This window comes from Vombatus ursinus, unplaced genomic scaffold, assembly GCF_900497805.2.
Source record: "Vombatus ursinus unplaced genomic scaffold, bare-nosed wombat genome assembly UNPS02015255.1, whole genome shotgun sequence".
Lineage (NCBI taxonomy): Eukaryota > Metazoa > Chordata > Mammalia > Diprotodontia > Vombatidae > Vombatus > Vombatus ursinus.
The window spans coordinates 4195037-4267125 of record NW_020955033.1 but is presented as its reverse complement, the minus strand read 5'-3'; the positions used below and the strand labels follow the sequence as shown (position 1 = coordinate 4267125).

Here is a 72089-nt window from a genome sequence, read left to right as displayed (position 1 = left end):
GACTGAGGAAGAGATAAAGAAGAAAGACTAAATTAGTTTATTTCCTGGGAGACTGAATTTGACTTTTATCTTTAAGAGAAATATGAAGAGGAATCTTGAAAAATTTTGATCAGTATCTTATGTGAAATGTCTAGTAGAATTTTATTCTTAGACTCTGTGATCTTTCCTATATCCAAAATATTATAAATAATTACCAGAGTTGTTTTTATTATTGAATTCACTGTTAAAATTACATATTTAATAGCTTTAATGTTTATTGAATCATGAGATCAAGGGATTTAATATATAGAGAGAAATTTGAGTAACTGCTATTTGGAAAGGCAGTTTCTCTAGTTTATTCAATAAATTACATTTAATGAACTGGTGTGAGGGGAAGATTCAACCAATTAGTAATAAAAATGATACAATTTTATTAATTTATAAATAGGAAAATATCCAAACATTCCCCTGGGTTACTCTAGAGCTCAAAATGTTAAGATTAAATATGGAAAGGAGTCCAGGACTAGGCTAAGGAATATAACTGACAAGTGAGGGTGACTGATTCTATAAATGTTACTACATTATATATGATACTACATAATACAATACTACATTAATACATACTGCACTTGACACATAGTAGGCACACTTTTAAAAAAATGTAAACTAAGTTGATATTATAGACTTGACTATCCTTTCATTATTCACCAAAAATGCTACTTTAGAAAGTTTTTATTCAATAATAAAGACAATTTTTTTTTTGGATAGGCAATTGGGGTTAAGTGACTTGCCCAAGTCATACAGCTAGTGTTGTGTGTCTGAGGCCACATTTGAACTCAGGTCCTCCTGATTCTGATTCCAGGGCTGGTGCTCTATCAACTGCGCCACTTAGCTGCCCCAAGACACAATTTTTTAGAAATGTATTAGAGGGTTTTTCTTGTCCTTTATGATGATGGCTATGACTTAAGGTATTTTATATGCATTTTATATACATGCTCTTGAAATTATGGATGGCTTGCAAATTGTTTAAGGTTAACCATTTAGCCCTTCCTTTTCTTCCTCTTGATCATATCCCCAATTTTCTCCATCTAAGATCAGTCCCTAAATCTCTTTTTCCAGTATCTCTTTTTTTCTTTCATTAGACTTACCATGTACAGTCACTTTCATCATCCCAAAGGACTGGAAAGAAAGTATTTTCCTTTCTGTTACCTGGAAAAAAAAGCATTATTTCTCATAATACTCCTAAATTCGGTGTCTATGCTTTTCTAAATGACTAAGTTTTAGAGGACATTTGACAGACTTCCTTGCTAATAGTTCTTTTAATTCTCAATACATATATTCAATAGATTCTTCCTATAATATTAAATCTAACTGCTACAGTCTATTATTTAAACTGCTTCTTTCATCTTCTCTCCTCTACAAAAATAGAAAGCACTCCCCAAACACCTCCCATTTCTGTCACTGATAAAATGTTCTTTAATACTATTTAACTTACCTTCAACCTTCTCTATAATAAATAAGCTCAGTTTCTTTAGTCTTTTCCCATGGGAGCTATTAACCAAATGTTTAGTCATTGTTATTGCTATTCTTCAAGGTCTCTTATTGTTCCCTATATGACCCTTAAGGTATAGGTTCCCAAAGAAGCAGTTAGAAAAGTCTGACAAATGCTGAGTATACAAAGCTTTATGACTTCTGCATTCCATTTTATTCCTAAGTATGTAACTTGTGTGGCTGACCCTAGTATCTTGTATTTTGAAATGATATATTCCATTACTGACTTATTTTTAGATCAGTATTATAGCCTCTGTGGGAAAAAAATCTGCTTTTAAGAAACAGTATTTTCTTATTTTGTTTAAGTTTTGTCTAAAGGCATTCAGAAAAATAAAGAGGTTTGGCACTAATATAATGTTGCATATATTATTAAGCTACTCTTTACAAATTCAGTGGTACTGTCAGGTTGGGTCCCCACCCCTCATTTTCTAGGGATATCCATGTATGATTAGGGGTGGTTTTCTAGTATTATATAAGCCACAAACATGATGTGTTTCCTTTTATTGGTTATCAGTTTATATCTATTAGTCATCCAGATTTCACTGGGTTTTAATTAGGGAAATTTACTAAGGTGGCAGAGTAAGAAAAGTTGGCACAAAAAGTCCCCCCCCTAAATTCTCTGATGCACTGTCCCACAAATATATAGTCCATGGGAAAGTAGGCTCAATTTAGCTCATATGAAGTAAATAGAATAAATCATAACTCTTGGAAATTCTTTTGCTGGAGGTCTAAAGATATTTCCCCTAATTTTTGTTAGGCATTTTGAAGAGACCTGAAACTTCCTTTTCTAGGTTTGTATGGTTTGTTCTCAGCTTCTGATGCAGATACTGCTGCAAACAAATGCTGCTAGGATTAGGATGCTGATGAGGAAATTCAAAATCCTCTAGTGCTTGGAAGTCTACAAGATCCTCTCCTAATGAAAGGTGAGAAGAGGAGAGGTGGAGGCACAGGAATCCTTTTGTAGTCCTCCTTAGTCTCATTTATATCCAACTTGCCCTATATATATCCTGTTTCCACATAAATGTTTCCAAATTGTCGCCACCATTGCACTGTGGGCTCTTTGAGATCAAGGGCTTTGTATTTTCAGTGCTTAGTGCAGTGCCTGGCAAATAATAGGCAATTAATAATGCTAGTTGACTGACTGATTAAATCTTGTTGTGGTCACTACCATACTTACTTTCATCCAAGTTTATAACCTCCATGTCACATTTGATTCTTCCTTCTTTCTCATAAACCATGTCGAATTACATATCAAGTCTTGGCAATTCTTCTTCCACAATAGCTTTTGCATTTGTATTATTCCCCTAAACAACAATCACTCTAGTTCAGGAAGTCTTTGCCTTTTAGCAAGAACTATTGCAATAGTCTCCTAAATAGACCCTCCAATGCCAGTCATTCTCATTTCCAATCCACTAATCACACTGCTGTCAAAATATTCTTCCTAAAGCATTAGTCTGATGATGCCACTCGTACATTCGTGGAACTCAAGGAGCTCCCTATTACCTTTATCCTTTTCTTCATTTTTTAAAGAGTGAAATTACTATGATGGTGAGTTAAAAAACATATTTAGTCCTGTTTTGTCAGATAATTCTAATAGATCCATACAATGGACATCACCTTGAGCTTATTATGCCTCTGGACTAGGCTTGTGATTTGTTTGCTAAATTCATCAACTATTCCTTCTTTCTGATTCATGTCATCTGGAGTATATTCCAAGAAAAAAGCCTTCAAACACTCTATCATCCTCTCTGGTTTCTGAATTTTCTCACCTGGATATATACTTTTAATATATAATACCCTTCTATATCTACTTCATTTACCTATTGCTGAAATGTTTGTCTTCTTTCATCAGAGTTTCTAGTTTTACCTCAATTATTATATATACCTTGTTCATTTGTATACAACTGAGGGTATGGACTTCATTGATGTTTTCTTTTTGCTTTTTGTCTTATGTGAATTTTTGAGTGTCTTTACTATTATCCATCATTCCACATTGTAGTCTCTATGATATCTAGTTCTGCAGATGTAAATAGGATTATTTTCTTTTTGGTTTTAAAGCCATGTTGACTATTTTGCAAGACTCTATGCAAATATATTTCTATTAGCTTTTGTTAGGTGCTCTCTATACCTATTTAGAGAACTATCATTCTTAAATTTTAATCTTAGGTACAAAATTCCAATTCTTATTTTCAGAAAACATCTTGTCTGGGCCCCTAAGAACTTCACTTTCTCATTCAAATTTGTCTTTCTAACTTTCAGCAGAGTTACTTTGATTTTTTGGCAATTCATTTATGCACATATTAATCAACAGAAATATGTACTACTCACCTGGTTTGGCATATCTTGGGATATTCTCTGTTACTTTCTAAATATTTGTCCTCTTGATTGCTGTCTTCAAGCAAACAGAGAGATGTCTTAGGACTAGCTCAGCAGGCAATAATCAAGCACTACTACTCACCTATTCTTTCCCAGAACCTCACTGAAACCATTCCATTTAATTTTTGTAACAATTCTGGGGGCCATGGGAGGATTCATTACATGTAGTCACTGGTTCTTCTACTTCTCCCCAAAGGCCACATTCTTCTATTATTGACTATCTGACAAATATCATAATCCCTCCCTGCTTCTTATTATCTTTTTTGTTCCTTATTTTCTCTATAATATCATTTTCTTCTCCTATCTCCACCCTCTCTTTTGTGGAGAAATTTATATATCTAACTAATAAATTGCAAAGTGGAAATATATCTCTCAAGCACTTTTACCTTCTTTCTTAGGATGGAGACCAGGCTATACTTTCAGCATAGATAATAGTGGCTTTGCTATGGCAAAATTACAAATGTCATTTTAAACAGATCACTACAATATTTTTCCAACCTTCTTCATCTCCTTGTTATCCCTGCTTTTATAGAAAATAATGTGGCAAATCAGGCATGTGGTTCTCCAAAATTATAATTCTTCTTTTTACATCGGTAAGAATGACAAGTTTCTAGTTAGGGATGGAATATATCCAAAAGTGACTGTCTCATAATCAAATATTTGCTTGGAATTGTGCAGTTGAATTTAAATAAAAAAAAGATTTTAAAATAAAAAAGAAAAGATAAAAGAAAAGAGAAGAGTATACCCTTTGTATATCCACCAAGTTAGATACTAACAATAATATCTCCAATGTAGAAAGAAAACTAGTTAAATTTCTGGTGTCTCAGATATCTAAAAAGCAAAAAAAAAAAAATAATGGCCAATAAGTAAGATGAACTGACAATACTAACACAAGAAGACACATTTCACCATATAGATATAACATTAAGACTTGATAAAACCAAAACACTTACTGAAATTGAAAGATATACTCTTTTTCGAAAGAAACAAGAAGAGTAAGGTACCATTGTACATTAAGAAGATATACTTATGTAAGGAAATTCATGAACCAGAGAGAAAAGAAACATGGTAGAATACATTTAAGTGAAAGTTAATAGAGGCAGAAGTAAAGGCAATAGTGTCATAAAGATATACTCAAGACCACCTGAATAGAGAGGGGATCATAAAATCAAAGGTATGGAGCTGAAATGGACTTTTAATTGTGGTTGTTGAGTCATTTCAGTCATGTCCCACTCTTTGTAACTTGATTTGGGGTTTTCTTGGCAAAGATACTGGAGTGGTTTGCCATTCCTTCTCCAGACCATTTTACAGATGAGTAACTGAGGTGAACAGCATTAAATGACTTGCCCAGGGACCCATAGCTAGTAATTGTCTGAGGCCAGATTTGAAGTCATGAAGATGAGTTTTCCTGATTCCAAGCCCAGTGCTCTATGCAATGTACAATCTAGATGCCCAGTGAAAGGGACCTTAAAGATAATCTATTCACATACTCTTATTTTACAGATGAAGAAAGTAAGAGACTCAGAAAAGAAAGGTAAACTTACCCTGTCACAAAGCTAGTGTCAAAAGTGGGATTTGGACCCAGCTCTTCCTCACTCCAAGTCCTTACCAACAGGCTGGAACTGGTTGCTGGGGTAGAACTGTTAAAAAAATAAACAACTTTGAAGAGACTCCATACTAGATTTGTGACAGAGGAGGAGAATAAAGTTGCATATATTCTAAATACACATTAAATTTTTAAAGAACAAACTTCAAATAATTTGTTTGAAGGTTGAAATTATCCCATGGATGAAATTTCTATAAGGTAAAACAAGAAAAGATGGGACATTCAAAACTGAAATTCTGAAGGCACAAACAGATCCAATTCCAACTAGGAAGAACAGGGGGAGGGTGAAGGACTTTGTAAGGAAACTAATGTCGATGCAAAGGGAATTCACCAACCATCTTAGATTTTTCAAAAGATGCATAAAGATCATGGACGTCAGGGCAAGTAACAGAGGAAGACTGTGAAATCTTACTTTTTTAAGGTTTGTTGATGTGTTAGTGTTCACCTTACAATCATTTACAGATTATTCTCTCTCTGTGATAAGTTCATTATATTATTAGTTTTTCTTTACTGTTTTGTTATAATAAACTTATCTGAATATATATGAAATACTTTATATCTGTAATTTTAAAAAATTAACAGAAATCTACTTTCCTTCCCACCCACTACATACCATTGGAGAAAAAAGAAAAACAAAGCAAATTCTTTGTAAAAGTATGAAGTCAAGCAAAATAAAAATCTTCAATGACTATACTACAAAATCAACAGGTATTATTCTGCACCCTAAATACATTTTTACTCTATCAGGGACAGCATGATTCATTATTGGTCCTCTCAATTTGTGTATGGTCATTGTAGTAATTGTATTGAAATTTTATAGATTTTGAAGTTGTTTTTATAGTGTTGTTATTGTATAAATAGTTCTTATGATTATGCTTGTCACTCTTGGTGAATTTATAAAAGTCTTCAAAATTGTTCATTTTTATATTATTGGTACTTTACTATAAGTTGTTCCTATGGTACTTCACTCTGAAGCATTTCATATTACTATTTCCATGTCTTTTCCAAATCATCTATTTCCTCATTTCTAACAGTGCAACAATGTCCTAACATATTCATATCCCAAAACTTATTCATCCATACTCCTTGATGGGAATCCCTTTATTTTTCAACAATTTTTAAGTACTATCTCACACCTATCAGAGTGGCAAAGCTGACAAAGAAAAGGGAAAATAAAAAAAAATACTGAAAAAGCAGTGGGAAAACAGATACATTAATGTACTGTTGGTGGACCTGTGAACTTGTCAAGCCATCTAGGAAGCAGTGTGGAATTATGCCCCAAAAGTTATTAAACTGCAGCATGCCATTTGATCCATTGATAAAACTACTAGGTCTGTGTATCCCAAAAAGATCAAAGAAAGATGATAAGGACCCATATATGTAAAAATACTTTTAGAAGCTCTTTTAATGGTGACAAATAATTGGACATTGAAGTGGTACCTGTCCATTTGGGAATGCCAGAACAAGTTGTGGTTATATGAATGTGATGGAATGCTATCATGCTATAAGAAAAGATTAAGGATATCATTTCAGAAAAAAAAACAGCAATAAAAACAAAAACATGGGAAGAACTGTAGGAACTGATGCAAAGTGAAATGAATAGAACCAGGAGAAGAATCTGCACAGTGTTAGCAACATTGTAAAGAAAAACAACTTTGAAAGATGTAGCTCTGATTAATACAATGACCAATCACAATTCCAGAGGTTTTGTGATGGAACTGTCCACGACCAGGCGGAAGTGATTGATTCAGAATGCAAAGTAATACATATGCAAAACAAAAGTAGAACAAGGATATCCATTGTATCTTCTTCTATTTCACACAGTATTACAATTCCTGGCCACAGCAACAACAAAAAGAAAACGGCAATTGATGGAACATCATAGGTAAAGAAGAAATAAAATTGTCACTTCTTGCAAATGATATAATGGTATATGTAAAGAACCATAGTCAACAAAAACATTGACTGAAGCAATGAATAAATTCAGCAAACTTTCAGGATATCTAATAAACTCACACAAATTATCAGCCTTTGACTTTAGTACTAACTATAAAAATATGACAGTATTCTAAGAATGGAGTTGGGAGTTTTGTTGATTTGTTTTTAAAACACAGGATATACTTTGACTATCAAGCATACCAGAGACACAAAAAAGATTATTATTATATATATTTTATGCATATTGAGAAAATCAGTATCCTTGACATCTAGTATAGTGTTTTGCAGATATTATGTATTAAATAAATATTTGTTGACTTGAAAAAAAAATGAATCCAAGAAACAATTATATAGCATCATCACAGTTAGAATCATAGTACTAGCATCGCATAACTAGCATAAATAAGAGGAACAAAATATTCCAGCTCTTTGTACTTAGTTTGAGACATTAAAATCATTTTATTGTACCCTAAATGTTTTGGTTGAAATGTCCTTTTAATTGTTCAAGCTGTAATTTGTGAGAAAACTTACATTTTTGGAACAATTATGCAAAACACACCAAATTCAGTATTCAGAAATCATAGAATCAAAAACTGGGAACTAGAAGAGACTAAGAAGTAATCTAGCATAGTCTCTTCATTTCACAGATGAAGAAATTGAAGTCAAAAGGCCCCAAATCAAACATGCTGCCCAAGGTCACACCACTAGTTTTTTGGCAAAGCAGGAAAAAGCAAAGGCAAATAAATTTTTCTCTAAAACTTTCCAGAAAAGGGTTAATTTCTCTTTGTTTCTCTGTCTAATTGTGTCTCTGCCATTCCCCAAATACAACAGGATCAAAGACTGAATTTACATTTATACTTTAAATAAACATCAATCATTAACAAATTCATTAAGGACATTCAGTCATATTGTTAGTAAGTGCCAAACCAAATGTGGATGCACTGGAGATAGGAAGGCAAAACAAAAAAACAAAAAACAAAAAAAACCTTTTGATCCAAAGGATCTCACATTATCCAGGAGAGACCATGTTTTGCTTATAATCCTTAGTAGTAGTAATTAATCAGGGCCTTTGATTTAAATGGACATCTAAATGAGGCAGTGGATAGAGTAACAGGCCTGGAGTCAGAAAGACTCATCTTCCTGAATTCAAATCCAGCATCAGCCATTTTCTAACTGTGTGACCCTGGACAAGTCACTTTACCCCTGTTTGCTTCAGTTTCCTTATCTATAAAATGAGTTGGAGAAGAAAATGTCAAACTATTCCAGTACCTTTACTAAGAAAACCCAAAATAGGATCATGAAGAGTCAGACACAACTGAACAACTACTTTGATTCCAATAATGCAGGAAATCAATGCAAATTGGCATCAGCTCTATAATGTATAGTCTTAGAATTTAGATAGTTGCCTGGAGGTACTAAGCAAGGTACACAGTCATGCATTTATAACTGTAATAATTTGCTTAATGTAATCATTATTATATCATCTAGGCATAGCTAATTAACATGTTTTAACCAAAAGTCACAGATGAGATGTCTTTAAGAAATATTCCTCCAGCATCATGGCTTTCCTTAATCTAGTGGTATGCCCAGATTATTATTATGCATAGGTGTTACTTATTACTTATTTTGTTCTGCTTATCTTATTGATTTAGACAAGTGTTTCTCCAAAATCTAATACAAGACAAATACTGGATTTAACTTCTAAGGGAATTTGTGAGAGAAAGTAGATGGTTCAAAAATGTTTTAAGAAGCTTCTATGTATCTATATTTCCTACTGCTCTTTCCATAAGATATGTTAATTTGAGACTAACCGAGAATGCTAATTTCATGTCAAATGGAAATGGATTTTGGAAGAAGCAGGTACAAGGTTACACTAGGAGACATACACTGGATGACCCTGTGAAACTCCTTTTTTTTTGCCTTTAAACTAATATTTAAGAACTTTGGAAAGTTTGCTGGCATCAAAGTATATAGCTAGCTCAAATAACTGTATCTGTGCATTTAGGCTTGATCCAGTGACAAGTCACATAAACTATATAAAAGCCACCTACCCCCAAACCCCAGTGGCTTCCTGAACTTGAACAGACCCAACCTTGGGCAGGTTACTCCATCAAGATCTGGGCTAAAAGGGTTACATGTGGGATTAGGGGAAATGCTGAATCTAAATCATCCACTGAGATGATACTTAACATCTCCATGCCATAAATATGCTCAAATTATTTATATTTCCTTGTTTGAATGAACTTTAGCATTAGAAAACAAAAGTTCTGCATTGGCATTATTATTTCAAATTGCCTTCAAGATGCAGCTAAAATCCTACTTTCTATAGAACTCTTTCCTGATCCTCCCTTAGTGCTAGTGCCTTCCCTTTATGATAATTTCCATATTACATATGTGTTAATCTATTTATTTATTGTTTGTACATAGGGCTTCACATGTCTCACCCCCTTGAAGTGTGAGCTCCTTAGGTAACACATAGAAAAATGACTGGGCAGAGGGCAGGGAATATGATATTCCAAGGGGCAAAGGAACTAGGATTACAACCAAGAATCATCTACCCAGTAAAAATAAGTATAATCCTTCAAGGAAAAAATTGATATTAAATGAGATAGAGGACAAAAATGCAAACTAATTATTATAATTTTGACCATCATTTCTCCTCCAACAGATTGTCCCTTCTGTCATCACCACTCTCTTATCTTCAGTCTTTCCATCTATTGGCTGCTTCTTATTGATTACAAATGTGTCCATGTCTCTTCCATCCTCAAAGAAACTTAACTATTATCCTCTTCTGCCTTTTGTGGCTAAACTCCTTGAGAAAGCTATTTATAGTAGGTACTTCCACTTTCTCTCTTCTTAGTCTCTTAAATTCATACAATCTGGTTTCCAAGCTCATCATTTCACCAAAACTGCTCTTTCTAAAGTCATCAATGAAATCTTAATTGCTAAATCCAATGGCCTTTTTCTAGTCCTTATTCTTCTTGACCTTTCTGCAGGCTTTGATGCTATTAATCTCTCTCTCCTTCTTTGTGCTACCTGCTCTCATGGTTTTTAAAACACCATTCTCTCCTAGTTTTCTTCCTACCTATCTGACTATTCTTCAGTATCTTTTGGTGGAGCCTCATTCAGGTCACTTCCTTTAATGGTAGATGTTCCACAGAACTCTCTTCTGGAATCTTTTCTCTACTCCCTTGATAGTACTTCACTTGGTGATCTCATTAGCTCCCACAGATTTAATTACCATCTCTATGCTGATGATTCTCAAATATACTTACTCTGCTTCAGCCTCTTTACTCCTATCTCCACCTGTCTTTCAGGCATCTCATAATGTCCAACTGAACTCATTTTCTTTCTTTCTAAACCTTGCTCCCTTCTAATCATGTCTATTGCTGCTGAGGTCACTGCTATCTTCCCATTATCTCAACCTCAATATCTAAACTATTGCCAAGGACTGTCAATGAGTTTTAAAAACCATGAGAGCAGATAGTGGTGGAGGCCATCATGACCTCGTGCTTAGACTATTATGTTAGCTTGCCGATTAGTCTCCCTGCTTCAAATTGATCTCCAATTCATCCTTCATTCCTCCATGACAAAATTATTTTCCTAAACCCTAGATACAACCACTTCATTCCACTACTGAATAAACTTTAGTGTCTCTCTATCACCTACATAATCAAATATAAAATCCTCTGACATTCATAGTGTTTCATAATCTGTTTCCTGGCCTTTATAGTATTCTTACACCTTATTCCTCACCATATTGCTTGAGAGATACTGACCTCCTTGCTGTTCCTTAAACAAGATATTTCATCTCTTGGCTCTTGGCATTTTCTCTGGTTATCCCTCATGCCAGGAATATTCTCCCTCTTCATCTCTATCTTCTGATTTCTCTGTCATCCTACAGTTCCCAACTAAAATTTTATCTTTTACGGGAAAGCTTTCCGAAACCCTCTAAATTCTAGTGTTTTCCTCTTCTAATTACTTGTATTTATCCTGTATATAGCGTGTTTGGATATATTTGTTTTCTTAGTGTCTCCTCAATTAAACTGTAAGCTTCTTAAGGGCAGGGACTTTATTTTACCTTTTTTATATCCCCAGTACTTAGCATATTGTCTGGTACATATTAGCTCTCTCATAAATTATTAGTGACTGACAGACTAATATGATAAACTCACCTTTAAATGGAGGAGGGTTGCTAAATGAATTAGAAAGCAGAATCCAATAATATGTTGTTTAAAAGAAACACTTAAAACATAAATATTCCCAATAGTTAATTAAAATAAGGAGCTATGGAAGAATCCATTATGCTTCCAGGTAAATTTAAAAAGCAAGGGAGTCAATTGTGATTTCTGATAGACAGCAATAAAAATCAATTTGACTTAAAGAGATAAACAAGGAGTCAATGTTTAAAACATCATCAATAATAAAATATCAAAGTAGAAAGTATTCAGAAGATGGAAACTAGATATTGTAATTCTTATTAATATGTGGGCCAAAGAACTATTCATGGAAACAATAGATAATATTATTAAATAAAATTATGACAATGAGACTACTTGAGACAATATCAAAAATTTGGGGATATAGTCAACACATCCTCAGGGGGAAAGTGTCCCTCTATATTTTTAACAAGAAAATAGAGTAACAAGAGATCAGTTAACTGGACATGCAAGTAAAATACTCCACAAAACAGTAATTCTGAAGATAAAAGAATAAACAAGTTTGAAAAAAGTCAGTAAAGTAATAAAACTTGGAGTTCTTTTTTAAAGACCAATTCATTACACAAATCATTAGCTAATTTGATTGTTAAAAAGAGAGGAAAACCAAATCACTGATGTTAAAATTTATAAAAGGAAAAATTGCATCAGATGAAGCAGAAATAAAAGATGTTATAAACTATTTTGCACAATTACATGCCACAAAAACCTGATAACTTAAAAGAATTAGGTGAATACTTAGAAAAAATAATAGCCAGATTAGAAGATTTAAAAATAGGCAAATTAAATAGCCCAAGGAATAGACCAAAGGAGATAATATTCAGCATCATAAATTAACACTCAAAGAAAAAAATACTCAGTCCCAGAAGGATTTACACATGAATTCTATCACACATTCAAAGAAAATCTAACTCTAATTCTCCATAAATTGTTTGCAAGGTTAGTGAAATAAGGTATTCAACAAATTCTTTTTCTTGATAAAACAAATGTGGTTAAATTGGGGAAAGAGAAAAAAGAGAAATAAAAAATAGACCCATGTCTCTAATGAATATTGAAACAAATTAATGAATAAAATATTACCAAAGATGATAGACACTAACATATGCATAAGTTCTTTCACTGTGATCATTCTGAATCTATACCCAGAATAGAGAACTAGCTCAACATGGGAAAAGCTATAAATATAATAGACCATATTCATGACAAAATAATTTTAAAATAAGATGATTCTATTAATAAATACAGAAAAAGGTTTTTATCAAAATATTATACTCATTTAAAAAACACTAGAACTTATAAAGGTACATGAATAATTTGTTAAAGGGTAACATTATCTATTGAAAACTAAGTGCAGTACCACCTTGGTGATGCATAAAGGAAGGAACCTTCTTTCTTCCCATCCTTGTGACTTCTCTTGGGAAAATCTCACCATCCAGCAAGATTCTATCAGTCTTTGTACTCTACTTCATCACTTCACTCTGCTTCTCTGATTGAAGGATGGAGTCATGAAATATAAGATCTCCATTTAAGGATGGAGCTTAACTCAGCCATCTCATTTTTTACCTTGTTGCAATTTTCTGGAATTTTTCTGACTTTTCCAGTAACTCCACATGAGTTAGATACATTTTTCCTTCACAGCCTCCCTGATTTTTAGCTTCCTTTTTCGTGTTGTGATTTCCCTTTAGATTTTCAAATTTACGAATAGGTCCTTTCCCCTTTTCTTTTATCTCTTTGAGAAACAAACCTAATAGTGATATTTCTGGGTCCAAAATGATGCACAGTTTTTTAGCCCCTTGGATGTAGTTCCAAATTGCTCTCTAGAACAGTTGGATTAGTTTACAATTCCATCAACAGTTGATTAGTGTCCCAATTTTACCACAGCCTCTCAAGCATTTGTAATTTTCCTTTTCTGTCATGTTAGCCAATCCGGTAGGTGTGAAATGGTATGTGATTTTTTTCTTTTTTATTTATATTTCTCTAATCAATAGTGATTCCAAGGATTTTTTCATGTGACTTGATAGCTGATTTTTCTTCTGAAAACTATCTGTTAATATACTTTGGCCATTTATCAATTAAGGAATGACTCCCATTTTTATAAACTTGGCTCAGTTTCTTAATATTTAGGAAATGTGGTCTTTATCAGAGGAACTTTCTATTTAAAAAAATTCCACAGTTTCTTGCTTTCCTACTAATTTTGGCTGCATGAGTTTTGTTTATTAAAAAAAAACTTAACTTCATGTAATCAAAGTTACCCACTTTATTTCCCATCATCCTCCCCTTCTCTTGTTTGGTCAGAAACTCTTTATTCATAAATCTGACAGATGTTTCCCCGTACTCTTCTAATTTACTCATGATATGGCTCTTTACATATAACTCTTTTATCCATTTTAACCTTCTCTTGGTACAAGATAGGAGATATTCATCTATGCTGAGTTTCTGCCAAACTGCTTTCCAGTTTTCTCAACAATTTTTGTCAAATGGTGAGTTCTTACCCCAAAAGCTTGGATCTTTGAATTTATCAAACTCTAGATTACTATGGTCTTTTAATACAGTATTGCCTAGCTAATCTGTTGCATTGATTCCTCACTCCACTTCTTAGATAGTACCAGATTGTTTTGATGATTACCACTTGCTAATATAATGTGAAATCTGGTACTGATAGGCTTCCTTGCTTTACATTTATTTTCAATTAATTTCCTTGTTATTTTTGACATTTTTTCTTCCAGATGAATTTGTTATTATTTTTCCTAGCTCTATAACATGTCTTTAGTAGTTTTATTGGTATGGCAATGAAAAAATAAAATAGTTTTGGTATAAATGTCATAATTATTATATAGGCTTTGGAAGGTTTTGAGAGTTCTGACTTCTAGAGTGTTTAAAATGTTTAGCTTGTATTTGATTGTCTTACATATATCAATGTATTAGTAAACTTTGTTGTGAACAGTGTTCATGTTAGGTATTTTTAGATTAAGATAGAAATGGCTTGGGATACTTACAACCTAAATTTTCTCAAGTGTCAGGTAAACTCTGGTTTCCTACTTTGGTGTTCTATTATTGATTAGGTTAGAAATGCAAGATTTGATATGATTTTCACAACATGAACTAGTTGTTGGAGAAGGAAATTTTTGAGAATTTGTGCCAACTTTTATTGAGATCTGTTTTGAAGGGATACTAGTAGTAACATCTGAGAACCCTCTACAAGTAACTTGGAACCAGAATGGGAAATCCAAAGGAGGGGTGCCCTTGAGGACACAATATTTTCCAGACAACCCCAAAGAAAAATGTTTCAGGGACCAGACAACTGCATGGGGCATCTAAGATTCAGGATGAATTGTGTTGATTTAATGGATATTCAAAAGAAGTACTAAGTAGCCGATACTTAATGTCTGTTACTGTTGCTCTCTGTGTCTGTGGCCCATTTGGCTTTTATTTTCTATATCTGTATACTAAATTATCTCAATTATCTTAATGCTGTTTGACTTTCCCCTTCTAAATAGTCCCTAATTTTGGTCATTCCTACTATGGCATAATCTGTGCTTGGTTAATGGTTCTGTTCTCACTTTGTAATTGGTACTATTTCAGGGATATCCACAGTACTATTTTACCTAGTGTGCTCTCTGTGGTCATTGGCAGGTCTAGAGGTTGTCTTTGACCAACAGTAGGGGATGTTAAGGACTGTTAATGGATACTCTGAACTTGTCTTTTTGAGTTGTCATTTTTTTTCCATAAACACTGGACCCAAAGTATTCAAAAAGCCCTAAATATGTCAATGACAAAGCTCCCCACCCACCACCTACACACACACCTGACATAATTTGTTTGCATCCCAAAATGGACTCCCTGTATATCCTTGGGAATATCCTTGGGTGCCACACAGTATGCATTAGGTTTATGCAGTTGGGACCCAGGTAGGTAAGCAGACCATGCTATCTTCATACTCTAGCAGTTCCCAAGGGAAAAGAATGTGGCTTTTGACATCACCTTGCTCCTCCCCTTTTGTTTTTTTTTTTCACTTTTCCTACCTTTACTGTAAATTTCCCCCTCTCATGGCATGCTCCTTTAGATGGAGATTTATGTTTCAACTTCCTTTCTTTGTCCTACTGTTATAAATAAGCAAACTTCTATATGGATTGTGAACTCTTTGGGTTCCACATGCATGTTCAATTCTCTTGTAATAAATCTAGTTTTAAAATAAGTTTGATGAAGTTGTGATTGACTGTTGACAAATTTTACTGTGCTGTAAGAAGTACAGATACAAAAGATTTGGAGAAATATGGAAAAAGTCATATAAACTTATAGGGTAAAGTGAGCAGAATTGTGATGAGAACTTACATGATGGTCACAATAATAGCATGAAGAAAAAAAATTCTGAAAGGTGTCTGACCAAAGCAGCTACTAGGTGTGATTTCAAAGGACTGAAGATTAAACAAATTTATCTTCCATCTCTTGGCAGAAAGGTCATGAATGGACCAGACCTACAGAGTAAGACATATATTCTCAAATGGCCAATGTGTTGATTTATTCTGCTTTATCATACATATTTGTTACTATGTAGGATGATCTCCTGGTAGGGGAAAGTGATTAATGAATAGGAAGGAATCTTCTGGAGCCAGCTCTAACCTGCTCAGGAGAGGTAATTGTTAAAATTTTGCATTGATATAATGCAATATAATTGATAAAATTGATATAATGTTCAGGGCTAGATTTATTGTTTTGTCAGTTATCCAGAATTAAGAAAATGTTCATAATGTGGATTGAACTTAAAAGTGTGTGTACATGTTGTTTTTTTTTTTACTAGAGAGATCAGTTGTTAAACATTTACCAGCACACACCCCCTGTGCTGCTCTATAAACACTGCTTGAAGCAGGAGTGTAGTAGAAGGCTCAGGGAATGAAAATATTGCCAGACTGAATGATGATGATGATGATGATGATGATGATGATGATATTGATAATAATATTTATATGGTGCCATACATTTTGCAAAATATTTTATAGCTATTATCCCATTTGAGCATCACAAGACACCTGGTAGTAATGGGCATAAAAACATTAACAAAAATATTTTTGTAAATGTACAGAAGCAAAAAAGAAGTGCATTAGAAGATACAAATAGAGAAATTTTATCACTAGCTTATTAAATTAAACATATATGCGATACATACATATCCCTTTCAATATTGTATATAACAAAAGTTCATAATTTCTCATACTATCCTCTTCTATATTCTTCTCTATATCATGATATATTTGTGTTTGTTGATGATTAATACATGTACAATGAAGATATTAAAGAATCAATTGAGGAATAGAAATCATTTCATTCCTCAAGAATTTTTAAGCAGCAAGGGATCTTTAAAGAGCATATAGATTAAGAGTTCTTATTTCAGGGGATCTGTGAACTTAAATGGGAAAATAATTTGTAAGCTATTTCAATCTAATTGGTTTTTGTTCTAATCCTATGTAATTTTTGTGTGTTTAAAAACATTATTCTGCAAAGTGATCCAAAGGCTTCCTATGTCTATTAAAGTGGTCATGCCAGACAAAAAGGTTAATACTTAAAACCCTGGTCTTCTAGAAAGATAAAATCCTTCATTTTGTAGGTAAGAAAACTGAGGACTACAAAAGTTAAGAGTATTTTCCCCAAAATCATTAACATTTAATAACAGAGCTGGGACCAGACAACATGTTTTTGAGTACCACTTCAGAAATTCCTGTTACAGAATGAATCAATGAATGAACAAATGAACAAAATATTTATTAAGCTCTTACTGTGTGCAAAACAATTTGCTAAGTTCTGGGGAAACAAATACAAAATAAGACAATCCCTGCTCTCAAAGAGTTCACATTCTAACAGAGAAGACAATATACATGGAAGGTTACGGCTTTGAGTCAGATGGGAAGGTCCTGTGGGCCTTTATGGTGCAGTGACAAAAAAAAATAATGCTCATTCTTTAATGTTGTTTCAGTGTTATATAAACATTTAACAATGCAAAGGATTTTGGTAGAAATACCTTTCTTTTATGGGTCTTTAGCAGCTCTGGAGGTAGTACCTACAGAAGCAATCACCAGGCTGCATCTCCACAAGAGTTGTTTTCCAACATTCCAAATTCGTAGGTCCAGTGTTGTGGGCTGTCTCTATCAGGATCCAAGGGGCAGTGGTGATCAAGGGGATAGTGGTGGTTTGACCTGCCTGGCACAAGCTGCCTCCTGGATCCACTTCATGGTGCCTTTCTATTTCAGGTAGGCTATCTTGCTTCATCTTTTATGTAATGATTCTAAGAAAAATATTTATTTATGTTAGCATTCTATTTATTTCAACTCAGTAAACATTTAGATTGGTTATGCAGACCTATATATGTAGGTCTGTATAACACCTAATGACACACCTAATGCTAGCTCTCATGGAGTTAGAAGAGAGAGAAGAAGAGGTAGTGGGGGTGGGCAATGTCAAGACAGAGGAAAATTAGGTCAAACACACAACTGACTGACAAGTTATTATATGATAATGTGTGGAGAAGTTTCAAATAAAGTTACATGAGAGATTTAAGATGGGACAGATCACTGTGAGGATCAGACAAGATTTCATGAAAGAGGTGACCCTTGAGCCATGCTTTGAAAGAAGGGAAGAATTTCAATAAGAAGAGATTGAGAAGACCATTGTTATTATGGCAGATAAAATGTACAAAATCCTGGATACAGGAAAGAACAAGACTGAGGAATAATTTGACTAGAACATATAGTGCCAAATGGGGTCATCTGCCTAAGAATAATTAGTACATCTGTGCATCTTTCGATCTGACATTCAGTGAAACTACATAGAACAAATTTTGGGTACCAACAGCATTACCTTAGAACAATTCACATCACATTTTCTAAGGAGCCATTTTTTCATAGTTACCATGCAACTTCAGTATAACTTGACCACCCATCTCATGATTGATGAGTAATTATATACATTTTATTTTATTTACACACTCAGTGTACTAGGTTAATGACTCATCAAATTTTGAATGATTTACATTTCTTTTTAAAATAATCTCTTACTATTCAAGCACAATAGTCTGCTTTCCTGTTTCCATCTTAAGTAAACACTCTAGTAAGTGGCACCAAGATGGTGGAGAAAAGACAGAAAGTTACCTAAGTTCTCCCCAGATTTCCTTGGATACAATGTTAAGCCTCTAAACAGATTCTGTAGCAAGAGAACATATAAAAAGATGGAATGAAACAGTTTTCCAGTTAAAGATAACTTAAAAGGATTTCATAAAAGTTTTGGCTCATGTGAGTAAAAGTGCAGTGCAGCCCAGCACAGACGATGTCTGGGCAAGCCACCAGGAGACTCTTAGCCACCGCACCAATTGGTAACCAATGCCCCTCTGTCCTGGTTCAGCAGGCTAGTAGAACAGCAGGCCAGCTGTGAGGCCTCAAGCCCCAGTACAGGGAGCAAGCTGCCAGTCCCAGAAAACCAGGGCAACAGACACGACTAAGTCTGGCCACCTTAGTGCAGTGGGCAAACCACCAGCACCTCAGGCCCCAGTGCAGAAAGCCATTGACCAGACCTCTGGCCCCCAGCATAAGAAGCTTATATGGAATGATGCTGAGTAAAGTGAGCAGAACGAGGAGAACATTGTACATAGTAACAGCCACATTGTGCAATGACTAACTTTGATTAACTTAGTTGTTCTCAGCAATACAAGAATCTAAGACATCTCCAAAAGTCTCCTGGTGGAAAATGCTATCCACATCCAGAGAAAGAACTATGGGAGTTTAAATGCAAACTGAAGCCTACTATTTGCTCCTTTTTTTTCTTCTGTTTTGTTTTGCTTCTCCTTTCTTGTGGTTCCTCCTATTGGTTCTAATCCTTCTTTACAACAAGACTAATGTGAAAATATGTTTAATTGGAATGAATAAGTAGAGCCTATTGCAAGCTGTCTTGGGGAGGGAGGCAAGGAGAGAAAATTTAAAACTCAAAACCTTGTGGAAGTGAAGGTTGAAAACTAAAAATAAATTAATTAAAAAAGAGTTAAAAAAAAGTAGAATTGGCCAAATGGAACAGGAGGTACAAAAGTTAAATGAATAAAATAATTCCTTAAATTCTAGAATTGAGCAGGTGGAAGCTAATGACTCTATGAGACAACAAGAATCAGTTAAAGAAAATCAAAAAAATGAAAAAATAGAAGAAAATGTAAAATACTTCATTAGAAAAACTACTAACCTGGAAAATAAAACCAGAAGAGATAATTTAAAAATTATTGGGCGACCTGAAACCTATGATTAAAAAAAAAAAAAGATCCTGGACGAGTATCTTTCAAGACATCATCAGGGGACAGAGCCAAGACGGTGGAGTAAAAGCAGTGACTTGCTAGAGCTCTCCCCCAAACCCCTCCAAATACCTGTAAAAAATGGCTCTAAACAAAATCTAAAGCAGTATAACCCACAAAAAGAGTGAAACAAATTTCCAGCCCAAGACAACCTGGATAGTTGATAGGAAAGGTATATTGCTCTAGGCTGGGAAAGGAGCAAAGTTTGGCGTGGGTGCACAGGCCTCAGTGAACCTGGAGCAAGCCTCAGAGGACTGAATCACGAGCAACTGTGGCAGTTTCCAGAATTCTCAACCCATGAACGCCAAAGACAACTTAGAAGGTCAGTAGGAAAAGTCTGTGTCTACAGTGAGAGAGAAGTGTGCGGTCCCAACCCTGGTCCCCGAGCGTGGCCCTGGGGCAGCACCTGCCTGCTGAGCTTCTGTCCCACAGACTGAGGGGGAATCCAGTGGCTGATCAGAGGGGGATTGCAGAGATCTCTTTACTGGTGCAGGATTCTCTTGCTTTGCCTGTGCTTGGATCTGGGTCACAGCTCTGGGTGGTTTTCCTGGGGTGAGGAGGAGTGCTGGTGTGGTAGAGATGGTAGTGGTGGTGGAGAGGAAATCCTCCTCACAGTTCTAAGACAGAAAAGAGTGCTTGTGGTCACTCATAGACCAGAGCACAGGACAGGAAAGGAGTAAACACCTCACCCTTGATCATAACACCTTCGAAGAACTGAAAATTTTCAGGTCCCTAGAAGTATTTCTGAAAACAGCTGCACAAAACACCAAAAGCTTGAGACAGTACATTCTCCATTCTAGAAGCAGACCCCTACCTTAACAAAGACTTTATAACTCAAGTAATTGGCTGAGATCATGAGCAAGCAGCGTAAAAAGAGTCAGACTATAGAATCTTACTTTGATGACAAAGAAGATCAAAACCTACAACCAGAAGAAAACAACAAAGTCAAAGCTCCTACATCCAAAGCCTCCAAAAAAAACATGAATTGGTCCCAAGGCATGGAAGAGCTCAAAAAGGATTTTGAGAAGCAAGTAAGAGAAGGAGAGGAAAAACTGAGAGTGATGCAAGAAAATCATGAAAAACAAGTCAACAGCTTGCTAAAGGAGGCCCAAAAACATACTGAAGAAAATAACACCTTAAAAAATAGCTCAACCCAAATGGCAAAAGAGGTCCAAAAAGCCAATGAGGAGAAGAATACTTGAAAAGGCAAAACTGGCCAAATGGAAAAGGAAGTCCAACTCACTGAAGAAAATAATTCCTTAAAAATTAGAATGGAACAATTAGAAGCTAGTGACTTTATTAGAAATCAAGACACTGTAAAACAAATTCAAAAGAATGAAAAAATAGAAAACAATGTGAAATATCTCATTGGAAAAACAACTGACCTGGAAAATAGATCCAGGAGAGAAAATTAAAAAAAAATATATTGGGCTATCTGAAAGTCATGATAAAAAAAAAGAGCTTAGACATCATCTTTCAAGAAATTATCAAGGAAAACTACCCTGATATTTTAGAACCAGAGGACAAAATAGAAATGGAAAGAATCCACCAATCACCTCCTGAAAGAGATCCCCAAATGAAAACTCCTAGGAATATTGTAGCCAAATTAAAGAATTCCCAGGTCAAGGAGAAAATATTACAAGCATCCAGAAAGAAATAATTCAAGTATTGTGGAAACACAATCAGGATAACACAAGATTTAGCAGCTTCTACATTAAAGGATAACAGGGCTTGGAATATAATGTTCTGGAGGGCAAAAGAGGTAGGATTACAACCAAGAATCACCTACCCAGCAAAACTGAGCATAATGCTTCAGGGGGAAAATTGGACATTCAGTAAAATAGAGGACTTTCCAGCATTCTTGATGAAAAGACCAGAGCTGAATAGAAAATTTGACTTTCAGATACAAGACTCAAGAGAAACATGAAGAGGTAAACAAGAAAGAGAAATCATAAGAAATTTATTAAGATTGAACTGTTTACATTCTGCATGGAAAGATGATATTTGTAACTCAGGATTCTTTTGTCAGTATTAGAGCAGTGAGAGGGAAAAATATGTGTATGTATATGCATGTATATAGATAGATAGATAGAAGGTACATGGAGATTTGAAGAAGGGGTGATATCTGGAGTTTTAAGGGGTGAGAGAGGATTATAAGGAGAGAAGGAGAAAGGGAGAGATAGAATGGGGTAAATTATCTCACATAAAACAGATAAGAAAAGGCTTTTACATTGGAGGGGAAGTGGGGGAAGGTGAGAGGGAATGAGTGAATCTTATTCTCATCATATTTGGGTTAAAGAGAGAATAATATACACAATTGGCTATGGAAATCTATCTTACTCTACAGGAAAATGGGGGGAAGAGGGCAAGAGAGCAGGAGGATGATAAAGGGGAGGGCAGATTGGGGAGGGGGTAATCAGAAGCAAACACTTCTAAGGAGGGACAGGGTCAAAAGAGAGAATAGAATAAATAGGGGGTGGGATAGGATTAATGAAAATATACTTAGTTTTTTACAACATGACTACTATGGAAGTGTTTTGCATGACTACACATGTATAACCTGTATCGAGTTGCTTTCCTTCTCAATGAAGGTGGGTGGGGAGAGAGGAAGGGAGAAAATTTGGAACCCAAAGTTTTAAAAACAAAAGTTAAAAAAAAATTGTTTTCACATGCAACTGGGAAATAAGATATACAGCAAAGGGGTATAGAAATCTATTCTGCCCTACAGGAAAATTGAAGGGGGAGAAGGAAATAAGAGAAGGGTAGGAGAGATAGAAGGGAGGGCAGATTAGGAGAAGGGGTATTCAAAATGCATGCCATCTTGGGGTGGGGGGGTGACAAGATGGGGAAAAAATTTGGAACTCAAAATTTTGTGGAAGTAAATGTTGACAACTAAAAATAAATAAATTATTTTTAAAAAAATTAAAAAAAAAGAAATTATCAAGGAAAATTGCCCTGAGTTCCTAGAACCAGAGGGTAAAATAGTCATTGAAAGAACCCCCCAATCACTTCCTGAAAGAGATCCCAAAATGAAAACACCAAGGAATATTGTAGCCAAATTCCAGAATTATCAGGTCAAGCAGAAAGTACTGCAAGTAGCCAGAAAGAAAACAATTTAAATATCATGGAATCACAATCAGGATTACACAGGATTTAGCAGCTTCTACATTAAAGAATGAAAGGGATTAGAACATGATATTCTGGAATCAACTACTCAGCAAAATTGAACATATACTTTCAGGGGAAAAGACGGATGTTCAATGAAATAGGGGACTTTCAATAATTCCTGATGAAAAGATGAGAGCTGAACAGAAAATTCAGTCTTCAAATGCAAGGCTCAAAAGAAGCATAAACAGGTAAATAGGAAGGGGAGAATGAAAACATGTTTTTCAATAAGGTTAAACTGTTTACATCCTTACACAGGAAGATGATACTTGTAAATATAAGTTGACTTTGATGTAATAATATAAAAAATTAATTAGTGGTGAAAAAACAGGATTGTACTGGGAGAAGACAAAAAGGGGAGGCAGAATAGGGTAAATTATATCACGTGAAGAGATGCAAAAGACCTATTACAGTACAGGGAAAGAAGGTGGGGGGTGAGTTTTGTTTGAACCTTACTCTTAGTGGATACATTTGTGTCATACATGGAATTTGGTAAGATTTCTTATTTATCCTTTTTTTCCAAACATTTTATGTAGTATTGGAATTATTTGTCTTTAAAGGTTTGGTAGAAAAAAAAAAACAAAAAGGAAAAGGACCTACATATACAAAATATTTATAGCAGTGCTTTTTTGGTGGAAAATTGTAGGAAATTGAGGAGAATGTCCATCAATTGTCAAATGGTTGGACACACTGTGATATGTGCATGTAATGTAATGCTATTGTGCTATGAGAAATGATGACCAGGATGCTCTCAGAAAAATCTGGAAAGACTTACATGAGCTGATGAAAAGTGAAATGTACTATGTGCAGCAATATTGGAAGATAATCAACTGTGAACAACTTAGCTATTCTCATTAATACAATGATCCAAGATAATTCTGAAGGACTTATGATGAAAAATACTATCCATTCTTAGAGGAAGAACTAGTGGTATCTGAATACAAATCGAAGCATACTTTTTTTTTACTTTATTTTCGAATTTTTTTTAACAACATCACTAATATGGAAATATGTTTAGCATGACTACATATGTATAACCTATATCCAACTGCTTGCCTTCTCAATGAGGGTACTAGGGAGGAAGGAAGGGAGATAATTTGGAACTAAAATTTTTTTAAATGAATATTGAAAATGTTTTTAGATGTAATTGGGGGGAAATAAAATGCTAAATAATTTCAAAAAGAATATAAATTCAGGATAGAACCAGGATAATTTGATGCTTTGGAAGAACATAGAACATTAATTTGAATACTTAAGGAGGACCTGGTGAAAACTACAAGATACAAACTTTTAGTGCCAATAAAGGATAGTTTGTGAACTTTAAAGAGTGTTGTGATATGGTCTGCATAACATAAAAATGACTGAGAAGGCTACCTGCTGTGATATAGACACAGTACATGAGCTTCCTGAGGTGCTGGTGGAAAATAATCTAAAGAAAATTGGTACATGCTTTGAGTTTCAAATATTGCTGAGGTAGAGTTTTATGAAAGTGTACTCCTGACTGGACAATTATGTCACTGGGAGAGAAGATGGCAGCAGAAGTCTAACACTGACAATATTTACAAAAAAGCATATGTAAATTGCCTTGGATTAATACAATCAAAATAGAAAGCTTAAATAATCCAGTCTTAGAAATTAAGCCATTAACAATCACCTTAAAATTAAAAAAAATGCACTATACTGAATTATATGTGAATTCTTTTAAATCTCTTTGGTTTTTATTTATCCCTTTTTTTTAATTTTTATCTTCAATAAGCTGAGATGACTGTTGTCAATTTATTATAGAGAAGGAAACATGAGTAAAGCAATATAGATAGGAGGATACAGAAGTATAAGCTAAAAACATAACTCCAGGTCAGGAACTTGCAGAATGCAGACCAGGAGGGCAGTGAACAGATCTTTTCTCTGGATTGTAACACCTTGGAAGCATGGAAACCTTGTAAGTTTCAAGACTGAGCTGTGAAAGCAATAGAAAGAGACAAAATGATAGAAGCTCGGGCCAGACATTTCTTTCCTTCCTGCTAGAAGAGAACAAAGTTTTATGAATGTCCCAGGACAAGAAGCAGATGAGGGACAATAGATTTGTGTCCCATATATGAGGTATATATAGCATTATGTTTCCTATTTGTTGTGCTACTCTTCACTAGAAAATTTGTGACTTTATGGTAACACAACTGCTAGAAGAGAACAAAGCTTTATGAATGCCCCAGGACAAGAAGCAGATGAGGGACAATAGATTTGTGTTCCATATATGAGGTATATATAGCATTATGTTTCCTATTTGTTGTGCTACTCTTCACTAGAAAATTTGTGACTTTATGGTAACACATCAAAGAATTATCACAGGATTCCTATGCTCAAGGAAGAATGAAATTTTCTGGTTTTAGAAAAGAGTGTGGTACAATGGAAAGAACACTAGATTTGGAATTAGACTATCTTAGTTTAAAATCTGGCTCTGCCAGTTAGTCCCTGTTTGCCCTTAGGCAAGTCACTTCATTTTTCTAGACTTCAGTTGGCTCATTTTTAAAATGAGAGGGTTGAGCTCGATGCATCTATGGTCCCATGAACCTGAAAAAAGAATGTGCCACTCTGCATTTTATAACCCAAGTGGCTACCTATTTTATAACCCACACCATAACTTTAACCAGCATTTTCTAAAATAGATTATTAAACCAATTATTAGCAAATATCTTGCAAATAATTATAGACATCATAGATTCATCAACAACAGGCTGTGACAGATTAATCTTATTTCATTTGGGACAGGGTTCTCAACCTGGTAGATCTAACAAATGAAGTTGCTATGGTTTATCTCAACATCAATAAATTATTTGATTGAGTGTCCCATACTATAAAAAGATAGGGAGATGTGGGCTGGATGCTAAAAACAGTGAGATGGATTGAGATAATTCATGTCCAAACTCAAAAAGTAGATGTTAATGATTCACTCTCAAATTGGTAGAATAAACCCAGTGGTGGGCAAACACAACTTATGCTTGATTTTGTGTTATTTGCCATTTTTATTAATTAATTGGATGAAGGCAAAAATGACATACACATCTAATTTACATGATACAAAACTGGAAACGACACTGGATAGCAGAGCCAGGATCCAAAAGGACCTTGAAAGGATAGAAGTATTGGAATCATTCTAATAAGATGATGGATAGACGGAATGGGAAAAAAAGCTCATTTATTAAATGTTTATTATGTGCCCAGCACTGAACTAAGTATATTTGAAAATACAAATAGAAAATTGAGACAGACTCTACTCTCAAAGGGCATTCACATTCTAGTTGGGGGTGGTAACACATAAAGGAGAGCTCCTCTTCTGGTCATGACAGGAAGAAATGCCAAGTAGTACTTAGGTTCTGACAGGGAAATTAACAATGCTGATGGCAATGTCCTGAGGACCTTAGGGGGCTAGGGCAGGGCAGATAATCACTAATAAAAAGGATGATGGGTCCAAAGATCAAAATGTAACTGCATTCTAGGAGTCATGATGAAGCTGACTGATGAAGTGGGCATCCTGGGCATAAGGAGCTCTTTTTGCAATGTGACTTGGTGGGATGACACCCATAGTTAGACTATAACTGTTTCACAATAAGTAAAAGAAGAGAGGCCAAATAGCATCACATGTGAAGAAGATAAGTATATATAAGGAAATGCAGAAATCAAAGTTAGGAAACATGAGGGAGATATACAGATGATGATCAATGGAGACAAAAACAAAAGTTGTGTTATCAGAGTATATTATAGGCCACCTGGACAAAAGAAAAAAATATAGGTGAAGAGTATAGGAAACACATCACAGTCACAGAAGTATGATAAAGAAATAATGGGGGAATTCAATTATCAGCATATCCAGGGGAGCTTTCTCTTTGCCTCAAGCAGAATTTCTAGCAATTTCCAGAATTACTTTAATTATAATTTCATCCTTTAATATGTGACTCAATCTATATTGAGTAAAAGGCATGATCACTGCTCAGAGTAGATAAGATGACAGCCAAAAGCAGAGAAGAAAGAATTAAGCGACTTGTATTTTGATTCTACTTTCTCACTGTTAAGGAGAATGATCTGGCCAACAGGGAGCTGAAATGCATGTAAGGAAACGTTAAGAAAGAACCTGGCTATGGAAGCCAACATTAAGAGTTAGTTTTAGCTACATCCCAGGGTACTGAAAAATAGATCTGATTTTTTTAGTCCCGTAACTGCTCATTGAATAATTATGGAAAGAATCCAACTGACAGTACTAGCTTGGAGAAAGACCACTATTTTTTTATAAGGGAAGGCAATGAACTCTGTAACTAATGATAAATCAGAAAGTGTTGACTTTCACTGTTAGTACCTCTAGAATTAATCCTTAAAGGGAATTATTGAAAAAGACATGATTACCAAGAGTAAATGTCCCTTCATGAAGAGTGTTGGTCATGCTTAACTAGACTTATTTTTTTAATAGTGTTACTGGAACAGTAGATCAAATAAATATTCTAAATAAGAGTATACCTTAGTTTCAGAATTCCTTGATTTAACTAGCATTTATGAAGCACTTATGTGTCATGGCCTTTTATGAGTGTTTGTGATACAAACACAAAAATGAAACATTCCCTGCCTTCCCTAGTCATATATTCTATTGGGAGGAAAAAAAAACATCTACACATATAACTAAATTTTTAAAATGCAAAGTAATTTGTTAGGGGAAGGGAAACTAGCATATGAGGGCTCCAGTAACACAGGAGCTAAATGTCAGAGAAAGCTATGGATTCTAAGAGACAGAGGTAAAGAGGGAGTTCTAGGTATATGGGGGGAACATTTGAAAGGCACAGACAGGAGACACAGCATTAGATACAAGAAATAGGAATAAAATTCAATACATCTGGAAAAAGTGGTAAGGCACCTGATTATGAAGGGCTTTAAATGCCAGAGCAGTTTGTATTTTGTTCTGGAGACCATAAGGAGACAATAGAACTACTTGAACTTGGGAGTGGCATGGTCAAGCTTAGACTTTAGGAATATCAGTTTGGCCGCTGTAGCTTCACAAACTACATCATGCTATTCTTGTGGAAAAGTGGAAAAATATGAATGAGATAATAAAATAGTAACAATAGCTAGCATTTATAAAGCACTTCTAGCTCTGCAAATACCTTACAAATATCCCTTTTCATCCTATAGCAACTCTCACAACAATACCAGCTTTCTAAATTTGTTATGTATTACTTCCCTGCATGCACTCTATGATCTAACTAAACTAGCTTTCCTTTTATGCCATACATGACACTGTACCTTCTATCTCCAAGTCTTTGCCTGGAATATACTTACTCCTCACTTCTACCTTGTAGAATTCCTAATTTTCTTTAAGACATGAAGTCTTTCCTGATGTCTCTGGATACTACTACCTTCCTCACCCCTAAATTACCTTGTATTTATTTTATGTATATTATGTATATCCCTCTATTGAAACTAAGCTGTTTAGGGTCAGGGACCGTTTTAATTTTGTAATCTGTGTCATCAGGGTCTAGCATATTATGAGTGCTTTGTAGATTCTCATGGGTCATTAACTGATTTAACTTACATAGGTCTGGCTGTCTTTACCTATAAAATGAGGGAATTGGACCCAATGATCTTTAAATTCCTTTGTGGACTAAATTTAAAATTTTGAACATCTTACTTTGTCATACAAAGGTTATTACTTTGCTACAGTTCTTACAGAAAACATTGTAGGACTTAGGTTTGCTTATCTACTGTTTCTCATTTCCAATAAATGACAGGCTCACCTCCTTTTCTGTCCATATTTGGCTTCAATGATACCTTTTTGTGTTATCTTATACAAAAGTCGTGTATCCTCCCTATTCCCACTCTGTGCCTTTCCATTGCCATTAGGGTTACTTTTAGTTTGGATTATTTTGGAATGTGGTTTTCTTTGGCATAATAGGATCATGTCAATAATGCTAATATTAGTGGTTTGGGCTTTTGTTGTGGCTAGTAGCAATGAGAGAGTGAGGGAGTGAGAGGTGAGAACCCAGAAATATGAAAGGAGGAAGAGAGTAACACTGGCTCTGAAGCTACTATCCCAACCATCCTACCACTGACAGATCAGGTTCCCAGAGAGAGTGGTTTCTCTCCTCCCTGAGGGATTGGAGGTGGTGTTCTAATATTAGAATTAAAACTCCAACTGGTGTGTCCCATATTGATTATCAATTGATATCAGTCAGCAAGTAAGACTAATCAGCTATATAGAAATATGTATTTATTATGGTCTTATAGTAAGAATAGTTGGCACAAAACATTCCCCAAAACTGAGAACGTACTCTCCTGCAAGTACTTACAGAATCCAGGGGAAAAGAGATCACAAGCTTCTAGAGACTTTGGTGGCTGTTTTGACCCTGCTCACTGCACAACTGTTTTATAAGTCCTCTGGCATAAGAGGAGTCCCTCCCCAGGAGGATATATTCCCTTCTTGACCCTGGACTCATGTTATACTCTCCCAGTGTATGTGTGGATATTAATGTTTTAATTCCTTGTCTGGGAACCCAGTTTAAGTCTAAGAAAAGGCCCATGTGCCAGTCAGAGATGGTAGGGAAAACAACCCCTTAGTGATTTTGGGTACTGAGAATAACATGTAAAACAATGGGAGTTAGTTCAATACAAAGCTTTATTGCAATTATTGGGAAGAGGAGGAAGGAGAGAGAGGAAAAGGGGACCCAACATACAACTCAGACATACAAACTAACATAGGGTACAACTCATATAAGGGCAATGCTGCATTGGAGAGCACAGAAATGTGCATCCATTCAGGAGAAAAGGGCTGCTCCAGCTGGAAGGGACAGTATGCTCCAAAGTGCTCTTCTGAGTGTGAAGTTCTTATACTATGAATTTGAAAGGTGGAGTTGGCCAAATTGTTTATCAAGGTTCAGGGCAAAATGTTAGTTTTTTAACTTTTTTTTTTATTAAACACATTCCACAGTACAGAGCTTTAGGTCCTGAACAATAATTGTACAATTTTAATGATTTCAATAAACTATTCAGATACAAACTTATTTCAAAGAGATAACTGGCAAATATAATTAATTACAAGTTAGAAGTAGACTATCCCAGTGCTTTGATACATTAATACAGCAGCAATGGTTAGCAAAACCCAAATCCAGAATTTAGCCAGGACTTGCTATTTTAAATCCCCCAAGTCAGATTCCTTGGGTGCCAAAGACAAAGTCTACTGCTATGGTTTAACAAGCATAATCCAAATGTATCATGCACGTTCAAACACTATGATCTCCCAAGGAAGATGAAGAATTTCCTTTTCACATGTGCATAAAAAAAGACACTGCTCTCTGAGAAACAATTTGCCATTTTGTTCTGGGTTACAAGAGAATCTTTTCTTAGCTAGTTTAATATAAAGCTATGAGATGGAAAGGCTTAAAAGTAAGCCACTTTCATGAACTACTGTCAAGATTACAAAACTGTGACCTTGTCATCTGGGATCATTCCTGATTCCAGAGGAACAGTAATGAAAACCTGTTGTCTCTGAGAGGGAGGTGATAGATTTAGGGTGCAAAGTGAGACATATTTTTGTAGACAGCTATTGAGAGAATTAATTTTGCTTGACTATGCATATTTTATACAAAATTTGTACTTTTTTCATTGGAGTAGAGAGAAATTAGATTTCTGTTAATATATTGGGGAAAAGGGGGAAGTGAGAGATTGCTACAGATATGGAATGTTGCATGCATTTCCAGATGAGGTAACTGTATCGTCGGGTCCACTTAATCATTTTACTTTGTTACAAGAGGCCACTCACATAGTAGAATATATATACGTATGTAATGTAAGACACAAAGCACATCAATAAAACTGAAAGGAACAACAAAAAAAGAAATACACAAGTTTTTATCCCCTTTGTTTTTCAATTATGAATGTTTGGACCTATTTTTTCATATTACCATATGTTTTGCTCAGGAAGTTTTTAGTGCTTTGGCTCACTGCACTTAACATAATGTCATCTGGAAACAGAAACACAACATCCCTTAAGGGTATTCCTTTAGATCAACTCTTTTATGATAAAGACAAGCATTTCAGGTGTGCATATGTTTTACACTGCACACCTGAAGTGCTTGCCTTTGTGGAACAAGTTTAATGGAACAAATTAATATTGTTTAAATACCTTCTTTTAAATGAGCTTAAGGAGGAAAGAAGACTGACAGAGGTTCTTCTATCTTTTTGACATATTTCTGTGAAATCTTGTCGTATTTTAAGACAACTTTGCAAATACTGGCAGATGATCCCAATGATGAATGTAGCCTTAAGAATTAACAATCTGCTTAGCTGCTGCAGGAAGGACACCAGAGATCTGGGTTCTTGTCCCAGGCCTGCTATTTATTTGTTATGGGTTATAAATTTTATATAAAGTTTTGGGACTGACATTTAGGAGTCAGGATCACTTGATCCTGCTTCTTATAGTTCATCCAAACCAGAAAAAAGCTAACAGATTTTGGGATCTACAATATCAAAAAGAAACAAAGCAAGGGAAAAAAAAACATACATCTTGATCCTAATTCAGGTCCCTATGCTCAATTACAGCTTTTATGTCATGTTGGGAGAGCTTGATATGTCTACATGGCAGATGATATTTGTACCTAAGATAGCACAAACAGGAATAGAAAGATGGAAGATATGCGTAATGGTACAATTCACCTATCTAGAATAGTATCATCAAGGAATGAATTCTAGACCACTCATGCTTTGTAATTATAGAAATCTTTCCATCTATCTTAAATTCAAATATGATGCCAAGAAGATATTTTAACTTAAAAATCCAGATGTTCCAGTAATAACTTTCAGATACCATAGGTTTTGCTGGTATTTTGCGACCTTGTGCAAGTCATTAAACATCTCTGTGGATTAATTACTTCATTTATAAAATTGAAATAAAAATATACCTATATCACAAAGTTTCAGGATTGTTCAGACAATTCAATGAAATAATAAATGTAACAGTGTTAGGAAAAAATGGTATAAACCTTTTATAAAAGTAAAGGGTATAATTAAGTTTAAATGCCTTTGGCTTTTCTCCAAAATAAGTGAGGTAAGAGGTGTGGCATATTCCCTACTATGATATTTTTATTATGTCAGAGACAGACATGCTCTAATGAAAAGAAATGAAGTCAGAGGACCAGGGTTTAAATCACAACTCTGCTATTTCCTGACTGTGAGACTTTGTGTAAGTTACTTAACCTCTCTGAGCCTCTGTTTCCTCCTCTGTAATATCAACAGCCTCCAGGCCAGTTCTAAAGCTATGAGCCTAGGAGTCTGACTCCTGGTCTAAAAGTCAAATATGCATGGTCAAACAAAATGAATTCCCTCAGTGTCTGTCTACCAAAATGGATCTCACTGTTAGCCCTAAATCCATCACTGTCAAGGACCCTTTTTTAAGCTATATGACTTTTGACAAGCCACTTAACCATCTGAGCCTTGGTTTTTCTCAGCTGCAAAAGGGGATTAATATTTGTACTATCCCACTCACAGGTGTGTTTGGAGGAAAATTTATTTGAGTGTGTAAGTGTGCAGCTTTATTAATTCTTATACCCACTTAAAAGTAATTACATCTACTAAATAAGAACACATCTTGATTCAACCCATTAGAACCCAGATGAACTGTTTCTACACATCTTCTTGAATTAAAGTCATCATATAAGAAACTGGGCAGGCCCTAAAGAATTTGTGTGAAAATTAACTGTACCCTTTTTGTTGGGACTGAATACCTCTGGGGCTCATTCATGTTTCTAAGACTACTAAGATAGTTTGCTATCTAAAGTTTCTCAGTCACTCTTCATTATTCTCAGTGGCATACCAAATGGCTACCTTACTCAGTTGTAAGTTCCCTGAGGAATGTTGTCTTAATAATTTTTGCAGCTTCTCTCAAGATCTAGTGCAAAAATATCCTAGTATGAACTTAATGAATGTTTCCTGATTTGAGTTGAATTAAGTTGATTCTCCTCAACTAATGGGCTAAAAACAGTGTTTGTGTAGTGGGTGTGGTATGGGGTGTAAAATGGAGCAGTCTCTTTTCCATGTTCTATTCTTTGTTCTTTTCCTACCCCCTAAAGAAAGCTGCAAAGTATTTTTATGCTTGAGGAGCTTAATGTCCTTTGATTTTTTTTTCCATCAAAAGGAGACAACTTTCCACTCCTCCTAAAGAAGAAATAACCCTTTACCCAACAGCCTTCTAGCTACTTCCAAGGTATAACTGAAATGTACATTCTCCTTAATAACTACCTCAAATTCCCCAAAATTTTTATATCCTGCCTTTCAAGAAAGATCCTCACATACTTGTTAAATAGAACCTGGATGATTTTTTTTGCTGTTATTAGATCTTTATATATTAAAAACTAAATTCAAAATAAAACTAGGTTAAGGGCTTTTGGAGGTGATTTTAAAAGTTCTGAATATTATATATTGAACATTTTTTAAACAAAGACCTTAACCTAGAAAGGCATGCTTTCTTTTGAATTTAATTTTTAATGCATGAAACTCCAATAATTTTTAAAAAGCTTCTGTAGGGTTTCTGTTTGACAATTGTATTCTTTGTGTTGTTTCTAATAAAATTCATAGGTATTTAATTATGGGTACATGGTTAGAGTAGGGAGAGGGGAAGCCTGGTAACATATAGAATATGTGGCATAGAACATTCACTCTACAAAAATTTAGAGATTCTATAATCTAGTTTCCTCATTTTAGGGCTGGTGAAGTTGAGGCATAAAGAGGATTTGAGACTCTCAAGAATGCACACCTAGTGGCATATAACTAGGTATTCTGTACAGAGAGAACCACTGGACACCTATCTTGGACAACTTCTACTGCTTCTTCATCATCTGAAATTGGTCAGGTTCTGCCCTGTGACAAATTCTCTCTTCCAATGGGATGCAGTACACATGAACTTGTAGAAAATAGAAAGGAATGAAAAAAAAGAAGTGAAAGCATTTTTAAGTATGATTTTGAGGATGGGTTATTTGCTTGGAACAAAAGAGGAAATGGAAGAGGAAGCCTTGAGAATATAGTAGAAGAATGTATGAAAGCTAGAAATGAGGAGTCCTGAATTTTCCTGTGTGAGTGTGATAAAATCACCTAATCACTTAGGAACCTGTGATTAGGAATTTATTCTTAGCAGCTCTTTTTGTGGTAGCAAATAATTGAAAATTAAGGTGATGCCCATCAATTGGGGAAGGCTGAACAAGTTGTGGTATACGAATGTAATGGAATACTATTGTTCTATAAGAAATGATGAGCAGTCAGATTTCAGAAAAACCTGGAAAGACTTATATGAACTTATGCTGAGGGAAGTAAGCAGAACCAGGAGAACATTGTACACAGTAAAAGCAACATTGTGGGGGCAGCTAGGTGGTGCAGTGGATAGAGCTCCAGCCTTGAAGTCAGGAGGACCTGAGTTCAAATATTGCCTCAGATACTTGACACTTACTAGCTGTGTGACCGTAGGCAAGTCACTTAACCCCAACTGCCTCACCCAAAAAAAAAAGCAACATTGTGTGATGATTAACTATGATAGACTTAGTTCTTCTCAGCAATACAGTGATCCAAGACAATTCCAAGACTTGTGATAGCAAATGCTAAGCACATCCAGAGAAAGAATTATGGAGTCTGAATACAGATTGAAGCATACTATTTTCCATTTTTTTTGTTTTTTTTTCTTTCTCATGTTTTTTCCCTTTTGTTCTGATTCTTCTTTCACAACATGACTAATGTGGAAATATGTTTAACATGATTGTTCATGTATAACCTATCAGATTGCTTATTGTCTTTGGAAAGGGGGAGAGATGAGAGGGAAGGAGAAAATATTGGACCTGAAAATTTTACAAAATGAATGTTGAAAACTATCTTTACATGTAATTGGAGAAAAACAAAATACCATAAAGGAAAAATAAAATAAAATCCTAATCCTTCTGTCTTCGTGTGAGCAAATACAATAGGGGAGCATCACAATGCTGCTCCAACTGTCCACTAACCTCACAGAGATATTGGCATGAATAAATGATTTGTTCTTTTGAACATCCTTAGAAAAAGATGAAAACAAACAAACAAAAAAAATGATGAAAATGACTTATTCCCCTTTTCCAGTACAGTGATAGTCTGGATAAAATACATAGATTTCACAGATTTCTGCATTTCAATAACCTTTATCAAGCAAAATTCACAGGTCTTTCCTGTGAGGTAGTTCTTATTTAAAATCTGAATAAAGCATTGGTCTCTGATTCATTAAGTTTAATTCAGGCACCAGAGGTAAAAACAAAAGAAAAACACATTTCAAAAAGACCCTACTTAACCTTGGCTAATTAGCTATAGTTAAACTGCTACCAGCCATGACCACTCCCATCTTTCTCATCGAATATATGATTTTCAAGGTTGTATTATCTTTTAGACATGCTAGTAATATTAATACTTGTGTCTTGAGAGCTAATATCTTTATTTTTTGCAGGAAAATAATTTTGAAACTATAAATCAATAGACAAAGCAGATTTTTATCCTACCCCTTCTCTCAACTTCTCCAAGTTTCATGCCAATAACTTAAATAACAGCAACAAAGATATTTAAAATCTTAAAAAAGAAACATATGGCTTGTTATCTTGGCATCTTGTATTTTGATGCCATTTTTTTATATCACACTTGTCTTTGCCCATAAAAACATCTTCAGGTTGGTAAAGCTATAGCACATTCTGTTAATTAGGGAAACACAGAATCCACTTTCCAGTCTGTCCTCTAGGATTTAAACAGAGCCCTTTAGTTAATGGTTTAAAAGCATAAGGCATCTCAGAAATCACCCTAAGTGCAAAAACCAAAGCATTGACTGAGGTTGCTGAAGTCTAGTAGAAAGTCTGTGGCCTCTGGGTAAAAATTGATCTGTGTTTTCTTAAATAATAGAGTCAATTATGGACATAGAACACACTCTGTGCACAATCTGCTACTTCAATCACTTGTGATGATGATTACTTTTCTCTTTAGCCCCCCTTCTTTACTTCCAACCAAGAAATGACTACCCTTGCTGTTTAAATTCTTCAAAAAGGCAGCTGCTTAGGATGCTGACTTCCTTAGCTATTCTCCTTCCTTTCATTATTTCCACTTGGAACACCATGAAGGAAGTCCATATGGATAATGCAGGCACTCCAACTTTTCCACCTCTGCTTTTTCATGCATCCTACAACTTAATTAGTCAGTTAATAGCATTTATTAATCACTCATATGCCAGGCATTGTACCTGACTTGGATTACAAAGAAAAGCAAAAATAAGGTTCCTATCCTAGGAGAGACAACCTGCAAGCAATTACATACATACAAGAGATAGATAGGATGAATTGGAGGAAGCCATCTTTTGAGTAGCTCTGTTAGTAATGTATAAGGTTACCAAGTATTTCTTGGAATTACAAGTCCCACATCACCAATTGGTACATGGTTAGCTGTTAATAACCTAGTGGTCCTGGAATTATCTCACTAAAATAATTATATACAAATCCAGATGTTAAAATGCATCTTCTTTATCCTTTCTTCCCTAAGCCATGCCAAAGCCACCTGATGTGGCCTCCACTATATCCTCTCCCAAATGATGTTAGCTCTTTTCCTATGCTATTTGGCAGCAAACTACGTTCAACTTCAAGGGAAAGAATCTTAGTGGCTATAGTGTTACCCTGGAAAGAGGTCTGGGAAGTGACAACAGAACCTTGCTTTCTCTCTACCAAGTTTGACGAGCAATATATTGATGATTCACAAAGGCAGAGAGAAATAATGTTTGTAGCAAAAAGATGAGATGAACTGCTAGAATGGAGCCAGGTAGCAGATATGAGAGATTTGGGGAAACAGATTTGTTTTTCAGTCCAACCTGGATCCATGATGGAGCTCAAGTCAAATAAAATACAAAATGTAATGCTTGACATTCAAAGCCTTTTATAACCTAACCTCCTCCTAGCTTTTCAGTCTCCTTACTTTCTGACACATACTCTTCCAACCAAGGACACAGGCCTCCTTGCTTTCACATAAATAAGACACTCAGAGAATTTTCTCTAACTGTCCCTCCTCATCTCTGCCTACTGACTTCCCTGATTTTCTTCAAGTCCCAATTAAAATTCCATATTCTACAGTAAGCCTTCACTGACTACTCTTAATTCTAGTGTCTTCTCTCTCTTTTTTTACTTCCTATTTATCCATATGCAGCTTGTTTGTATATATTTGTTAGCTTTTAATGGGGTGTGTCTGCTGTGTATGAAATAGCTTCTTGGAGCTGCAGTTGAGAGCTGGGTGACCCACTGGACATGAGACATGGATGAGAAGCCCTCAAAAGGGCTCAGAAAGACCTCACACTAGTGGTGCTAGCCCAGCCATCTCAGCAAATGGGCTAAACCAAGTTGAAAGTAACTGATGGACCTAAAACCCATTGGTGAGATGGGGGGATGTCCACCACAAGCATGTGAAGACCTCCCCCAGCAGAAAGGGTTGTTGAGAACAATTTGTTCCAATGGCAATAAAGGTAACTAAAGTAGGGACTGTGAAGGGGTTAGAGTTTGTTCAGATATTGAAGATATAAAGGTCAACCACTGCATCCTGAGCCATTGCCAGTCTTTGTCTTGCCAGTGGACTTTTGTCTTGCCAGTGGACTTTGATGACTATGGAAGAGAAGTGAGACTGATGACTTTGTACACCTCTACCTCACTGAAATCGAATTCACATGCAAGTCAAGACAACCCCACAACACCATTAATCTTCTTCAAAAAGGAAGGACAAAACCAATTTACATGCTTGTTGTCTCCCCCATTAGACTGTAAGCTTCATGAGGGCATGGACTGTGTCCTTTGCCTCATTTTGTAAACCTAGCCCTTAGCACAATATGTAGCACACATAGGTACTTAATAATTGTTTATTAAATGACATTTTATTGAAAGTGATGGAGAAAATGTTAATTCAGATTAAACTGAAAAGTATGTCATACATATATGTGTATGTACATATTATATATGTATCTATATATATATAATATGTATACATATATGTGTGTATAAATGGCAGTTGTTAAACATTTACCAACATACTACTGCACTGGAGCAGGGAAAACCTTTTTCTCCTTCCCCAACTGGAACTCCCCAGGGATGACTTGAATTTGCTCTTCTCTTTTCACACTTCCAACAACATTCACTCAGTCTTCCCTCTCAGCCCAGGACCTTATCTCCTACATTTTATTTGTAAAAATAGAAATTTTCTATCATGAGTTTCTTCTTCTCTCCAAGACTATAGCTCAAGTCTTGCCAACTTTATCCCCCACTTTATTTTTCATTGATCCTATCTATGAAGAAGAGTTGACCAGACCAACTAAGACCAACATCTCTATTTATACCTTTATTCTAATTCCATTCTTTTCCTCTAATAACTGCCTCCTTTGATAATTATCTATTTCTATAATCTTCAGTCATTTCCTTTCTACTGGTTCATTTCCAGAATAGGATGTGCATAGTACTCATAGCTCCCTCATATTTGGAGAAACAAAAACAAAAATCTTTCACTTAAATATGACATGACCTCAAGTTTTTATACTGAATCTCTCCTCCCATTCATAGCCAAACTCCTGGAAAATACTTTCAATACTTCTTGCTTCCATTTCTGTCTCTCATTCACTCTTTGGTATTTTCTCATATGATGTTCTGCCCTGCCACACAACTGAAACTTCTTTCTCTAAGATTAAAAATGATCTCTTAATTGCAGAATATGATTGTCCACTCTGTCTTTTTCCTTCTTTTCCTTCACTATGGAGCATCCTTTACTTCCTGGATTTCTGTGACATGGAACTTTTTGGGTTCTCTTTCTATCCCAAGGATATTCCTAAAAGCCTCTTTTCTCTCTCTGCACTCTCTTAGTAACTTCATCAGTTTGTATGAATTAAATTATCATCTCCATGAACATAACTTACTGATTTCTAGAACCAATACATGTCTCTCTCCTCATCTACAGTCTTATATCACTGACTGAACATTAGATATCTCCAACTGGAGAGTCAGTCTGTTTATATGCATTTATCATGTACATACTGTGTGGCAAGCACTATGCTGCACTGGATAAAACAGAAAGTCAAAATCATGCTCTCTGCCTATCATTTTAATGAGGGAGACAATATGTTAAAAAAAATCCCTTGTACATACAACACATATTTAGTATAAATGGAAGGTAATCTCAAAAGGAAGGCACCAGCAGGGAAAAGGAGTAGGATAGACATCTCAAATTCAACATGACTGAAAGGAATTCAATATTATCACTTTTATTTTTAATTTAATATTTTTCCTTTATTAGGTATAAAAACAACTTTTAAAATTCGTTTTATAAAATCTTGAACTCCAAATTACCTCCTTCAATTTAATAAGGATTACATGTGTGCAGTCATGTAAAACATATTTCTATTAGTCATGTTGTAAAAAAAAATACATAGACCAAAGAAAACAAGAAAAATAAAGAAAGCAAACAAATATACATCAATGTGCTTTCATATTCCATCAATTCTTTATCTGGAGATAAATAGTATTTTTATCATAAATCCTTTGAAAATGTATTGTACCATTGTATTGCTGAGGATAGCTAAGTCAATCACAGTTGATCATTGTACAATGTTGCTTTCACTTCTTACAATGTTCATTTCACTTTGAATCAGTTTATGTAAGATTTTCCAGGTTTTTCTGAGAGCATCCTGCTCATCATTTTTTAAAGAACAAAACTATTCCATCACAATCATAAACCACAACTTGTTCAACCATTTCCTAATTGATGGGCATTCCCTCAATTTCAATTCTTTGCCACCACTAAAAGAGCTGCTATAAATATTTTATACATGTAGGTGCTTTTGCTTTTTTTGTATCTCTTGGGGTACACACCTGGTGGTTGTATGGCTGAGTCAAAGGATATGCTTGTTTTTATAGTCCTTTGGGCATAGCTCCAAATTGATCTCCAGAATGGTTGAATTAGTTCCCTCTCTAGTAACAATGCATTAGTACCTCAATTTCCCCACATCCCCACTAACATTTGTCATTTTCCTTTTCTGTCATGTTAGTCAACCCAATATATATGTGGTGGTACCTCAGAATTGTTTTAATTTGCATTTCTCTAATTGATAATGATTTGAAGATTTTTTTTCATATAGCTATAGATAGATTTGATTTGTTATGAAAACTGTCCATATCCTTTGACCACTTATCAATTGTTGAGTGACTAAAATTCTTAAAAATTTGATTCAGTTCTCTATATATTTGTGAAATTAGACCTTTAGCAAAGAAACTTGCCATATTTTTTCATAGTTATAATTACTGTGTATTTCTCTCCATTTTATTTCCCCCTATTTATCCTACTCTCTCCTTTCACCTTGTCCATCCTCAAAATTGTTTTTCTTCTATCGCCTCCTACAATCAACCCTTCTATCAGCAACCCCTTTCTTTTATCTCCTTCTCCTACTCTCCTGTAGGCTAAAATAGATTTCTATGCCCAACTGAGTGTGTATGATATTCCCTCTATGAGCCAGTTTCAATGAGAGTAAAGTTCAAGTTCTCCCTTCTACCTCCTCAACTTCCCCTCCATTGTAAAATCTCTTTCATGCCTCTTTTATGGGAGATAATTTGTCCCATCCTACATTTCTTTTTCCCATTCTCCCTGTGCATTCCTCTTTCTCACCACTTGTATTTTTTTTAGATAATCATCCTATCATATTCAACTCTTACCCATGCCATCCAAGTATACACCTTCTAACTGCCCTAATAATGAGAAACTAGGAGGTTATTTGCAATAATCCAACTAAGAGGCATTTATGACTAGAATTATGGTGATGTCCTTTTGCTTGGACGAAATGGGACAAATTCAAAAGTTTTAGAAGAAGGCATCAACAAAGTATGACAAGTGGTTATCTGAAGTAAAGGAGAATGAGAGATGAAGAATGACTCAGAGTTTCAGATCTGGGAGACTGGAAGGGTATTGGTACCTCCAATAGAATCAGGTAAATTTGAAATAAGGGTAACTTTAAAAGTGATAACATTGGAGTGGGAGAGAGCCACGTTGTAATCTCTTGTTGAATGTAAGCTCTTTGAGGGAAAAGACTACATTTCTTCCATTTTTATCCTTATATCCCCAATGTCTACCATAGTGACTTATATTTTATAGACTCTTATTAAATGATAATTGAATTATATTGAAATGTTGGAATTTCAGAAAGTATAGGGTAGATTTTTGTTGCAGGGTGGGGGACTTCCAGATCATTGTGAGAAAATGGTGAGGTTTATCTCCCTGGATCCTCCTGAGTTACAGAAATTGAGAAATGTAAGGGTTCATATAGATGTCATGGAAGCTTTTTATCCTAGTCAGTATCCCATTTTCCTACTCTAACAAGACTTCCCAACCCACCAAAAAGATGTCCTTTATCTCTTTTTCTGTAGTCCTTCCAGCCATGAGTTATTGTTCTGGCAAATAAGATGTATCTTATCCATGATAAGCATTAATTAAGTATTTGTTAACATTAATTACTACAATGATAATATTTTGGTCCCATTCCTCTACTTAGGTCCATAACCCAGTAGACCTAAGCTGATATAATAGGGAGTTTTGTTATTTGATGGAGAGGTAAAAAGCTGAAGTGAAGATCAGGATTATCAATATATTTGACCCTTCCTCTAACTCACTGTTCTGATGATGGACTTTAGTTTATTGCCCATCCATTATGGATATCTACTCATATAGCCTTATTGTATCCATTGCAACTTAAAATAAACAGCAAGAAAATTATTTCTCCTTCATCACCAATTATTACTTCTTCTAACACGGACTTCTGTCCATCTTCCTTACCCTGCTACTCACTCCAGTGCTACATGCCTTTGCATATTTCTTATTTCTCTACCAACAAATTGCTGTACCTGTGCTTTTGAGAGAATTTGGCATGACAGACTGGAAGTAGGGTAGACACGGATTTAAATTTCATATATATGACACTTGCTAACTCCATGGTCCTGGGCAAGTCACTTAAACTATCTGAGCCTCAGTTTCCACATGTGCAAGAGGAGCCATCATTGTGTAAGAGGAGCCATCATTTCAGCAGGTGGACTGAACCAAGTTGACTGTGGCATTGAGCAGCTGAATGATTTGTTCATATGCAGAAATCAGGTATGTATCATAGGTAGGACTTGAATGTGAGCTTCTTGCAAACAGAAATTGTTTCCAAGCACAGAGCCAGGCACGTAGTTGATGCTTAATAAATATGTGGTTTATTGATTGACTGAATCCTGGTCTTTTGGATACCAAAGCTGTCATTCTGTTCATTAGACCAGCAGCCTTTCATATGTGAATGCAGAGTAGGGTACAATAGTTCATGCAGATTTATACAAAATAGCATGCAAATAATCTTTTTTGTTATTTCAGTTCTGAATAGTGCATGATTGGGTGCCCTCTGAAATGAGAAATCATTCCCTGAAAATTAGAATGTGAAATCTTTAGAGTCTGTCACAGCAAAATAATCAATTGGTTGAACAGCACACTGCAAGGCAAAGGCCCTCTGGAATTGATGGCTTGCTCCTTCTATAGTCATAATATTCTTTATGCAGATTGTTTCATTTAAAGCCTTAAGTGTTTAACTTGATATTGGTTTATTACTTTTTTGTTTTGTTGAATTATTTCAATATCCTTTTTACTTCATGAGTGAATGCTAGGATTGTAAGTTTAAATCTGTAAACCTAAATTATTGTGCCAGTATGTGTTCAGTTTTCTACCTGAGGTCAGGCACTGTATGTTGGGAATGGTATGCAAAGTTCCAGACATATTTTACTTATTTGTCTCCAGATTGACTACAAAGGGGCTGGCTGCTCTGGAGATGAAAGTGTCATTTTGTTACAGCATGAAGTATTTTCTCAGAATAAAATTCCATGCATGGAAACAGAATGAATATGGGGGGGAACAGATCTTGACCAATATTTCAAATGAAGACAATTTCCTCTCAATAGGTATTACAGTAGAGACAAAAGGAAGATTTTAATACTTATATGGGGTGGAAATCATTTTACATCATAAAACAATGTAAGATGTCTATTCAGAAAAAAAACAATAGGCAAAAAAAACAATTAGAACAACTTTGTGATTTCCTGAGTTGAATAACAAAAGTTATCAGATATGAAATAAGCATTCACTTTGATTTCAGCTTGCTTCCTGGGAATTCAAGTTTTGTTTTGTTTTGTTTTAAAAAACCAAGACTTACAACAGAAGTAGCAACAGTGATGGCCTATCCTAGCTCAGATCTGGAGACAGTTGTGAGAAGGGCCCTGTGGAGTCAGCCTAGGCCTTGGAGAACAAGTTGTGAGGTGAAGCCCCAAAGTGGAAGTGTACCTCTTCCACACATATTGCAACACAAGCCTGTCAGTATGAACTGGCACTTCTACATGATACACATCAGGGACATGTTCATCAGAACATAGGGAAGCACATCTCCTCCAAAGTAATCTGGAATCATTTAGGTAACCCTTACAATATGTAAGTATTACATGAGTCTGAGATTCTTCCATTCCCTAACTCAGAGAAACTTCATCCATCCTGGAGAAATTATTCAAGAGTTCAAAGAAGGAAAAATAATGAATGAATATGAGGGGAAAGAAAAAATAATGAAAAAAAGATATCCACACACTTTTTTTTTTTACATCTTCAAGGAAATTTGGGGAAGGGAGCTGAAAAGTCCAATGGCAAAGAGGAAGAATACTCATCAGACTCTGGGTCTAAAGAAGGTGAAGACAAGAGGAAATGCAACCCAGTCATAGAAAAGGTTCTAGATGTAAATAGCAATCCCTCTAGTCCAAGCATAGCCAAATGTCAGAGAATATAGACAGACTATTATAAATAACTTAAAAAGGAATAAGGAGGAAACAAAAAAATAGATGACATTTACTTTAGTAGAAGGAATTTTTGACAAATTTTTATTAAATGATCCAAATTGTTCAAGTGGTACATATTGTTGTTTTTACTTATTATTAGGAAGGGGGTATGAAAAGATCAGTATGAAAGAAGAGGCTGAGAAGAGTAGCCTATACTTGCTAGGAATATGGTAGCAGTAGGATATTTCTTAAGCATTCTAGATGAGTTCTCAATTTTCCCAAAGTAGCTTTGCAAGTGTGTACTTAAGGCTTTGTCATGATTTATATTGAAAGATTATTTGTGTGATTCTTGTGTTTTTGAAGCCAAAACTTATTTTTTAGAGATTTGCTGATCCTTTAGATTCTCATCAATTTTCCTTGATTTGTTATCTGAATCCAATTCTAGGATCAAATAATTTTTACCATCATAAAGCAAATTCCAGAGGGAACTAGGGGACAATGCAAAGGGGTCCTCTTTCCAATGGACAAATCACCATACACAAAGAGAAGTATTACTTTCAAAAATATAGCTCTGAGCTAGAAGCAGAAAACCTAAAAGACAAACCTACTTCTCCTCACTGAGCCCCGTGGTCAGGAAGATCACACAAGACAAGAAAAAGATCCACAAGAAGTATGGCCCAAGTGGGAGTGGCTGCCCTCCACCCAGCAGCAAGACGAGATCATCTATGAGTGCATGGTGGAGTCCCACATCCAGGGGGCCTACCAGACCAGACCCACCTCCTGCTACCTCAACCTGCATGTGGCTATGGGCCAGAAAGTCATATACTTCAGGGATGAGGATATAACTTGGCAGTATGGACACTCTGCCCCTTTCTCCTGGGAAACAAGGAATCCAGTGGATTTCAGTATTGTCCCTTTGTTCATCCAAGACCAAGTGGCACATTCCAGAATGAACTAAGTCAACCATCTAAAGTGTCCTAGGGTGCCCAGGCCCCCAAATCCTCTCAGGGAAATAAAACATCAAGCATGGATGGCCTAGGGTCTATCTGGAAGGAGGAGGAATCCTCTTTCTGGAAGATAAGTGCAGAGCATTCCCAAGTGGAAGGGCAAGAATCAGGTTACCAGTCACTGACTCCCAGCCAAATCAAGTCCATGAAGAAAGGGGAAAAGGTCCCCCCAGGCCAGTACTGGCAAGACTCAGCCCAAACAGACAAGGAGGTAGTCAGAGGGGAAAGACCCAGTGGCCTTTCACAAGACAAATTTATGTTCCCCAACCTGAGTGCTGAGAAGGAAAGGGCGGGGTCTGGCCAATCTTCAGTCAGCTTGCTTGATGATGGCTTCATCTCTGAGCCCTGGTGAAGCTGTTTTCATCTGGCACCAAAATGGAGGATACATAAGATGCTTTGATCTCAGAGCCTAAGCCCACACAGCTCAATATAAGTAATGGCATATTAAAGATAGGATTTGATTTTCTGGACAATTGGTAAAATGAAACAAAACCAAGAATCCCTTTTTTCCCCCAAAGTTTTGTGCTGGAGAAGGATAAAGGGTAACTTTTCCCCTGTTTTTCAATTTTGTTAGCTTTTGTGTACTTTATTCTTAATAATTTGAAACTATTCAGTGTTACCTTGTCTAGATGTTACCATTTGTTATATGATCAGGCACATTTTGATATTATTTTGGTGATCAGTAATGACAGTTTTTAATTTAATTTTATTCAGTATTTTATTTTCCCCAGTTATATGTAAAACAATTTTAACATTCATTTTTAAAACTTCAAGTTCCAAATTCTCTCCCTTCTTCCCTCACTACCCTCTCCATCCCCATCATTGAGAAGACAAGTAATATAATGTTATACATGTATAGCCATGCAAAACATTTCCACATTAGTCATGTTGTGAAAGAAAACATAGACAAAAAAACCCTCAAGAAAAATAAAGTTAAAAAAGTATGCTTCAATCTGTATTAAGACACAATCAGTCCTTTCTCTGAGGATGGATAGCATTTTTCATCATAAGTGCTTCAGAGTTGTCTTGGATCATTGTATTTCTGAGAATAGCTAAATCATTCACTGCTGATCATCTTACAATATAGTTGTTACTTTGTACACAGTGCATTTCACTTTGCATCAACTCGTGTAAGGATTTTCAGGTTTTTCTTAGAGCATTCTCCTCATAATTTCTTAGAGCACAATAATATCCTTTGTTATCATATGCCACAATATGTACATCCATTCCCCAATTGATGGGCATCCTCTCAATTTCTAATTCTTTGCCATCAGAAAAGAACTGCCATAAATATTTTTGCACATATAGGTCCTTTTCCTTTTTGTTTATTTTTTTCTCTTTTGGGATACAAATCTAGTAGTGGTATTACTAGTTAAAGGGTGTGCATGGTTTTATAGCCCTTTGGGCATGGTTCCAAATTGCTCCACAGAAAGGTTGAATTAGTTCGCAACTCTAGCAACATTGCATTAATTTTCCTTCTATCCCATGTCCACTCCAACATTTGTCATTTTCTTTTTCTGTCCTATTAGCCAATCTAATACCTATGAGGTAGTACCTCAGAATTGTTTTAATTTACATTTCTCCAATCAATAGTGATTTAGAGCATTTTTCTTAGGGTTAAGATAGCTTTGATTGCTTCATCTGAAAATTGTTCTTATCTTTTGATCATTTATCAACTGGGGAATGGTTCTTTTTTATAAATTTGATTCAGTTCTCTATGTTTAATAATACCTTTATCAGAGAAACTTGCTTCAATTTTTTTCACAGTTACAATTGCTAAATATATGTCCCTCCATTCTATTCCCCCCACTTAGTTTATTCTATTCTCTCTCTTTTCACCCTGCCCCTCCTCAAAAGTGTTTTACTTCTGACTACCCCCTCCCTCAATCTGTCCTTGCTTCTGCCACCCATCTCCCTTCTCTTATCCCCTCCCCCCAGCTTACTGTAGGTTAATACAGATTCCTACATCCAATTGAGTATGTATGTTATTCCCTCTTTGAGCCAATTCTGACGAGAGTAAGATTCACTCACTCTCCCTCACCTCCTCTCTCTTCCCCTCCACTGCAAAGGCTTTTTCTTGCCTATTTTATGTGAAATAATTTGCCCACTCTACCTTTCCCTTTCTCCTCCCAATATAAACCCCTCCCACCCCCTAATTTTAGTTTTTTAGATGTCATCCCTTCATATTCAACTCATGCCTCTTTCTATATATACCCCTACTACTGTCCTAATAATGAAAAAGATCTTGTGTTGTAAGTACCATCTTCACATGTAGGAATGTAAACAGTTTAACCTTATCAAGTCCTGTGTGATTTTGCTTTCAAGATTACCTTTTAACACTTTTCTTGATTCTTGTATTTGAAAGTAAAATTTTCTATTCAGATCTGGTCTTTTCATCAAGAATGCTTGAAAGTGCCCTATTTCTTTGAATACCTAAGTTTTCTCCTCAAGAATTATCCTCAGTTTTGTTGGTTAGGTGATTCTTGGTTGTAATCCTAGCTCCCTTGCCCTACAGAATATCATATTCCAAACCCTCTGATCCTTTAATGTAGAAACTGTTAAATCTTGTGTTATCCTGACAGTGACTCCATAATACTTGAATTGTTTCTTTCTGGCTGCTTGCAATGTTCTCTCCTTGATATGGGACCTCTAGAATTTGGCTATAATATTCCTGGGAGTTTTCACTTTGGTATCTCTTTCAGGAAGTGATTGGTAGATTCTTTCCATTTCTGTTTTACTTTCTGGTTCTAGGACCTCAGAGCAGTTTTCCTTGATGATTTCTTGAAAGATGACATATAGGCTCTTTTTTTGATCATGACTTTCAGGTAGTCCAATTATTTTAAAATTATCTCTCTTTGATCTATTTTCTACATCAGTTTTTTCCAATGAGATGTTTCTCATTGTCTTCTATCTTTTCATTCTTTTGGTTTTGTTTTATTGTTTCTTGATTTTTCATAGTCATCAGTTTCCATTTGCTCAGTTCTAGTGTTTAAGGAATTATTTTCTTCAGTGAGCTTTTGTACCTACTTCTCCATTTCACCAATTCTACTTTTTAAGGTGTTCTTCTCCTCAGTAGCTTTTTGTACCTCTTTACCATTTGGCCTTGTCTGTTTTTTAAGGTGTTATTTTCTTCACTATATTTTTCATGTGTCTTCTTTACCAAGCTGTTGACTCATTTTTCATGATTTTCTTGATCACTCTCATTTCTCGTCCCAATTTTTCCTCTACCTCTCTTACATGATCTTCAAAATAATTTCTGAACTTTTCCATGGCCTAAGACCAATTCATATTTTTTTCCTTGGAGGCGTTGAATGTTGGAGCTTTGATTTTGTTATCTTCTGAGTGTGTGTTTTGATCTTTCTTGTCACCACAGTGACTTTCTATGGTCAGAATTTTTTTCTGTTGTTCATCTCTTCCCAGCCTATTTCTTGACTTTTAACTCTTTGTTAAAGTAGAGCTCTACTTCCAGAGTGGACGGCACACTGTTCCAAATTTCAGAGGTCTGTGTAGCTGTTTTCAGAGATACTTTTAGGAACCTGTAAATTTTCAGTTCTTCCAAGGTGGTATGATCTAAGGAGAAGTGTGTTTACTAATCTCCAGGCCTGTGCTCTAGTCTGAGTGACCACAAGAACTCTTTTCCGCCTTTGAACTGTGACAAGGGTCCCTGCTCATGGCTGCAAGCTCTGGTGTGCTAGTTGCTTACTCCAACAAACAGCCTTCCTTGCTATGTGTTCCTCCCAGAATATACCAGGCATTCTTCCCCACCATCAGCAAAAATGGAGGTGTAATATCACCACTAACAGATCGATCCTGGAGAACTTTGGGATTCTGATGTGATAGCAAGGGACCTTTCCGGGGCTGGGACTGCCTTCACAGGACTTCCCTTACTCACTGTACCACTACTAACTTTTGTTGGAGACCTCCAGTCCTATTCATTCAGTTTACCACATTAGATATGGCTCCTCTAGAAGGGGAAATACATATAGAGCATTCTATGTAAACTGCAACTGCGTTGTTGCCTCCAGCATCTCCTGTACCCAAACAGGTGCTGGGATAAATTCTAATACAGCAAGATTTATGCACTGCCTCTCACTGTGTCCTCTTCACCTCAAGCCTTATGTTTCCTGAGCCTTCACCAGTGAATGCTTGGTTCCAGTATCACAGAACATGCATTAGGATTTGAAGGGACTGTGCAGGGATGGGGTGGGAAGGGTTGGCCTTTTTTTATTGTTGTTTATAGTATCTCATTAAATGCTTCTCAGAAACAAAAATGTCAGAAAAATGTTTCAATTTTCTACCCATTGAAGTAAACACAAGATCTCTCCCTGGAGACTTGAGTCAAACCTGTCCACTAAAGGTCAAGTGTGGAGATGTAAACATTTTCTCACTGAGTACTTCATGAGTCTAGGGTCTTGAATGAATTGCTTTCTAGTGCCAAAAATGTGATAGATTTCCTCTTCTTGCCACCAGAAACACCAAGAACTAGATGTTTTGCCACATTCGTGTATACTGTATACAATTGGTTTGGTGTTTCATTATTTAACTTTTAAGAAAAATATTTTACTATTGTTTTATATGGAAATACTATTGTAAAAGTTTAATCTTGTGATTTAGTTTTTCTGAGAAATTTGTTTTTAATATGAATATTTTGATATGCTTGTTACTTGGTTTTATAAGCTGGACAACTGAACTATCAGTTCTTATTCATTGTTCAGACAGCTGCAGACAGACCAAATAAATGACAGTTTTGTGGGAGGTAATCTTAGTCTGTTGAACTGGCAATTGGGTATGACACAAAATGCTTATTTGAAATACACCCTCACTTGGCTGCTCAATGAAAAGGACAAAAAAAACCCTTTAAAACAAAGGCTCAGATTTTTTTTTTGGAGAAGGAAGATGTGTCTCTGTAACATTTAGAAAGTGAAAAGTACATAAAAGAAAAAAAACTTCCAAAAAGAAATGGGATTTGTGAAAATAAAAGGATAGAACTAGTGCATAAGTTCTCAAAACATACATACACCCACATATACATGAATAAACAGTTAAGGAAATGAAAAATCCCTTGTAGCAGGTGGCACCTAAGCTGCTAGGGCTTCCAAGACACAGAGGTGATAAAAAGAGAATCCTTCAGGCCTGGGCAACAGCCTGTGCAAAAGCTTTGGGGTAAGAGATGGAATTTCCTATAGAAGAAACAGTAAGTTGATCAATTTGGCATATGTAGTGTATGAAGGAGAAAAATGCAAAATGTAAAATAAGCCTGAAATGGTAGCCTGGCACCAAATGTGAAAGCTTGGCCTTTGTGTTTTGTCTTGGTCATATCACTCAACTCAAGAAGAGTTGGTAAAGAGATGTGGTCTGAAAATGGGTTTTAAATTTCTAGGCAGCAGCCTAAAACAGAAAATATAGACTCCTGACCAGGGACAAACAGTCTTAATAGAGCACCCCTCCCCCACCTCTTCTTGGTTAAATTTTCTGAGGAATCAATCTATAATTGGTTCCTCTACTTCCTTTAATCTGACTCCATTATAAACTCTCCAGAATCTGTTTTTTAATCTCTATTCAACTAAAACTACCCCTTCTAAAGTAATCGATGATCACTCAAATTGCCAAATCTAGTGGTCTTTTTTATAATCCTCATCCTTCTTGACCTCTCTTTGGCTTTTGAAACTCTCTTCCACTGAGTACTTTTCCCTCTCTTACTTCTTTCTTCTTCCTTCCTTCTTTCCTTCCTTTGTTTCTTTCTTTCTTTATCTCTTTCTCTCTATAATGCTGATATTTCTCAGTCTCCTTTGCTGGATCTTCCTCTACATCATACATACTAATTATGGATATTCCCCAATATTCTGCCTTGGGCCTTCTTTTCTTCTGCCTCTATACTATTTCTCTTAGTGATGCCAACAGTTCCCATGGATTCTATTGGCATCTTTATTCAATTGGTTTATCCATTTCTAACCTCTTTCCTGACCTCCAGTCTAACTTCTCCAACTGCCTAACTAGTTATATATTGCACTACACAAAGCATTGGACCTGAAGTCCAGTACAAATCTGACCTCAGACATTTAATAGCTGTTTGAACCTGGCGATGTGACTTAATCACCTTCTACCCTAGTTTTCTCAACTATAAAATGGGGATAATAATAGAACCTAATGCTCAGTGTTGTATGGATAAAATGAGATAATGTGTGTAAAGTGCTTAACAAAATATCTGGCACATAAGAGATGATTGATATGTGTTTGTTCCCTTCTTTTTCTCCTATTGGATATCTCAAATTAGATGTCAGGTATCATAAACTCAACATTTCCAAAACTGAACTTATTATTTTCCTCTGAAAAACTATTTTCTCTTCCTAACCTCTCTAGTATTCTTTTATAATTAATTAATTTATTTTTAATCTTCAACATTCACTTCCACAAACTTTTGAGTTTTAAATTTTCTCCCCCTCACTCCCCTTGTCCCTCCCCAAGACAGCACGCAACCTTATAGACTCTACATATACATTCCTATTAAATATATTTTCACATTAGTCATATTGTAAAGAAGAATTAGGACAAATAGGAGGAATCACAAGAAAGAAGAAACACAATAAAACAGAAGGAAAAAAAGAGCAAATAGCATGCTTTGATCTGCATTCAAACTCCACAGTTCTTTCTCTGCTTGTGGATAGCATTTTCCATCATGAGACTTTTGGAGATGTCTTAGATCCTTGCATTGCTGAGAAGTCTATCAAAATTAGTCATCACACAACGTAGCTGTTACTATGTACAATGTTCTCCTGGTTCTGCTCACTTCACTCAGCATCACTCCACACAAGTCTTTCCAGGTTTTTCTGAAGTCTGCTCATCATTTCTTACAGCAAAATAGTATTCCATTATATTCATATGCCACAACTTGTTCAGGCATTCCCCAATTGATGGGCATCCCCTCAATTTCCAATTCTTTGCCGCCACAGAGAGAGCTGCTATAAATATTTTTTTTGTATATATGGGTACTTTTCCCATTTTTATCATCTTTTTGGGATACAGCTCTAGAAGTGCTATTGCTGGGTCAAAGGGTATGCACATTTTCATAGCCCTTTGGGCATAGTTCCAAATTGCTCTTCAGAATGGTTGGGTCATTTCACAACTCCACCAACAATGCATTAATGTTCCAATTTTCCCACATCTTCTCCAACATTTATCATTTTCTTGTTTTATTATCTTGGCCAATCTGATAGATGTGATGTGGTACCTCAGAGTTGTTTTGATTTGCATTTCTCTAATCAATAGCGATTTAGAGCATTTTTTCATATAACTATAGATAGCTTTAATTTCTTCCTCTGAAAACCACCTGTTCATATCCTTTGGCCATTTATCAATTGGGGAATGACTATATTCTTATAAATTTGACTCAGTTCTCTATATATTTCAGAAATGAAGCCCTTATCAGAGACACTGGTTGTAAAAATTCTTTCCCAGTTTTCTGCTTCCCTCCTAATCTTGGTTGCATTGGCTTTGCTTGTGCAAAAACTTTTTAATTTAATGTAATCAAAATTAAACATTTTGCATTTCATAATGTTCTCTATCTCTTTTTTTGGTCATGACTTTTTCTGTTCTCCATAAATCTGACAGATAAACTATTCCTTGCTTTCCCAGTTTGCTTATGGTATCAGTCTTTATATCTAAATTGGGTACACATTTTTGACTTTATTTTGGTATATGGTGTGAGATTTTGGTCTATGCCTAGTTTCTGCCATACTCTTTTCCAGTTTTCCCAGCAGTTTTTGTCAAAGAGTGAGTTCTTAACCCAGAAGCTGGTGTCTTTGGGTTTATCAAACAGTAGATTACTATGACTATGACACAGTAGGTTACTGACTACTGTGTCTTGTGAACCTAAACTATTCCACTGATAAACCACTATTTCTTAGCTAGTACCAAATAGTTTTGATGATTGCTACTTTATAATACAATTTAAGATCTAGTATGGCTAGGCCACCTTCCCTAGCATTTCTTTTCATTAGTTCCCTTGATATTCTTTTGTTCTTCCAAATGAATCTTGTTATTATTTTTTCTAACTCTATACAATATTTTTTTTGGTAGTTTGATTGGTATGGCACTGAATAAGTAAATTAGCTTAGGTAGAATTGTCACTTATATTATATTAGTTTGGTCTACCCATGAGCAACTGATGTTTTCCCAATTATTTTGATTTTACTTTATTTGTGTGAAAAGTTTTTTTGTAATTGTGTTCACATAGTTCTGGTGATTTGTTTCAACAGATAGACTGCTAAATATCTCATAATGTCTACAGTAACTTTAAATAGAATTTATCTTCCTATATCTTGCTGTTGGGTTTTGTTGGTAATGTATAGAAATGCTGATGATTTATGTAGGTTTATTTTATAGCCTGCAACTTTGCTAAAGTTGCTTAGTTCAAGCACTTTTTCACTTGATTCTCTAGGATTCTCTAAGTATATCATCTGCAAAGAGTGATAGCTTTGTTTCTTCTTTGCCTATTCTAATAACCTTTGATTTCCTTTTCTTCTCTTAGTGCTAAAGCTATCCTTTCTTCTAGTACCATATTGAAAAGCAGTGGTGATAATGGACATCCTTGTTTCACTCCCCTCCCCCCCACCTCCTGATTCTGCATTACATATAATGCTTATGTAGTTTTTAGGTAGATGCTACTTATCATTTTTAAGGAAGACTCCATTTATTCCTATGCTCTCTATAGTGTTTTTAATACCAAATGGGCACCTCTCTAGTACTCTTAAAGATATCCTCACCTCCTAGTCACTCAGGCTCATAACCTTGATGTTATCTTTGATGCACTCTCCCACCTTTATATCCCATTTACTGACAAGTACTGAGGATTCCATCCTTGTAACATGTCTTGTACACATCCCCCTCTTTCTATTCACATAGATGCCACCTTGGTGAAGGCCCACATTGCTTCATGCCTGAACTATAATAATCGACTTCTGGTTGGTCTCCATATCTCAAGTTTTTTCATCATTCTATTCTATTTTCTATTTAGCCAAAAAGGCCATTTCCTCTGTGATTTCTTTGGGTTAGAGGCATAATAATAACATTTCTGAGTCAATAGATATTTGCAGCTTTGTAACTTTTTGAGTATAGTTCCAAATTATTTTTCCAGAATCGTTATACTAAGTCACAGCTCAAGAACATTATGTTAATACATTTATTTTCTCACAGGTTCTCCAATATTGTGTTGTTTTGTTTTTGTTTTTTTTTAACTTCACCAGTCCAGGTCAAGTGGGACATCAAAAGTTGCTTTAATTTGCATTTCTCAAGTTATTAGTAATTTGGAGCACATGTTTTTTTCTTCATTTATTGACAGCTTAGATTTCTTCTGCCATTTCATATCCTTTGACCATTTCTCAAATGTGGAATGTTACTTATTCTTATATATTTGAATGTAATGGAAAACTATCATGCTATATCAAAGGGGTCAATGTCATAGACACTTGGAGAGAACTTGTATAAACTGAGGGAAGGTGAGGTAAACAGAACTACAGAAGTTTCTTTTTCTTCTATTTTTCAGTGGGGACTGGAGGGTGGGAGAGAGATAAAAGAAGTGCATACTAATTGAAACATTCAACATTGAATACATTCAACATTCTCTGTGCTATTCTTGGAGTAAAGATAGAGAGAAATTAAATACATAGGCAATAACATCATTAGCAAATGGCCTAAACACTAGCTCACAAAGAAAGAGGAAGAGAGAGGGAAGGAAAGAAAGACAGAAAGAGAGTGTTCCCAGGGATATGAAATATTTTTCTTCCCCTCCTGCAGTCCCAGCATGCCTAGAAAAATATGGAAAGTTCAGTTTTCATCATGGGCTTCTGGGTAAATGTTAAAAACAGACTGTCACTCATTTGGCATCCAACAGGAAAGCAGAAAGGTAAGAAAAAAGACCATTGCCAATATCTCACATGCTAAAGTGACAAAGGAATATTCCCTAGCACTGCTGGATACAACATGGTAAGTTCCTGATGTGATGTATCTGGGAAGAAAACTGCTGTAGTTCACATTACACTAAGGATTATTTATTATGGTACCAACTCAGTAATGTGAAGGACAGCAGGGGGAACAAGCAAAGCCTTGAGCTTAGTACTGCATTTTTCAGCTTTTATTAAGGTGGAAAAGTATATCATGTATCTTACTCACCCAGTTTTTAGAAAGAGCTTAAGATACAGTTCTTAGAAACTAACCCAGGAAGTTAAAAGTGGTTCACTAGGGAATGTAATAGAATAGCAAGTTCAATAAAAGACCAAGTGGGATCTAAAATATCTGGGTGATTTTGATTATTTATGCAAGAGAATGAGACAAGCCAACATTTTGTATTGGTTACCTAAGCTATTTTTTAAGAACAAAGATTCACTAGGGTGAATGCCTACAAATAGAAAACAAAGATTAACAAATACAGTAGTGACAAATGCATTAGTTACAAATATCATCCCACTTGCTCTTCACAGTAACCCTGAGAGGTAGGTATAACTTTAGTCAGTTTACCAATGAGGAAAGTGAGGCTCACACTTCTCCCATTTTGTAGATAAGGAAAACAATAGTTAAGACAAGTAGCAAAAATAACTACAATTGATCTTAAGCAACTTGAAGGAAATGACATTTTTGCACATTTATTTTGAGCACCTTGCTCAATAATTATACCTAATAGATAATTAGCAAATGTTTTCTGATTAAAATTTAATTGGGCTTGTATATGCATGGTAACTTACATGTTATAAAATGTTCTTACATGTTTGATGTTCATAACAACCAGGTAATGAAAGTATTATTATCCCAACTTTGTAGATAAAGAACATGAGACTCAACTTTGATAAGTAATTTACCCAACCTTAAAAATTGGCTAATGGTGGACTCAAAATCATAAAATTTAGAGCTGAAACTCTCCTCACAGCTCATCTAGTACCCTCATCTCCATTTTACAAATGAGAAAACTAAAGCATAAAACACTCTTTATTGATAAATTATTTATTCTAGGCCAGGGTTTCTTAAACTGTACTTGGAACTTTTTAAAAAACCTATTTTAATAATTGTATTTCTTTTTTGTTTGATTGGTTTTTCTTTTTTTGTTTTTTTGTTGTTGTTGCTGTTGTTTCTTTTTTTAATGGTATTTATTTATTTATTTATTTTTGTTTTCAACATTTACTTCCACAAGATTTTGAGTTCAAAATTTTCACCCCATCTCACTCCTCCCCCCACCCCAAGATGGCATGCATTCTGAAAACCCCTTTTCCTAGTCAGTTTTCCCTCCTATGTCTCCCCCCTTCTCTTATCCCCTTCCCCTTCAATTTTCCTGTAGGGCAGGATGGAATTCTGTACCCCATTTCCTGTATTTCTTATTTCCCAGTTGCATGTGGAAACATTTTTTAAACATGTGATTTTAAAACTTTGGGTTCCAAATTTTCTCGCTTCCTCACTCCCCACCCACCCTCATTGATAAGGCAAGCAACTAAATACAGGTTATATATGTGCAGTTACGCAAAACACTTCCATAGTAGACATGCTGTGAAAAACTAACTCTATTTCCCTTAATCCTATCCCACCCCCCATTTATTCTATTCTTTCTTTTGACCCTGTCCCTCCTCAGAAGTATTTGCTTCTGATTACCCCCTTTCCCAATCTGCCCTCCTCTGTATCATCCCCCTACTCTCTTGTCCCTTACCCGCCCCCATTTTCCTGTAGGGTAAGACAGATTTCCATAACCAATTGAGTGTGTATATTATTCCCTCCTTAAACAAAATCCAATGGGAATAAGATTCCCTCATTCCCTCTCACCTTCCCCCATTTCCACTCCACTGTAAGAGCCATTTCTTTTCTGTTTTTTTTTTGTGAGATAATTTACCACATTCTACCTCTCTCTTTCTCCTTCTCCTAGTATAATCCTCTCTCACCCCTTAATTTTATTCTCCAGATATGACCCCTTCATTTTCAACTCACCCTGTGCCCTCTATCTATCTATATCTATATATATGTACATATGATTTTTCCCCTCCAGCTACCCTAATACTGACAAAGGTCTCATGAGTTACAAATATCATCTTTCCATGAAGGAATGTAAACAGTTCAACCTTAATTTGTGATTTTCTCTTTCCTGTTTACCTCTTCATGTTCCACTTCAGTCTTGTACTTGAAAATCAAATTTTCTATTCAGCTCTGGTCTTTTCATCAAGAATGCTTGAAAGTTCTCTATTTCACTGAATGACCACTTTTTCCCCTGCAGGATTATACTCAGTTTTGCTGGGTAGGTGATTCTTGGTTGTAACCCTATTTCCTTTGCCCTCCAGAATATTACATTCCACGCCCTGCATTCCCTTAATGTAGAAGCAGCTAAATCTTGTGTTATCCTGATTGTGTTTCCACAATACTTGAATTGTTTCTTTCTGGCTCCTTGCAATATTTTCTCCTTGACCTGGGAGCTCCAGAATTTGACTACAATATTCCTAGGAGTTTTCCTTTGGGGATCTCTTTCAGAAGGAGATAGGTGGATTCTTTCCATTTCTATTTTGCCCTCTGGTTCTAAAATATCAGGGCAGTTTTCCTGGATAATTTCTTGAAAGATGATGTCTAGGCTTTTTTTTTTTTTTGATCATGGCTTTCAGATAGTCCAATAATTTTTAAATTCTCTCTCCTGGATCTATTTTCCAGGTCAGTTGTTTTTCCAATGAGATATTTCACATTGTTTTCTAATTTTTCATTCTTTTGGATTTGTTTTACAGTGTCTTGATTTCTCATAAAGTCACTAACTTCCAATTGCTCTACTCTAATTTTTAAGGAAGCATTTTCTTCAGTAATCTTTTGGACTTCCTTTTCCATTTGGTCAATTTTGCTTTTTAGGGCATTCTTCTCCTCATTGGCTTTTTGGACATCTTGTATCATTTGGGTTAGGCTATTTTTTAAGGTGTTATTTTCTTCAGTATTTTTTTGGGTCTCCTTTAGTAAGCTGTTGACTTGTTTTTCATGATTTTCTTGCATCACTCTCAGTTTTTCCTCTACTTCTCTTGCTTCTCAAAATCCGTTTTAAGCTCTTCCAAGTCCTGGGACTAATTCATATTTTTCTTGGAGGCTTTGGATGTAGGAGCTTTGACTTCGTTGTCTTCTTCTGGTTGTATGTTTTGATCTCCTTTGTGACCAAAGTAAGATAATATAGTCTGACTCTTTTTGTGCTGCTTACTCATGATCCCAGCCAATTGCTTGAGTTTTAAACTCTTTGTTAAGGTAAAAGTCTGCTTCCAATGTGGAGAATGTACTGTCCCAAGCTTTGGGGTTTTGTACAGCTGTTTTTAGAGATACTTCTAGGGACCTGTAAATTTTCAGTTCTTTCAAGGTGCTATGATAAGGGCTAAAGTGTTTCCTCTCCACCACCACAACAAGCTCCACCATGCCAACACTTCTCCTCACCCCAGGATCATCCCTCAGAACTGTGACCCAGATCCAAGCATGGGCAAAGGAAGAAATTCCTGCCTCAGCACTGGCAAAAAGATCCTTGCAATCCCCCTCTGATCAGCCACTTGATTCCCTCTCAGTCTGTGGGCCAGAAGCTCAGGAAACAGCTGCGGCCCCAGGGAATGCTAGAGACTTGTGGCTGAGACCTAGCTCCTCTCTCACCACAGTCACAGATATTTCCCACTGACCTTCCAAGTTGTCTTTGGTGTTCATAGATTGAGAAGTCTGGAAACCACCACACCTGCCCATGATTCAGTCCTCTGAGGCCTGCCTTAGGGTCACTGTGGCCTGCGCTCCCATGCCAAACTGTGCTCCTCTCCCCACCTGGAGCAATATACCTTTCTGACCAATCATCCAGGCTGTCTTTGGCTGGAAATTTGTTTCACTCTGTCTTTTTGTGGGTTCTGCTGCTTTAGAATTAGTTTAGAGCCATTTTTATAGGTATTTGGAGGGGTTTGGAGGAGATCTCAAGCAAATCACTGCTTTTCCTCTGCCATCTTGGCTTCACTTCAATAATTGTATTTCAATATGATCAGTTTTCTTTGTAACACCATACATTTAATTTCATGCACTTAAAATAGGTATTTTCAGAAACAGTTCATTTAGTTTTATCAGCATACCAAAGGGGTCCATGACAAAACAAATTTAAGAACCTATGTTCTAGACCAGGGGTGGGGAACCTGCAACCTTGAGGCCACATATGACCTTCTAGGTCATCAGGTGTGGCCTTTTGACTGAGTCCAAGTTTTACAGAATAAATCTTTTTATTAAGGGGATTTGTTCTATGATGTTTAGATTCAATCAAAAGACTGCACTTGAGGATCTAGAGGGCCACATGTGGCCTCAAAGCTGCAGGTTCCACACCCTTGTTCTAGATATCCTAGGGGAGAGGGAAAATGGATGAGACATGATCCCCACCCTGAAACAAAACAGCTGTAAATAATACAAACAAGTGTTAAAATAAGTGCAGAATTATTTCTCATAAATATTTATTTCTTTATATGTTCTTAAGAGGGGTAAAGAAAGACCAGATTCTGGTTTAGGAATGATTTGGACTAGATAGCCTTCAGGTCTCCTCTAATGGTCAGATTCTGTAATCCTGGGACTTTAACAAGGCCTTTGGACAGTAAGTAGTACTTCTGAGGTTCAAACTTGGGTTCTCTGACTCCAAAATCAGTGTGTGATTCAAATTAAGACCAGTTATATGACATATATCACCATTATCAACTATAGCCATTGGTGGTATAAGTTAAAGTCTAAAAATAATGTTTCCTTGTTAGGAACATAAGCAATCATATGATTGAATTTATTAATACATGTGACTTTGTGTTCGTGTATCATCTGCCAGTAAGATAGAGGTTGCTTATACTCCTTAGCAGAGAGTCTTCGTTAAGTAATAGCCAGGGTGTACCTTATTGGTAAATATCTTAAATTTATAGAATATTGTAAAGCAAAAGAGTTTATATGCTAGAATTTCTTTTACTTTCACAAATTAAATAGATACTTCAAGTGTTATCATCCACGTTTGACTATGATAAAATTGAGGCTTAAAGAAATTAAATGGTTTATGCAAGGTTATATAGCTAAGGACTATCAGAGCCAGGACTAGTATCCAAATCCTCAACAAAACATGTATAAACCAGACCCAGAATAATGTATTTTGGTATTATGCATCTCACATTTATGAACATTAATTTGTTTTTGTCTGTCATGTTAGAAGCTTTCCTGCTTAGCTATTTTGATGGTATTGTTAGTCTATAGATATCTTATTCCTTTCCAGCTATTAGGAAGGGGGCCTCTTCATTTTCACTGGAACAGGAGGTCTAAAAATTGTAGCGTCAATTGGCCATGGGAATGAACTAAGGAAGCTGCTTTCTGTCAAATGATAAGACCTTTCCATTTGTAAAAATAAGCAATAAAACATTCAAATGAAATTGATGATCATCACATCAACCTTAGAGCACACAGAAAAGGTACTTTTTGTTTCCATCTCTCAGTAGGGTTGTGGAATGAAGGATACAAGCTGGAAGAAATGTAATTTTATTGGACCTTTACATGTGACCTGACAAGATAAAATATTGGGAAGGCTATTAGGGAGCTTCATACTGCACTCTCTACTCCATCCTGGATTCTCACATATCAGGCTGAAAAATAATTATTTGAAAGAATTTCAGGTTAGGACATTGGACTGAATCTAAGAAGATAATTTAGTAGGGATAAAAAGTAAAATCAGCCCAAGTCAATTTCCTACATGAATGAGCTATGATGAGGAATTCTAACACCTTTGAAGGTCAGTTGAGGTTAGAGGGTGGAGAGGAGAGAGGAAGGAATTACACCAGGATTATACCTAATTAGGTTTACAGGAAGCCAAAGAAAAATCGAGCTTGATAATTGGTGAATTTGGGCCAACGATATGGACAATTCAAGACATAAATCTTTCAGAATATTAGATGATGAATATTAGAAATGAATTTTCATCAAGATTTCTAGCTGACCAGCCTAGGTTTTGTTAGGCAAATGAGCTCCACTGTCACTTATAATGACATTAGTAATTTAGTATGAGCCACTCTCCCTTCTCTATCCTGATTCTAGTTGGCCAACTGACACATGTTGATTTGGTTCCATAGTTTACTAAAATTTCTAATCACTTTCTATCCTAAACCTAGTGTACATATGCAAGCCCAGCAGTTCTGGCTGAAATCCAATATGATTGATTCATTTACCAAAGGAAATGCATTCTATTTCCCCAGGTATGGTTTTCTTCTTTTCTTATTTCAAAGTAGTCCAGTTATAGTTTGAGAATAAAGAAGAAAGGGTCTCTATGCACATTGTGGAACCATATCAGTTTAATAACACATAAGGATCTCTTAGAGTTGAAAATACTCTGTAAATGTAAGATAACAAAATATGAGAAATTCTTAATAAACCACTGTTTTCAAAAACAAGATAGCTTTCTGTCTTTTGGTAAGGGAATAATAATGGAGTTTTTGTTTTATTTTTCCCCATAGATTTCCCTCTATATCCTTTTGCAAGAGATAGAATATCTATGAGGAACTTGCCATAGTTTAATCAGAGAAATTCAAATGTGATGAATTGTGTAGCCTAAATAAAGTTCAAATAATACTTTGTCACCCTCCCCTGAGCAAGTATCCCTGTCATCAATATTTTTTCCTTCAGGAAAATGTTCCATTATCAACTCTGTGATTATTGTGGAGCTGTATGACTTATAGTTTTCACAGTGAAATTTAATAGAGTTGGTATGCTTCCAAAAATAAAAAGTAATAATACAACTTGAAATGATCAGGCAGCACTTAACTTGGATATTCCATTGGTAGCTATGGGCCTTTCAGTTCTATTTCATCATTGTTGGGGTGGGGGGGATGGGACAAGGGTGAAAGGCTGAAAGAAGAGAGCTTTTATTCACTATATAATCCAATTAAATCAGACACAGAGAACTCCTCTTCTACCTTAACATCTTAGGTATTCAAAAGGGTTCTTTATTCGATTTATCCTATACTACTTTCCTGGGGATAAATGCATTCATAAAGCTAAATGAAAGTAGAAAGTAGTAATCCATTGTACTGAAAGAATCTCAGGTTTATTTGAAGTCTGAGTAAGCTACATTGGCAACTCACTGATGAGGTCTATGATGAAGAAATAACCTAGTGTAATGCAAAGTCCCAGGTATGGAAGCAGGATTTGAATATTACCTCTTACACTAACTAATTATGTAACCATTGGTAAGTCTTTATTCCTATGCACTCCAAGACTGGCCTTCTTTCTGTTTCTCACATATGAAATCCCATTTTTTCCCTGTGTCTGAAGCCTATTCTCTGTGCCTGGAATACACTCCATTCTCACTTCTACCTTTATTTGATTCATTGTTCTTGTTTTTCAGTTGTGTCCGATTTGTTGTCACTTCATTTGGGGTTTTCTTGGCACAGAAACTGAAGTGTTTCACCATGTCCTTCTCCAGCTCATAGGGCAGCTAGGTGGCACAGTGGATATAGGGCCTGGTTTGGTGTCAGGAAGATCTGAGTTCAAATCGGGCCTTAGACAATTAACTTTTGTGACCCTGAGCAAATCACTTATTCCCATTTGCTTCAATTTCCTTATCTATAAAATGAGTTGGAGAAGGACATGGCAAACCACTCCAGTATATCTGCCAAGAAAAGCCCAAATTAAGTCATGAAGAGTCAGACATGACTGAACATCAATGACAAAACACCAGCTCATTTTGTAGAAGAGGAAACAAAGGCAAAGAAAGTTAAGTGACTTGCACAGGTAGTGTCTAAGACTAGATTTGAACTCAGATCTTACTGACTCCAAGCCTGGCCCTATATCCACTGCACCACCTAGTTTCCTGCAAAGCATAACACCTATAATAAGCCTTTTAAATTATCCCAGATGTTACTGCCTTCCTGCTGAAATTACCCTGTAATTATTTTGTATACACCTATATGTATGCATGTTGCTCCTCCAAATATAATATAAACTTGAGTGCAAGGATGTTTCATATATTTGTGATTCCAATGTTTTTGCTAGCATTATGTGTTCAATGAATGTTGATTAATTTAAACTTTTAGAGCTTCAGTTTCCTCATCTATAAAATGGGAGATTTATTACCTATAGCACCTATCTCTCTGAGATGTGGAAATCAAATGAGAAGACATTTGTAAATATTTTAGTCATTGATAAATGACTTTTATAAAATAATATAAAAATAACAGACTTTGGTTTAAGATGAGATTCACCTTGAAACCCATACAAAGGGGTTTAGTTACTAAGGTACCAAAAGAAGTCAGCCATAAGCAGAGCCAAAAGTAGGCAATACTGAACTTAAGTCAAATTCATTAGTAGAGGGATAACAAGTTTGGATGGGAATTCAGGTAGGAATTTGGTGAGCAAAAACATTCCATGTGGTAATTTCACCCTAATCTTCCATAAGACAACAAGCCACCAGTAGGGCAGAGCCTATTTCCATGCATAGCTTGGATCACAAGATGATTTTTACATATTTGATTATCTGAAGGCACTATATTTGAGTAGAGTGTAGGTACTTTGATGTTTATAACAATCATCTAAGAGAGGTAATGAAAGTATTATCTTTTCATTATTCACAAAATGATAATATAACTTTGAAATGATAATGTATGTGTATATATAATTATTGCCATACATTCACATATATACATTATCATTTGAAGTTAACATCTGTACTATTAAAGAGAGCAAAAGACAAAATTTTTGACCTGTAGCAAGAAACTATTCATTTTGGCCTGGATTTGTGTTAAGTAGAGTTAAAAAGTAAATAAATTGATTCAGTATATAACTAGCTTTACATGAAACTATACAAAATTTATTTTAATCTGCCACTGTAGTCTTAATGGGAATTATGAAAAGTACTTGTCTTGTGTTTATTATATATAGTTTTCATTTACCAAATAAAAATTTGTTAGAAGAGTTGATGGTAATAGACCCTAACTACATTATTTGCACATACAAGATTCCTACAGCAAGAAAATTTTTCAATAAAATACATATACATGCACACATGCCTTCCCAAGATTTTCTTGAGCTGTGTGGAGATTTAGGTTTTGCTTCATGAAGAAAAAAAAATTTATGCATTACATTATTTTGTAATTAAGTGGGATATTATTTCATTTGCACGACCTAAAAAGATATTACATTGCAAAGATTTATGAGGTCTCTCCAACTAAGCAAAGATGAAGAAAAATAGAGATCTTATTTTTGAAAAAATAAATTGTCTTGTTTGGTCCTTTGTTGACTACAGTAGTGAGTTCTGACATATATTCTTTGTAAGATTAGCTGCTATTGACTTTTATTGATGAGAAAGATAAAAAAACTTGATTAAAATATAAATTAATATGTAAACTTGATTAAAATTAAAATGAGTGATTAAAATGCACTGTTACATTGACCATGTAAACCAAGAGGTTCATTACCAAAAGAATCTGGTGTAAGATAATAGAAATTAGAAAAGCTAAATAACAGTGTAGAATTTTGAAAATGAATGCAGACAGCATTATAAGAATAGAAAAAAGTAAAGTCAAAATACCTACAATACCAAATACACCTGTTCGATTATTTGTGTATTTATGCTCTTCAAAGGCAAGCAACTGTATCATCTTTGGCTTTGTATCTCAACTGCCTAGAACATCACCTTATATGCAATAGACACTTAATAAATATTTGTTTAATTGAATTGTAGAATAGATTTACTATGTTCTTGATGCTTTTTTCTTGCATTTTCTTGTCATCTAAATATGATCTAAAAACTTTATATCTGCTCCCATTATTTGACCTCACAGCTCAAGTTAAATAAAAGACCTAAGTTCAGGTATTTACAGGAAATTAGTTGTCAAGAAGCTGATACAAACAAAAGCTGTATTGTTCAGTGCAGCTAGGACATGAAAAACATACACACTCACACATTATATGGTGATAGAAACAGACAGAGATTTATCCACACAGATGCAAAAAAAGTACTCTGTACAAAAGGGAAGGACAGGTGTCACGGAAGAAACATGGTCAAAGATGGCGTTGAGGTGGGAAGATTGTATATCCTAAGAATGGACTTGGTTGGGAAAAGGTAAACAGTGCCAGATATAGAAAAGGCATCCTTAATCAAACTCATGTGTGGTAGAGAACTTCTCAGTGTCACTTATCAATACCAGGTTTGGGGGAGACTAAGGTAAGTGGGATGTGACTTATTGGGACCACAAACTGGGGGTAGAATCTGATGTTAACTAGCTAAGGCAACTGAAGAAGGATGACTCACAACCCCAGCAGCTGGTCAAGTATTTCATCTAATCAAAGCTGCAAATATAATCTGCTCTTCACGGAGTTAACATCAATCAGAATAGCAGAAAAGTACAAACTTTGTCTTTGTCTATAAGCCGTATAGGCATCTGGATCATTTAACCTAAGGGATTCCATTTTGGAGTCCTATTATTATAACTACAACATCAAAAATATAAAGTTTACAATTATTACATTATAGCTTCCTGGGTCTCCTTACCAAATAAATGATTCTATGAAAAGAAAGTCTTGCTTACTTTGTTCCTCAAAACAAAATACATCTACTTTAGAAATATTTTATGATTCAAATATTTTAATAATATTTTCATACCTCAAAATTATATTTCATGAATAATATGTAAAGTTGGGATGAGTTGCATTTTTCAAAGAATGGTTCCTTATGTTGCTCTTTCAAGATACATGTGTGCGAGTGTTTGTGTGTGTATCTTAAGATATATTAGGGGGGCAGCTAGGTGACACAGTGGATAGAGCACCAGCCCTGAAGTCATGAGGACCTGAGTTCAAATCCGGCCTCAGACCAAGCACTTGACCCATTCTAGCTGTGTGACCTTGGGCAAGTCACTTAACCCTCATTGCCTCACCAAAAAAAAAAAAAGATATATCAGGAAGTTGAAGATCTCTCCCTCTTGTGTGTATATCCATATGTATGTATGTGTGTACATATATTTGCACATTAGTTCAAGCATCTAGTATTTGTTTACCATTGTAAGTCTAGACTACCAGTTTAAAGATAAGCCAGGTAGCCTATAATGCCATGAAATCAGAGGTTGATGTGGGGAACAAAATTGTAGTATATTTTTGACATGGCTGCATCCTGTCAGTCTCCCTAACCAAAGGTCTTTGCCTTGCTAGGGAAAAAGATGATAGTTGTTGATAAATATGCTAAGATTCGTATTTTCTAAAAACACTATATTTTTTTATTCTCAAGATTATTTTCAAAGTTCTCTCATAACTTTATTTGATTTTAGGAATTGTAACTCAAAAGTCACACATTATTTTATGGGACAACTGATTTTCCTATAAATTAATTAAAAAAATCTAAATCTTCAATTATGGGGGAAAAAAAGATTTTCACTGTCTATATAATCCAGCAGGGAAGTATTATCCTTTAAATATAATGTCAATCCACATACTTATATGTGTATTCAGTATGTATTTAAAGTGTAGTTACTATATCCTTTCCCAATCCTCATTCAGATATTAAAGGCAAAATGAAAAACAAAAGAACTGTAGGGATGTGTCACTTTGAATGGTGATGAGCCTTGAGATCTTCTCACATGATAATCAGGACAGAAATCAGGGCATGTTTAGCCCGGGGAAGAGATTTTAGAGGAAATGGATTGCTGTCTTTAAGGGTCTAAAGGGCTGCCATGTGGAAGAGGGATTAACATTACTCTGCTTGGCCTAGAAGGAAGAATTAAAAGCAATGGCTGGAAGTTTCAGAGAGGATGATTTTAGCTTTTGATGTTGTGAATTTTTCCCTAACAATTGTAGCCTCACCAAAGTAGAATGGGCTTTCTCAAGGAGTAATGCATTCTCATTCACTCACTAAAGATTTTCCTATAAAGTCTAGACCACTACTTTGGGAGGCTATAGAGGAGATTTTCATACAGGTCTGGTTTGGACTAGTGATCATCCAAAACCCTTTCCAGTGCTGATATTCTGTGAATGCTAGACTTAGAATTGAGAGACACTGAAATTCAAATCCTTCCTCTTTCTAGCCAAGCAATCATGGGGAAGTCACAACTTCTGTAAGCCTCAGTTTCTTTATGTGTCACACTTCTTGACTCACAGTACCTTTTGACTCTCATTGCATATAACCTCTTAATTTTCTTACTCTGAGCCATTTCTCCCAATATATTTTATATACCATCTACGCCATGCTACCCAGGGTTGTTCTGAGTAACAGATAATGAATGGAAAATGAGTCATGGTGGATTGGTCAGATTGGTCCAGGACTCAGAACATGTATAATGTACTTTGCTTGCTGTCAACCCACATGAATGCTTGGGGACCTGCTTCTGAAAATGTTTGATATTGTAAAGGACCTCTTTCTGATTCAGATATAGGTATTCTGTCATTGGTTCCTATATACTTACTATGTGGTAGAATACAAGGCTTTTGTTTGGTTGCTGAACTGAAATCAACTGTGTAAATAAAGAATCCCTGCCCTCAAGAAACTTATCTTCTGACAGAGGAAGACATCAAATAAAAGAGAACTTGTAGGGTAAGGGGGGATTTGAGTGAGCCTGGTTGGTGTAGGTGCTTCCTAAAATTTATGTTTTAAGATGAACTTGCCCATCAGAAAAGGACTCTAGAAGGAGATTTGTTGCCAGCATGAAGAAGGCTACTGAGGTAAAGGTAAAGAAGTAGTCTGGGAAGCCATGGGCTGAACAGGAAATACCATACTCTTGCTTTCTTTATAGTGACCCAGAAAAAAAAAATTGTTATAAGTCTTTGGATGAGAACAAAGGTTGTGCCAGCAGCCCATTTTACCCACTTGGGCTGACACTCCCCTTCATTATGCTTTCCTGCTCTTAATTAAAAGAGTACCAGGAAGGACTGGAGAAGGCTATGATCTTGTGAGCTTCAAAAGATTGGAGGAACCACCAGAGGTCCAATGATAGGGGAGGATGACATAGCTGCAGCCAAGCCAGGTAAAGAACCAATGTAGCACCAAGGAGTGCCTAACACTGAATCTAAGACACACGGACTTCCTCTTCACGCAGGACATTGCATATATAAGGACTATATGCCAAGGGAGAGCTCATCCAGTGGCTATGTCACACCCAGAAGTGAACTTGGTGGGGAATGCTTTGTAACAACCACTTTAAATTTGACCCTACCCTCCTTGGGGAGAGGAGAGTTTATGCCTCAGTGCTTGTACTTCTTTTCTTACTATATTTTCTCAGTGAATGTCTCTCTGCACAAACTAATGGAGAGTAATTGCTTATCAATGATATTGAGGAGGTATCAGTTGATTTAATGATACCAGGGAGTTCTAATGGGCACTGACAGATTATAGTAGGGTAGTAATCACTGATGATTGAAATGCCAAAGGGGTTCTGAAGCTGATATCATTAGAAAAAATCCCATTTCCCCTCAGTGTACCTCTACAACCCTAACGAGGAGATACTGCCAGCCCCACGGTGGGCACCTGACCTGCTAGTGCTCATTTGAGTTGTGAGAGTAACACAGTAGCAGTCGAGAGTAGTCCAGAGCCCCTAAGTGGTACAAATGCTTTTCAAAAGGTAAAGAACATAAAAATTTAAGCTATTATTACTAATACTAACTAACTAAATACTAATTAGTAGTATTTAACAATTGCTTTCTGGATATGACACCTTAATCTGCTAATAGATTGCTGCTAACTTTTTCAGGTATTATCAATTTTGTATATGTAAGATATATATATATATAGATAGATAGATAGATATACACATAACTGTTTTGTGTATGTATGTGTGTATGCATATGTATATACTATGTACATACAGATGTATAGGTATTTGTTTTAAATATATATGATGTATATCTATTCATAAAAACATATATGTATGCATTTTATATCCCTTGACAAAATGTAAATTCCCTGAAGTCAGGAGTTAATTGACTTTTGTCTTCCTATTTCTAGCACCTAGTACAATGTCTGGCACTTACAAAGCACTTAATGAATGCTTATTGGTTGACTGACAGGTGATTCAGCTTGATATATTTATAAAGATGCATAGTGATTTATAGGAAAAACACTGTATTTGGAGTCAGACTGGGTTCAAATCCTAGCTCTGCTACTTGAATGAGCTTGATCATATCACAACCAACATCTCTTGGCCTCCGTTTTTCTCATCTATAAAATAAGGGAATTGGATTTGATGGTCTTTGAGATCTTTTCAAGTTCTAAATCTGATATAGACATGTAGGCACATACATACACACATGCATGCATGTATGTATAAAAGAGTCAGGTTATTGTAGATAGAGGCCCTGCCCCACACTCAGGAAGACGCTTTGGTGCCCAAGGAACTCTCTAAGACTAAATTCAGAGTAGTTTCCCAACTAAGTTGGTAGAGGGAATTCTTTACATCAATGAAATCACAGGTCTGCATGATAATGTGCACAAACACATGTGTATTATGCATATATGAATGCTGTTGTGTGTAATTTTATCTGGAGAAAAAAAAACTTGGTACAAAACTATACTAACAGAAGTGGAATTAGCTGGCTGTTCTAGGCTTTGCAAAATGAAGTCACCTTCCCCTGCTGAATCAGCACCATTGGCAATTAGAATCATTCAACTTCTTTCCAAGAAATACAGACAATAAAATTTATTGCAACATTTGATAACCACATTATAAGCGCTTTAATTCTCTCAATTCCACCAGCAGTCTTTAAAAGAGCCAGTAACCCCATTTACCATAAGAACAAGGTAATATGTATCTGAGATGATGATTTATTGTACATTTAATCTGTTATACAAGTGAAAGGTCATAGTCATTATTATACTATTTAAATGTCTAATAAAACTGTTCATCTACTGTTTTAGTTTATTGGCTAGGTCATAGGGTCCATGCATTAAAGTCAACGAAAAGCTATATCTCTTTCAAACAAAAGTATATTTCCAGCATCTTAGCTGAAGTGTAATAAAGTTGGCTAGAAAATAACTGGCTGGAGCATTCGTTTAGTGTAAAATTTACAGTCCCTAATCAAAGCTATGGGCAAAAATAAAATAAATAAAATAAAAGCTTATGGGCAGCTAAGTGGCATAGTGAATAAACTGCCAGGCCTGGAGCCAGGAAGACTCATCTTTTTGAGTTCAAATCTGGCCTCAGACACTTATTAGCTGTGTGACCCTGGGCAAGTCACTTATCCCTGTTTGCCTCGGCTTCCTTGTCTATAAAATGAGCTGGAGAAGGAAATGGGAAACCACTCTAGTTTCTTTGCCAAGAAAACCCCAAATTGGGTCACAGAGAGTCAGATACGACTGACAACAACAATGTTAAAGTAATAAAGGCCACAACTTAAGCAGCTGAGTAAGCAGCATTCATTAACCCTAATATTTTTGTTCAAGGAAATGAAGCATTTTGAATGAGACACTTTGTTCTGACCTGACTTGGGCCCTTCTGATCCCACAGCCTCCCTTTTCCTGCTATGATGATTCTTTACCAAGGAACAATTTAAATTATGGCTTTAACACCATGAAAAGGAAAGATTTAAAAGACTTTTGGATAGCTGAATTCCTACGATATGTTGTCTTTGTTGTCTCCTGATGCAAGGTGATTGGAAGCAACCACTAGAGACAAGCAAACGTACAGAAATCAAAAGTTAGCAACAAAATGTTGCTAACAGAACAAAGGCAGAAGAAAGTAGAGTAGCAGCAAATCCTCTGAAATGTCAGAGTCTGGGGCAAATGGTTGGCACTAGCTAGGTAGTAAACAAAGGGAAGAAGGAAAGAGACATGTGGAGCTAGCATAAAATCTGACACACCTGCTAATGGATGTCAATATTGTACCTAAATTTCCATATCTCAAAATGGTCAGGCAGAAGCCCAGTGATAGCCTTTATTGGGATCTTCTTGAGCTTTAGGGAGTTAAATCTGAATTATTCATTGTCTGTCTATCTGTCTCTCTCATATAATATCATATTTAAAAAATAATTTTATAAATTCACACATAATTATATACATATGATTACATACATATGTATGCATGTATGTATCCCTAAATAGGCAATTCTGGGAACCCAGGAGCAGCCAGATATGAATTCCTGTCTACAGTCTGCAATATATTTTTTTCTGACTACATTTTCACTGAGATCATGGAATTAGTCTCAAAAATTAGAAACGATACCATTTAATCTGATTTGAACTTGAATGAAAATCCTTATTCAATACTCCTGAGAAGAGGTGATCCAGCTGCAGCTTAAAGAACTCAAATGATGAAGAATTCAACACTTCCCAAGACACCCCACTCTACCTTGGGATAGCTTTAATTGTTGGGAAAGATATCTTTATAGGGAACTGAAATCAGCCTCTGTTATTTCCATCCATCAGCCTCAATTCTGTATTTTGGGTCCAAATAGTCCTTGGGCTATAGGGCAAGTCTAATCCATCTTCCAAAGAAGAGCCCTTCAAGTACTTGAAGGGAGCTATTACTCTCTCTTTTCCAAGTCTTCTTGGACTTCCTAATTCTAATTCTGTAATTTTCCCCCAATCCTAGTTACCCTTTCATCTGAACTTGATTTAATTTGCTGTGAGCCTTCTTAAAATATGACTCCCAGAATTGAACACAAGACCCCAGATGGTATGTGATCAGTCTGGAGTAGAGCTCTATTCTCCCAACCTTATCTTGCAACAATTGCTAATTCCTTCCCTTTTTTTTATGCTTATCATTATTATGAGTTATTGAGGGATAGTCCTTCTTTCCATGGCCAAAAACAAATAAGGGAAATACTTTCTCATGAAATTCTTATCAGAACCAATGCTATTTTTAGAAATCTCAGTAATATTTTCAGGAATTGGCAGAAACCTAACACAAATTTCTGACCCACAATTTCTTTGACATTTCTTAGATAAATGAACTCAAAATGCAGAATTTACTGTACATGAAATAGGCTACAATGAACAGTCACAAAGAGAAAGAAATTATTCTGATGGAGTTATATAAATTTTAAAATAGGAAAAGGTCAAAACTCCTTTCATTAGGAACAAGCACTGGGGAAATAACACATTGGACCAGACTCTCTTCTTCCTAAGACTCA

The 72089-nt window shown here is 35.6% G+C and overlaps 2 pseudogenes; both read left to right on the top strand.

Annotated features, from left to right (window-relative positions):
• The first annotated feature begins 18981 nt into the window (after positions 1–18981).
• LOC114031731 lies at positions 18982–44027 on the top strand (annotated as a pseudogene).
• Positions 44028–44199: 172 nt separating this feature from the next.
• Positions 44200–45503, top strand: LOC114031730 (annotated as a pseudogene).
• Positions 45504–72089: the final 26586 nt, after the last annotated feature.